The 60948-nt window shown below is 46.4% G+C and overlaps 3 long non-coding RNA genes across 3 annotated transcripts; 2 read left to right on the top strand and 1 right to left on the bottom strand.

The window, feature by feature from the left end:
• The first annotated feature begins 6302 nt into the window (after window positions 1-6302).
• Window positions 6303-12046, top strand: LOC139438817 (uncharacterized). Its single transcript, XR_011648545.1, has 2 exons — window positions 6303-6403; window positions 11636-12046. It is a non-coding gene; the product is annotated as an uncharacterized lncRNA (long non-coding RNA).
• An 8557-nt stretch (window positions 12047-20603) lies between these two features.
• LOC139438879 (uncharacterized) lies at window positions 20604-29739 on the bottom strand. Its single transcript, XR_011648636.1, has 3 exons — window positions 29321-29739; window positions 22728-23246; window positions 20604-21009 (listed from the first exon to the last, which is right to left on the bottom strand). It is a non-coding gene; the product is annotated as an uncharacterized lncRNA (long non-coding RNA).
• On the top strand, window positions 22794-28966 carry LOC131278229 (uncharacterized). Its single transcript, XR_009185516.1, has 3 exons — window positions 22794-22862; window positions 27767-27911; window positions 28729-28966. It is a non-coding gene; the product is annotated as an uncharacterized lncRNA (long non-coding RNA).
• Window positions 29740-60948: the final 31209 nt, after the last annotated feature.

Raw genomic sequence — 60948 nt, 5'->3', positions numbered from 1 at the left:
TTGTCCTCTGTAGAATTTAAAAATGATCATAAAACAGACTAAGAGTTGGACTGCTCTTTGCAGGGGCACCATGCACTGGCAGTTCTAAACAGTGTCAGCTACATACTTTTCCTCCTCCAGTGTGCATGGCTCCCACACACCCTTCACTGTTTTAACATACTATGAATATTTTTGTATTCAATTGTCCATTTCCTTCTACTAGAATATAAGCTTCTTGAGGGCAGGAAAGTTCGCTGTGTTCTGTTCGCCACTGGGTCCCTAACATCTGGTGTGTGGTCAGCGCCTGAGCACTGGTAAGCTTTAGTTGACTGAATGAAGAAAGTAGAGTTGCTATGAGACCCCAAGGGGTTATCAGGAGGGTGCTCTGGAAGAGTTAGTATCTCCATGCACAGAAAGAAGAGGAAGGTGCTGTAGGCAGAGGGAGCAGCAAGTACAAAAAGCCTGGAGCAGCTTCGCTCTCAGGTCTCCAGCCCAAGGTAGGAGTCAGAAGTCACGAGTATCATTCATCAGAAAATTTTCCTTCATAACGTTAATGTTTAGTAAATGATTGGAAATTTTCCTTCCTAATGTTAATGTTTAGTCACTGAGGTTGAATTCCCTGAGATCTTGAAGCGGGCTGGCTGATGCTCTTAATCAGAAGGGCTCTTCCCGCACTCCTGCTGAAGGCCAGGCCTGGGGCAGCAGGCCCTCTCCCCTGACACATTGCCACAACCTTTATTCATCCCCTTGTTTTAAGAGGGAAGGCCACTCAAGAGGCTGTGGGAATCATCCCAGAGAGGGACAGCAAGAGCTGGGGGCCATTGCCAATGTCCCTTCCTCTGGGAGGCCTTCCCTACTTCTCTTTCCTTTCTTGGGCAGAGTTTTGTACCTTCCCCCTTTGGGATCCCTGTTTCTTTATTTTAACCCTTATAACATGTGGTTGTTTCTTTTAGGACTACCAACATGTTACCATCTTTATTTGCTTCATGTTTATATTTTCTACTCTATGTGACTCCAAGAACAAAAATGATATTGATTCCTTTTAATCCCTGTCCCTAGTATAGAACTGGCACATTGGAGGAACTCAGCAACTGTTTGCAGAATGCATAACTAACAAAGCAGACATTGCTATACTGATATCAGATGAATATAATAATTACTGTGAAGATGCTTTTGAGGGCCTATCATAATCGTGAGAACGACTAGCCCATGGCCATTATATAATGTAGAACACATATGATAAACATTTTTCCTGAAGTGATGTGCTTGTTAATTCTGTTCCTTAAAGTTCTAGTGAACCAATATCATCCACAATTAGTCAAAATTATGAATGTAGAGTGCCTGTTAAAGTGTCAAATGTTACAGCTTCCCAAAAGTGTGAATTAACCTGAAGACTATCATAAAAACAAACAATCAAAATGGTGTTCACCTAAACGTTGCTTTTATTTATTTATCTATTTATTTTAAAGATTTATTTTATTTATTTCTCTGCCCCCACCACCACCCCGCCCCCCCGTTGTCTGCTTCTTTGTGTCCATTCGCTGTATGTTCTTCTACATCCGCTTGCATTATCTGGCAGCACTGGGAAACTGTGTCTCTTGTTTGTTGTGTCATCTTGCTGTGTCAGCTCTCCCTGTGTGCTGTGCCACTCCTGGGTGGGTTGCGCTTTTTTCATGTGGGGTGGCTCTTCTCATGGGGTGCACTACTTGTGCGTGGAGCACCCCTACATGGAGATGCCCCTGCGTGGCACGGCACTCCTTGCACATGGCAGCACTGCATGTGGACCAGCTAACCACATGGGTCAGGAGGTCCTGGGGATCGAACCCTGGACCCTTCATATGGTAGATGGACGCTCTATCAGTTGCTACCCTAAACACTGCTTTTATATACATGACAAATCTGAGATGTGAGACCTGTTCATGTGCCAGCAAGCTGATTCATCCACAATTAGCAGGTGGGCCCTACCCAACAGAAGAGAAATTATACAGGCTTCAGAAATAAGACTTTTAACTAGTTCAAAAGCAGAATTCAAAACCAGTTCAGTTAATATTTAAATATCAAGTTAAGCAAAGACAAATGAGTTTATGTGGCTAAGAGTCTTCCAAAAAGAGTTGGGAGGTCATCAGAGGGGTCGCGCTTACGTTTGCCTTAGCAGGATCTCAGAGACAAAGTAGATATAGCCCTAGGTACTGGTTCTCCTGAAGGCTATGGACACCCACAGGGTATCTGGTCATGGCAGATGGATTTGGAGTTCTGTGCTATGTCAGTGGGCTTTAGAATTTGTGCTCCTGAATGTGATGGAGCTGAACTCAGATGTGACCTCTCTACACGTGCCTCTTCTGTCACTTTTACTGAACCTACGGTTGGTGCTAGGGATGGAGTATACTCAGGGGACTTGAAGCTCTGGACTGTCCACGTGCCAGCTGGGCTCTGAGCCTCAGCAGAGTTGCAACTCCTACTCTCTGGTTTATTGGACTTACCCAGGTAGCTAACAGGGAGATGAAGATGGTCAGCCACCACAACAGGGAATCTAGAGTGCCAACAACTGCAAGCAAAAGAATTGCATCCATCATCCATGTGAAATCTAGAGGTGGAGTGGACATCACCTTTTGATCTAGAGGTGGAGTGGACATCACCATCCCAGGGTCCACAGAATGGAAGAATAAAATATGGATTATAGTTGTACTTACTGATATTCTACTATAAAGCTATTGTGACTAGTAATAGAAGAAATTGTAGCATTGAGGTGAAGAAAGTGGCCACAATAGTTGCTGAGGGCAGGGAGATGGAAGAAGAGATGTGATGTAGGGGAATTTTCGGGACTTGGAGTTGTTCTACATGATATTGCAGGGTCAGATGCTGGACTTTATATATCCTGCCATAACCCGTGAATGTACAGGGGGAGAGTGTGAACTACAGGGTAAACTATTTTCCAGGTGGTGCAGCAGTGCTCCAAAATGTGTTCGCTGACTGTGATGAATGTGCCACAATGATGGGAGAGGTTGTTGGTGTGGGCGGAGTGGGGTGGGGGGTATATGGGAACGTCTTATGTTTTTTAATGTAACATTTTTTGTGATGTATATATCTTCAAAAAATATAATTTACAAAAAAGATGGGGTGAGGGAGTAGGGAGTGGGTTACATGGGAACCTCATATTTTTTAATGTAATGTTCTGTGTGGAGAAACTTTTATTAACTTTAATTTATTTACTTTATTAACTTTAATTTAAAAAGTGTAAAAAAAAAACAAATAAAAGGTATAGTCAATGACTTTTAGTATAATCACAGTGTTGTACATTCATCATCACAAAATCTTTTAGAATTATTTCATTACACCCAAAAGAAAAACTCCATACCCCTTAGCATGCCTTCCCTAGCCATACGTAGCCACTGATCAAAGGTCATCTTTATAAATTGATTTATATTTACGTTTATATATATGGAATCATATAATACGTTACAGAAAATATTTGGTTCATAGTAATGCAAAATAAATAAATAAATAAATACCAAGTTAAGATAGGAGATGGAAAAAATTAATTTAGAAACCTTCATAGCGTTTGTAAAAAGCAAACTTGGACTTTCAACGGACTGTTCCATTCTATGCAATGCATTTGAGTGTTAAAGATATGTTAAATTTTCATTTAGCGGATTCTTCTCCAGACTTTTAAAACCACCACCAATAAATATTTATGTATCACACTCCCCCAAAGCATTTCCCGAGGTGCACACAAATGCTGCTCGTTTCGAGGCCCTGTTGGCCCAGATGGAACTTGGGAAGTTTCACTGTCTCGGGATGACGGGCAGGGCTGCGATTCTCATTACGGAACCTCCATCTCCTTCCCGAGCAGCCGGCAGGAGGGCCGGGATTAAGTCGGCCTTCCTGGCCTCAGCCACCTTGTTTGAGGCCGGCTCACCAGAAGTGTTCTCAGAGCCTTCCAGCAAGGGCCTGCTGTTAGCTCCACCACCCAGAGGGCCAACAGCGTGTGCGGCGAATTTTCCTCAAAGACTGAGATTCCTGGGGCTTCAGGGACGGGGTTCCTGCACTTTAGACAGACGGGGCCTGAGCCGTCAGACCCGGCCAGGCTTGGGGAGAGGGTCATTCTAACACGGAGCTTCCTGGCCAGGACTCCACGGACCCCCCGGGCCCAGGGAAAGATTTCAGGGATCCGTGAGCTTGAATTTAAAATTTAAAAAAAACCACATTATTCTCAGGGGGATGTGTTGGTGCGGGTGTGATATAGTTATTAAATAATACATAGTATAGTGTGGACTTGGTATGATTTTTACTTTGATGTACCATGTTCTGAGTACAGTGGATAACTGCCTGCAAAAAGGCTGGTAAGGATGGCGGGGATGGTTTTATGACGCTGTGGGAAAACTCGAATTTCTAAATGTTTGCTTAAAATGACTAATTGAACAGATATTGAAGCGTGTTAGGTTATCGGATATGGAAATCACCGGAAAGTTGTAAAACGTAAGTTTGAATAATCCTAAAATGTAATTTAAAGGCATGCCAATGTAGAGTGTCATAAAACTATCTGCCGCTACATTCTGAGCAGGGGTCCGTGGTTTTCACCTGACTGGCAAAGGGGTCCATGGAACAAAAAGGTTCAGAACCCCTGTTCTAACAGGTGAATGGTCTTACCTGAGAGAGCAGCAAGTGCAGTCACTCTATAAATCTGGGGTCTAGGGCCAGGAGTATGACCCTGGCTTATCCATGCCTGGCCCCTGCTCATAGGCAAGCACTCGGATACCTCAATATCTTTAGGCAATTAAAAAAAAAACCCTGCTATTTTAGTATCAACCAGGAGTTTCATTCACTGGAGTATTTTAAGTTCTCAGAATCCCCAGTGGATTCTGGTTTAATTTTAAGTAATTTTTTTTTAAGTTCACAATTGATGATCTTTATAGAAAAAATAGGAAATAAATGTAAATAAAAGGAAAATATAAAAAACCAACACCAATAGGTTAAACACACACACATATCAGAGAAGGCAGTTCATCTAGACCAGTTATTAGACAGGCTCAATACAAATCAATCCAGCAAGAAAAAGACGGTGTGCTTTGGAAATGTCAACTCACTGCGTTTTCCCGTTTTCCCTCTGGGGCCTTGGTACAAGAGCGGCCAGCCTTAAATGCATGGCCCCTCTGGCTGCCTCCTGCCACTCCCAGGATGAGGGGCATGATGGAACCAGGGGCCCTTGCCCATCGGAGGGCCAGAGGTCCTGTATTTTCTGTTGCTGCTTTCAGGAGGTTGCCCTGATTCAGCTGTGGGCTGGAACTGGGGAAAGGTTTTCCACTTCCAGCTTTAATTGCCACCTGTGCCACTCCACAGCAAACTGCTGTCCTCATCACCTGCTCCAAGAGACAAGGAACAAGCGTCTTCCGTTGGGATGGTGGACGGGATTTGTAGTTGTTCACAGTCCACTTTCGGGGTGTGCTTCTCACCTGCCCTGCCTGGCCTGGCAGCTGTTATCACGGCCTTCTGTGTGGGCACAGGGGGGGGCCGCCTTCTAACAAACCCCAGAATGGCAGTGAGGAGCCCGAGTCGGGGGCAGCTCTTTGGGCCTGTGGGAAGCTCCTCTGGGAGGCTATGCTGTTACTCCGATGGTGAATGTTCTTTCACCCATATCCTGGGGTCTCTGGCTGGATCTCCCTAAAACCTTTTTTTTTTTTTTTTAAATAAACTAAACACCCACCCTGTGAAAGAGGTTTGTGGCAATACTTTAATCTTGAATTGGCGTCCCAGCTGTGCAGGAAAACTAGGATATTCAGATCACCCCCCTGGCTTCCCACAATAACGGCCCGTTTGGCTTGCTGCCGGTCATCTCAAGCCTCAGAGTGGCCAGGAGTGTTTCTGACCCACTCCCCAAAGGATTTGCCTGGAGCGCGGGCCGCAGGGCTTTCCACAGGCTCCGCAGGGGCCTCTGAGGAGTTCGGCCAGGCAGGAGCAGGGTTGGCCTGTGCAGCAGAACTTCTCTCAGGGGACGCACACCCTTCCTGCTGGTCTTTCTGCTCTGCTTGCCCACCACGGACCTTCTCACTGCACAGGCACTTCCAGAGCTGCTGGCTTTGGAGGCAGTCCGGTGCCTGCTTTGCTGACATTATCATTATGGTTTATCCACACCCACTAGAAAGAGGAGCATCGCATACATTATCGCTTGCCCTCAAAATAGCCTATCTCCCATTTTGTCCAAAAAGAGGCCCTGAGATTATGTTTGAGGTCACACATAGGTCTATTTTTTATGTCAAAACCCAGGTGCCTGCCTCGGACACCCCACTCCCGGCTACAGTCAGTCAAGATTGCTCAACCATGCTGGAAGAGGAGGGTCAGAGACCTGGCTGGCAAGAGCGGGCCGGCCGGGGCCCTCCTCACGCGGCAACTCAGGTGGCGCGGGCCTGACTCCTCCCCTCGTTCTCAGGTGAGGCCTGGCCTGGCCACATCTCCTTGGACAGGTCCAGAGGGTCCTCGGCCGGTGTTCTCTGGGTCTCTGGGAGCCCGGCGAATTCCCGGCAGTTTACATGTCTTTGGCAGGCCAGGTGGGAGCTAGGCTGGCGGGGAAGCGCACCCAAGGCTCAGCTCCGGCTTGGTGCAGTCCTGGAGCTGGGGGAGGGGGGTGGTGGGGCAGAAGGTGGGCGGCCCAGCGCCGCCGGCGCGGTGGGGAGGGAGAAGGCGGTGGGAAGGGAGGAGGGGGCTGTCCGTGGCGGTGGCTGTGCCGGCGAGGGGAGGGGGGGCCCGCCGGCCTGGCGGATGAGCCCGGAACGTAGCGCGGTGCCTGCGCCCTCTTTGTTCCCGGGAAGCCATTTAAAAAGCCCGTTCCTTTGTCCACGTGCGGGGCAAGCGGGGACAATGGCTGGAGTCGCAACGCGCAGAGGGGAAAGTACCCTTTCAGAGAGGCCTTTCCGGCCGCGGGGCCTGGGCTTGCACGCTCTGAGCGCAGCGAGGGCCGGCGTAGTGCAGGCGGGGCGCGCGCTGTCCGTAGGGGCCGAGAGGCCAACGTTAAAACAACAACAAAGATCTTTAAAAAAACAAAGAAACCACCCCAAAACATCTGGTCATGGCAGGAAAGGCACAAATCGCTCGCGCTGCGTGGGTCCTTGGCTGATGGGCGGAGGCGGCTGCCCAGTCTCGCACTGCAATGTCCGTTTTCGGAATGCCATTTTGGCACATTCCTGGCCTTTGGTGATTATTAGGAAATGAGAGGTTCTTTTTTCCCCCTTCCATTCTTCTCCCTCCCCCTCCCATCGTTTTTTCTTCCAGGCATGGAATTATCTACTTTAGCAGTTCAAAAGACATTCCATTCCCATGACAAAAACGGGACGGTGATGTTGGCATACCGCAGCTCTCTTTCTTACAGGGAGATTCGGGCAATAAATCATAATGAATGAAAATTTCAAAAAGCATGTCTTTAACTTTTAATGGTGTGCCTTGCTTATTTCCAGAGTGCTACTAACAGCTCCTTTTCTTGACATTCCCCCCAAAAGACCCACCTCAGATGCTGAGCTGACAGTGGCAAATTTTATTCCTTTGAGAATATCTTTCTAAAGAAAATAGATTGAGGATATTCATTCTGAACCCCCTCTCAGCTCTAAAATCCCTCCGTCTATCACTGAGCAAGGGCTGACAGAAGATTAGAACAGAGCGGGGAAACTACCATCATGGCAAATTATCATCTCTATATATCATCTATTCTACTCTATTTAATGTTCTCTCTTCTTCATTTGGTACAGAACTTTATTTGTTCTGGAACTATGATATATACAAGTATACAAATTGGCTCACCCAACATACACTCACGTCAGTGCATGCCAGAGTATCTGGAAATGGTTGATAAGAACTACTCTCAACCATGTGTTATCCAACATGAGACTGGACAAGAATGAAAGATCCAGGCGACTACTTCCCCAAAAGAACAGAATATGCTAGAAGTTTGAATGTGCCTTTAAACAAAACCCTCTGGCCCTTTCATCCCCAAATGTGTTGCAATTTACAACCAGACTGGAGGATGGAAGGGTATCTTCATAAGTAATTGTTTCCAGCGATTGTTTCCAGGCCATTTAAGCCTATTCAGTGTGCCACATTGCACAGGTATTTCTCACCGCTCACTGGACCTGATGGGTCTCAGAGTAGTAAAGTCTGCCCCAGAGAGGAGCCCAGGGAAATGGCGAGTGGGGATTCTGCAGGAAGCATGGTCAGCAGGGACAACGGGTCAATTACCAGCAGAAGCCTGCGGCCTCCCTTGGAGAGGTTAAGGAGCAGAGCACGATGCCTTTGAGCTGCCCTGTCATCTGTCCTGGGGCTTAATCAAGTTATCATATCACCCCAGTGTCTCTCGGCCTCCATCCTTCGATTTGAATGAAGACAAAAATTTGCAGACAAATTTCTAGCAGCAGGAAGTTGGTGCTCTCCTGCGTGGCTGGATGAAAAGCACCTGTAACCTTGTCCGCCCCGTCCAGCTCCTGCTGGGAGCCGCTTCTGGCAGCAGCCTGCAGCCTTTAGAGCCTGCCTGTGGTGGGGGCTGGGGCTGGCGAGGATGCTATTATGTTTCAAGAGAGTGGCCTGGAGCAGGCTTGGCTGTGGCCAGCTACCAATGAATGGATAGGTGGATGCTGTCCCTGTTTTTCCTTTTTTTTTTTTTTTTAAGATTTATTTTATCCACCTCCCCTGCCCCTGTTGGAGACAAGGGGAACCGAACCTGGGGCCTTCCATGTGAGACAGAGGCTCACTCCATCACTTGAGCCACCTCAGCTCCCTGCTTTGTTGTGTCTCCCACTGTCTTTCCTCTTTGTGTCTCCTTGTTGCATCATCTTGTGGTATCAGTTCACTGTGCCTGCCCATCATGCCAGCTTGCTGTCTTGCTCATCTTCTCCAGGAGGCACCAGGACCTCCCATGTGGCAGGCGGGAGCTCAATCACTTGAGCCACAGATGCTTCCCATGTCCCTTTCCTTTTGATAGTGGTCTGGAGTCAGACTTAAGACAGGGCTGGCATGCAACAGCCCTCATGATGGTGCTGAGGGAATGCTGTGTTTCTCAGGGCAGCTCCCTCCTTTGCAGGGAGAGTAAGAGGCAGGGAGGTCTCCAGACTGACTTCAAGGCTGGTCCTCTGCTCCTCTCTGAGCTGCAGTTTCCTCCTTTGTGAAGGTCAGGGATGTTGCAATTTACATCTAATCTGCAAGGTGGAAGGGAGAGGGATTTTTCTTTCCTTTTTTTTTTTGGAGGTACCATGTCCCGAGTTTGAACCCAGGACCTCATATTTGGGAAGCCAGCCCTCACACACTGAGCCACATCAGCTCCCCTGAGTTGGTTTCCTCATTTGTTTGCTTGCTGTTTGTTTTCGTTTTTTGTTTTTAGGGGGCACCAGGAACCGAACCCGGGACCTCCCTTGTAGAAACAGGCACTCATCTGCTCCCATCCGCTCCAGGGAGTTTGATGTAGCAGCTTGAGCATTGATTTGGGGATCACAAGACTGGTCTTCTAGGCCTTGTCTACTACGACTGGGGGAAGTGGCTTAGCCTGTCTTTGACGCAGTTATTTCACCTGTAAGGTGAAAATAATGATCCAGATCTACTTCACAGGGTTATGAAGCAGTGAGATGATAGATGCTGGTCAGCAAATGCAAGAACTTCAAAATGACATTACTAGTGCCTCTAAAGGACATCCCACACCAAGGCTTGATGAGACGATGCCACAAAGAAGGTAGAAGAGGAGGATTATTAATATTAATTACCAGTAATATAAGAGAAGCCTGTCTTGAGAACAAGCTGAACAGAAATTTCATACTCATTAAAGGAAAAGCTAGAGAATATGATTTTTAATACTCTGGTACTTACTGCTTTGATCAAAATCAACTTTTCTGAAGCCCACAGGAAACTGGACTTTTTGATATTTTGATGTAAGGCTCATGGCCTAAAAAATCTGGAAGGAAACCTGGCCAATAAGTCACTCCTCCTCTTCCTCACCCTTAAGATTGCTGGGTTCTTTAGCCACTTCACAACAGTGAGGTCATCCTTGAAAGCAGTGACAGCCCAGCCTCTTTTCTCATCTACTGAATGGGATAGACTTTCTAGGCCTCACTAACTCCTGAGAGCAGTGATGGAATGTATTGGTCAACCGATGTGAAAAATGCTCTGTAAAGTGTAAGCTGCTGGATAGATTTTACATTTCACGTGTCCATGTGTGCGTGTACACACATGCACTTATGAAGAATCATTATTGCCCATTTAACAGGAGCCACAAGGAACACATTAGGGAAATTGTGCCATCTTGTGGATCTGACTATATGGATCCGATATCATGGACGATCCAACTCAAAAGAGGGTTTTTCATGATGAGTTAACACCTGGCTGCTCATTGGAATGAACAGGTACCCTGCCCTGCTCCAGAGGGGTGGCCCTGTAGATATAGGCAGGGACTGGGGCAGTGGTGCCCAAACAAAGAGATAATCAGACAGCAAACAGCTAAAATAGGGACTGAGTGCACTCGCTGTTTGTCTGCCTCTAAGCCTCCACCTCACCCAAATCCCCACCACTCTCCCAAACATCACAGGATGTCCTGCCACCACTTTTGCCTCTGCTGTTTCCTCCGCCATCATCTGTCCACCTTCTCTGTTTATCGAATCTGTCAAATCCTTCCTGGTCCAACTCAAGTGTCACCTCCTTTGGGAGGCCACGGTCTTCAAACTCCTAACTCAGCCAGATTGAACCATAGCCCCATGAAACTTTTCCTGGTCTTTGGCCCCATCATTGTGTGCTTGGAATTAGAGTTTGCTGTGTGCCTACCTCCCTCCACGCCTGCCCTGTGAGCATCTCGAGGACAGAAGCCATGTCTGATTCATCCTGGGCCCCAGTCCCCCATTCAGTGGCTGCTGTATAGTAATTTACGCAGTCAGTGTTGAATTCTATTTTCACTCTGCCTCAATGTGTCAGAGAGTGATGTGAGGGGATTGTGCGAAGGGGGTGGGAGAAATGAAACCTTTTCTTTTTGTGTTTACTTATGTAGACCAAATCCATCTTCGTTCTTACCTCTATTCCCAGCCCATTCGAAAATCTGAAAAACTGCTCCAATGTAACTGGCAGTTTAGCCATAGGTTTAATCATGACTTGTAAGCATTTTAGTCATACACAAATAAGGCATTCCTTTGCTGCCCCCTAAGTGCCTTCAGGAAATCCTTGCAGAAATGGTTCCTGGCTAACCAGACAGGAAGGGAAGGCAGGCTTGCTCAGGGGCCCAGCCTCACAAAATACCTTGTGCCCTAGTCCCTTCTCCATAAGAAGGTACAGATGTCACAATCTGGCAGGGACCCAGTGGCAAGGTCCTGTCCCCAATTCCATTTTTGCACATCCAATTAGAGAATGCTGATAGGACCAGGGAATGTGACTCTTCCTACAGTTCTTAGTCTAGGATTCCTGGACCAGGGATTCACAATAATAGTAAAGAAGGTGTAGCAGTTTGGTATTGTTATGAATTCCAAAAGTAGATATTGGATTATGTGTGTAAACTGATATGTACCTGGGCATTTTTAAATTAGGATTAAGGTTTTGATTGGTCCATGTCTGTAGAGTGCTGAGTCTCTGCCCCTTGGTGGGTGGGGACTCACAGATAAAAGACATGGCAGAGGACAGAGTTGGAGCTTTTGTTTTTGTTTGTTTTTAGTGTGGTACATTCATTGCATTTAATGAGAGAGTTGGAGTTTTGCTGCTGGAGTCTTGAGCTGGAGCCCTAAGAACTAAGCATGCAGAGGAGCTTGGTCGTGAGGAAAGAGAGAAGGCCCTGGGGAGAGAAACAACCCATTTGCCTAATAGTCTACAGCTCGCCTTGTGGAGAGAAGCAAAGCCTAGAGAGCCTCATAGTCTACAGCTGACCTTGTGGAGAAAAGAGAGGAGATGAGCCCAGAGAGAAATGAACCCCGGGAAGAGAGGACCCCAGGAAGCCTAACCCTGGCAGACATCAGCAGTTATCTTGTTCCAACATGTGGCAAAAGACTTTGGTGAGGGAAGTAACTTATGCTTTATGACCTCGTAACTGTAAGCTTCTACCCCAAATAAATACCTTTATAAAAACCAACCTATTTCTGTTATTTTGCATCAGCACCCCTTTGCCTGACTAATACACAAGGCTTTTGGATCCCTTTCAGTGCCTCAAAAAGGCTAAGATAAGGATGCAGGACCTAGTAAGGTATGAAGTTTCTTTGTGCTTTATTTTGTTCTGGATTCAGGTCAGTATGGTAGCACTGGATAGTTTATGATAATAAAAAGTTACAGATAACTCTTTTTAATTTTTTACATTAAATTTTTTAAAAATTGAGGTATAATTTACACAATAACATTTACCCATTTACAGGTACAGTTTGTATACAATTACCAAAAACTCACCAGTTAGCAAACTATCACTGCAATCAAAATATTGAGCATTTCCATCATCCCCAAAAGTTTCCTCATGCTACATAGTTGTCAATACCTTCCCTAGGTCCCCAGATCCAGGCAACTGCTAATCTTGTCATTAGGGTTTTGCCTTTTCTAGAATTTTATATGAGTGGACTCATACAGTATGTTGTCTTTTGTGTTTGACTTTTTTCCTTTAGTATAATGTTTCTGAGATGTTGTGTATATCAGTGTTTTGTTCTTTTTTATTGCTAAGTAGTATTTCATAGGATGTCTGTAATTTGTTTATCCATTCACCAATTGATGGACATTTGGGTTGTTTTTAGGATTTGGGTATTATAAATAATGTGTCTATGTACATTCACCCACAAGTCTTTGTGTGAACAAAGACAATGCCTATGATGATTTGAAGCTATATGGACCCCAGAAAAATCGTGTTCCTAAAGCTAATCCATTCCTGTGGGTATAAACTTATGGAGGGCAGGACCTTTTAATTAGATTACTTCAGTAAGGCGTGGCCCAGGGTGGGCCTTAACCCTTTTACTGGATGAATATGGAGAGAGAAAGAGAAAGCCACAGAAGCCAAATGCTGAAAGCAATGAAATGGAGAAGAGAAGGGAGAGCGCAGTAGACGGAGCTGTATGCCTTGGTTTATCATGGTCTTAATTTGCATTTCTCTAATAGGTAGTGAGGTTTAACATGTTTTGATGTGCTTATTTGGCATTTGTACATCCTCTTCAGTGAAAGTCTGTTTATGTCCTTTTGCCTGTTTCCTAATTGGGTTATTTGATTTTTAACTGCTCAGTTTCCCCTACCCTCACCCCAAGATGGCTCCCTTACCTGTCTTCTCATTGTTTCCACTCATTGTCTGCTCATTGTCTTTTGCTGGTTGTGTTTGCTCATTGTGTTTGCTTGTCTGTCTGCTTGTCTTCTTTTTTTTTTTTTTAAAGATTTATTTATTTATTTATTTTTCTCCCCTCCCCCCCCACCCCAGTTGTCTGTTCTCTGTGTCCATTTGCTACGCTGTCTTTATCCACTTCTGTTGTTGTCAGTGGCACGGGAATCTGTGTTTCTTTCTGCTGCGTCATCTTGCTGCGGCAGGTCTCCGTGTGTGCGGCACCATTCCTGGGCAGGCTGCACTTTCTTTAGCGCTGGGCTGCTCTCCTTATAGGGCGCACTCCTTGCACGTGGGGCTCCCCTACGCAGGGGACACCCCTGCATGGCAGGGCACTCCTTGCACGCATCAGCACTGTGCGTGGGCCAGCTCCACACGGGTCAAGGAGGCCCGGGGTTTGAACTGCAGACCTCCCATGTGGTAAACAGACGCCCTAACCACTGGGCCAAGTCCTCCGCCTGCTCGTTTTCTTTAGGAGGCACCAAGAACTGAACTCAGCACTTCCCATGTAGAAGGCGGGCACCCAACTGCTTGAACCATATCTACCCCTTTACTGTTGAATTTTGAGAGTCCTTTTTATATTCTAGATATGGTTCTTTTGTCAGATATGTGGTTTGCAAATATTTTCTCCCAGTCTGTAACCTGTGTTACATCCATTTAATGGGGAATTTTGCAGGGCAAAAGTTTTAAACTGTGATGAAGTCCAATTTATAAAATTTTTCTTTTACAGATCATGCTTTTGTTCTAAGAACTCTTCACCAAGTCCTAGGTTTTAAATATTTCCTTCTATGCTATCTAAAAGTTTTATAGAGATATGGTTTACATTTAAATCCATGATTCTTTTTTAGTTAATTTTTGCAAAGGGTGTGAGGTTTAAGTTTAGGTTCTTCTTTTCTTCTTCTTTTTTTTTTTTTTGCCTATGGATATCCAACTGCTCCAATGCCATTTGTTGAAAAAAAACCAAAAAACAATAACTATCCTTTCTCCATTGAATTGCTTTTGCATCTTTGTCAAAAATCAGTTCTCTGGGGAAGTGGATTTGGCTCAACGGATAGAGAGAGTGTCTACCTACCACATGGGAGGTCCGGGGTTCAAACCCAGGGCCTCCTGACCCATGTGATGAGCTGGCCCATGTGCAGTGCTGATGCGTGCAAGGAGCGCACCCCATAAGGGGAGCCACCCAGAGTGAAAAAAGTGCAGCCTGACCGGGAGTGGTGCTGCACACACAGAGAGCTGATGCAGCAAGATGACACAATGGAAAGAGACACAGATTCCTGGTGCTGCTGACAAGAATGCAAGCAGACACAGAAGAACACACAGTGAATGGATACAGAGAAGCAGACAACTTGCGGGGAGGAGGGGAAATAAATAAAAAAAAAATAAATCCTAAAAAAAAAATCAGTTCTCTGCACTTGTGTTGAGGGCTATCTCTAGGTTTTCTATTCTGTTCCATTGATCTAGGCATCTGTATTAGTCAGCCAAAGGGGTACTGATGCAGAATACCAGAAATTGTTTGGTTTTTATTAAGGGTATTTATTTGGGGTAGAAGCTTACAGTTACCAGCTATAAAGCATAAGTTACTTCCCTCACCAAAGTCTGTTGCCATGTGTTGGAACAAGATGGCTGCTAACATCTGCCAGGGTTCAGGCTTACTGGGGTCCTCTCTTCCTGGATATATAGAAATACAATTGATTTTTGTACATTTATTTGTTGCCCTATGGCCTTGCTGAACTCACTTATTACTTCTTTCCCTTCCTTTCCTTTCCCTTCCCTTCCTTTCCCTTCCCTTCCCTCATTCTTTCTTCCCTTCCCTTCCCTTCCCTCTTTCTTTCTTCCCTTCCCTTTCCTCCTCCCTTCTTCCCTTCCTTCCTTCTTTTTGATTTTCTAATAGACAATCATGTCACCTGTAAACAGGGTCAGTTTTATTTCTTTTTCTTACCTTATTTCTCTGCTAGAACTTCTAGTACTATGCTCTAATCTCTAAGAATGAGATTAGACATTCTTCCATTGTTCCCAATCTTAGGGAAAAAGCAGTCAGTCTTTCACCATTAAGTATGATGTTAGATATAAACTTTTTGTAGATGTTGTTTATCAAGTTGAGAAGTTCCCCTCTATTTCTAATTTTTCTAAGAGTTTTTATCATGAGTGGGTGCTAAATTTTGTCAAATGAATATTTTACATCTATTGATGTAGTCATATGTTTTATCCTTTATTCTATGAATATTGTTAGTTATATTGATTGAGTTTGGGATTTAAACCAATCTTATATTCCTGGGTTACAGTTACAGTTACATGATCATCATAGTTTTTATATATTGTTGTAGTTTATTTTCTAAAATTTTGTCTTTCGTGTCTATGATCATGAGAGATATTGGTCAACAGTTTTCTTTTTTCATGATCTGATCTCTTGGTCTGATTTTGGTGTCGGTAATATTGGCTTCCTAAGATGAGTTGAGGATAATTTGTTTCTCCAACATTAAAAAAAAAAAGTTTATGTAGAATTGGTATTATTTCTTCTTTAAATACTTGGTAGAATATATCAATGAAGCCATCTGGGCCTGAAATTTTCTAATGGGAAAGTTTTTATTTACACAATTCAATTTCTTTAATTGATATGAGGTCATTCAACTTTCAATTTCTTCTTTAGTCCATTTTGGTGATTTGTGCCTTACAATGATTTGCGCACTTCATCTAAGTTGTCAAATGCAGAGGCATAAAATTGTTAATAATAAATCCTTTTAACCTTTTGATGTCTGTAGATTTTTTACTAATATTGTTTCTTTCATTTCTGATTTTGATATTTTGTGTCTGTTCGCTTTGTTTCTTGATCATTTTACTTGCTGGTTTATTGATTTTAAACTCTCCTTAGAAAATCAATTTTTTGTTTCACAGATTTTTCTCTATTGTTTGTCCAATAGTATTTCATTGATTTCTGTTGTCTTTATTATTTCATTCATTTACTTAGTTTGAGTTTGATTACTCTTTTTTCCCTAATTTCTAAGGTAGAAACTTATATCTTGAATCATTGATTTTAGATATTTCTTCTTTCTAATATAGGAATTTAAACCTAAAAATTTTCTACCAAGCATGCTTTAGTGCACATCACATTTTGATATGTTCCATTTTAATTTCAAGTTCAAAATATTTAAAATTTCCAAACCCAAATTTGTTATTTGGGTTTTTCCTAGATATTTTATTGTCATTGACTCCTAATTTAATTCTATTGTGGTCAGAGAACATAATCTGTATGATTTCAGTTGTTTAAAATGTACAGAGACTTGTTTTATGGTTCAACATATGATGTTTCCTGATGAGCAGACCAGGTACACTTGAAAAGAATATGTATTCTTGTACTTGTTGGGTTTAGCATTTCACAAATACAGATTAGGTCAAAGTGGTTGAAAGTATTGTTCAGATGTTCTATGTCTTTGCTGATTATATTTGTCTAATTGTTGTATCTCTTGTTGAGTGCTAGGTGTTAAAATCTCCAATTATGATTGTGAAAATATCTGTTTCTCTCTTTAATTCTGTTGATTTTTGCCAAATATATTTTGAAGCTGTTAGGAAGTATATATATGTTTATGATTGTTAGGTTTTCCTGTTGGATTGATATTTTAATTATTTTGAAATATCTTTTTTATTTATGTAATTTTTTTGGTCTTCAGATCTACTTTTTCTGGTATTAATCAACTTCAACTTTTTTAATTGTTGGTATAGCACTTTTAAAAAATCATCCATTTACTTTCAATTTATCTTTGTTTTTATATATTTTTTATTATCTTTTTTTAAAAAAGATACATAGATCACACAAAATATTACATTAAAAAATATAAGAGGTTCCCATACACCCTCACTCTCTCCCTGCCCCCAACTCCTCTGACATCAACAACATCTTTCATCTATGTGGCACATTCATTGCATTTGATGAATACATTTTGGAGTACTGCTACACAACATGGATTATAGTGTACATTGTAGTTTACACTCTCTCTCAGTCCAGTCAGTGGGTTATGGCAGGGTATATAATGTCCAGCATCTGTCCCTGCAATATCATTCAGGACAACTCCAAGTCCCGAAAATGCCCCCATATCAAACCTCTTCTACCCTCTCCCTGCCCTCAGCAACTCCCATGGCCACTGTCTCCACATCAGTGATACAATTTCTCCCATTGCTAGAGTCACAATAATTCTTTAGTAGAATACCAGTAAATCCACTCTAATCCATATATTTCTTTTTATTGGTCATCTTTTTTTAAAAAATTTTCTTCCCTTCCCAGCCGCCCCTTCCCTCCCCCCCCCCTCAGTTGTCTGCCCTCTGTGTGCATTCACTGTGTGTTCTTCTGGGCCTGCTTGCATTCTTGTCAGCAGTACCAGGAATCTGTGTCTCTTTCCGTTGTGTCATCTTGCTGCATCAGCTCTCCGTGTGTGCGGCGCCATTCCTGGGCAGGCTGTAGTTTTTTCGCACTGGGCGGCTCTCCTTATGGGGCGCAATCCTTGCACATGGGACTCCTCTACATGGGGGCACCCCTGCGTGGCACAGCACTCCTTGTGCGCATCAGCACTGTGCATGGGCCGCTCATCACACGGGTCAGGAGGCCCTGGGTTTGAACCCTGGACCCCCCCATATGGTAGGAGGATGCTCTATCTGTTGACCCAAATCTGCTTCCCTAATCCATAGTTTATTCCTCTATCCTGAGGACCCTGGGATGGTGATGTCCATTACACCGCTAAATTGAGAGGGGCCTTAGATCCCACATTGCTGATGTATGGGATTCTCCTGCTTGCAGTTGTAGACTCTCTCAGTTCCCTGGTATGGTGGTTGACCATCCTTACTTCCATGTTAGCTGACCTGGGTAAGTCCAACGAACCAGAGTGTTTTTATATTTAAAGCATACTTTTTATATCAGCATGTACTTGGGACTTGCTTTATTTTTACTCATTTTAACCAACTCTGATCTTTTTATTAGACTGTTTAGTCAATTAAATCTTAATGTAATCATTAATATGTTTGGGTGGCCCTATTTTTTTGTTTTTTATTTACTATTTGTCTCTTTTTGGGTGTTCTTCTTTGATTCCTCCTTTCCTACCTTTTATTAGATTATTTGGATAACTTTTGGAATTCCAGTTAAATTTACACGATGACTTGTAGAAATACTTCTTTGAATTTTTTTTCATGGTTACTCTAGTAATTAAAATCAACATCCATAACTTTTTAATCTATTTACAGTTTATATTTCATACAAACTTCTTGTAGTGATCTGATGCTGTATGTGCCCTGGAAAAACATGTTCTTAAAGTTAATCCATTCCTGTGGGTGTGGACCCATTGTAAGTAGGACCTTTTGACATGGATACTTCAGTTAAGGTATGATCTGTCTCATTCAGGATGGGTCTTAATCCTCTTTTGAGAATCCTTTATAAATGGAATGACTATAGAAAGAGAGAGAGTTAGAGAGCAAGAGAGCCCGTGAAAGAGTGATAGAGAGAAGCAAGAAGCTGAGAGCAATGAAAACCAGAAGAGAAGGGAGAGACCAGCAGATAATGCCATGTGCCTTTCCATGTGGTAGAGGAGCCAAGGATTGCTGGTAGCCAGTCCTTGGTAAGAAAGCATTGCCTTGATGATGCCTTGATTTGGACATTTTCCTGGCCTCAAACTGTTAGCTAATAAATTCCCATTGTTATAAGCAACGCATTTCATGGTATCTGCCTTTGTGCCACACAAAGCAATGATATAGGTTTTGCTTTAAACAGTTGTATATATTATAAAGAAATCAAAAGGAGAAACAGTGGTGTTTTGTATTTACTTAGATATTTTCTAGTTCTAATGCTCTTCTTTCCTTTCTCAGGATCTGAGTTCCTATTTGGTAGTGTGATAGTTTCAATTTTGTGGCTCTCAGAAAAGATTATGTTGAACTAATCCATCCCCGTGGGTGTGGGGCCCTTTGTTTGCATTCAATTTAGTTAAGGGACCTTTGATTAGATCACTTGATTAGATTGCTTTAGGGCTTTTGGTTGGACTACATCAGTAAGGCATGCCCAGTTTGGGTCTCTGCCTTCTTTCTGGGTCTTATATAAACTGAGAACACACAGAGAGAAGAAAAGATCCAGAGACAGGGCCTGATGCCTTGAAACCCTTAAATCTGTCTGCATCTCTGCTCTGTAACTTTTAGAAAAATTAATGTGTGTCAAGTGATGGTTTATGTTCAAGTGAGGATTCACAGTCACTAGTGGGTAAAAATGATACTGTATAGAATCTTATCATCTGCAAAACAGTTTCTAAATCACCTCATTGGATCTAGGCAATAACCATGTGAAGTGGGCAGAGGAGGGTGTATTGTCCTTATACGACAGATAAGGAAACTTACATTGCAGGTAGGTTCCAGGCTGTCATACTAGAGACAAAGAGGATAGTCAAAATCAATGGAATGGTCTATTACATAACACTTTTCTCAACATCTCAAAGAATTCAGACTTCCATTCAAATCTATCTCTGAACCATCCTCCAGGTAGAAATTTTTTTTCTAAAGGCATTTTTTTTTTTTGGGAAAAAGAAGATCTGTGCTAATGTCCACCCCCCTCAGATCCCTCTACTCTCAGTCCCAAGGGACGGGGAGGGAGTACAGCTGTGCATGGTAATGAAGGAGAAAGGAGTCTCCAGGCTGCTTTCCAAGAAGTTGCATCTAGAATAATTTGCCTACAGCCCCAAACAAAAGCTCAGGTATGGAAGCTTGGCATGCCCCTGACCTTTCACATCCCCAGAGCCAAGCTGCAGAGAGGAGGGGGCGGCTGCACAAAAGGGTCTAAGGAGTGACCCGGCCTGCCTCAGCTACCTGCTGTTCGCCACAATGGGGCCCGCGGCCCGGGCTGCCTCCCGAGGCAGGAGAAAAGGGCCAAGATAATGACAGGCTCAGCTACTGCTGCTCTCTTCAGAGAAATGAGAAGAGGGAGGCAGCAAAACCTCCCGGATAATAAAGAAGTAACAAATGAGGAATAAAAGCTTATGGAAGACATCTTAACCCAGGGATGAAAAAAGTGTCAACATCTGTGAGGCTTTCTGCACCAGTAGACCTAGGCCCTAATGAAAACCCTCGAAAAGCCATTCACTGGAAGAGAGGCAAAAAGGCTACATTTTTCTCTGGGGGGCGTCGAGGGTTCGCCCGGCCTGCCCTTCCCTTTCGGCTGCTGCTGAACCGAGCGCTAATGTTCATCTTCAGCTTTCTTTAGGAAGCAGGCGCGGGAGGAGAATGGAGCTCCGGGGCGATCTTTATCCTGACGTCTGTGAGGTGCGTGGATTTGGGAGCAGGCTGGATGTCTGTACACTGAGGCAAGGAAGAAAAGCCAGAGGAATTAGAGAAAATGCTGTTTAACAAGGGTCTCCTTTGACAGGGGCCTTTAAGAAGAACGTGGCTTCAGGAAAAGTAATCCTCTTAGCGCCGACTTATGTGTGTGTACAAAACAGGGAACGCGAATCTGAATGTCCTCGTCACGTTTGCTAAAGTCCCTAATGAAAACGCAAGGACTCCTTATTTTGATCTTCACCTTTGATTTCGAAGATGGAGAGGGGCAGATGTCTGCTTATAAAGCTGATTTAGGGACTCAGACCAGGGGTTTGGGGTGACCGAGGGGCTCTCCCCTTGCAGGGGTGCGGGCTGTAGAACGTGGAGCCTTTGGGTCTTCACCTGGTGTTTGGACACCCTCCTGCCTTGTGCCTTCCAGGGTCGACCTGGGATTTTATTTCAGTTATCACGGGGCTCTGAAATGAAACAAGATGCAAGTGAGGATAAGTGAAATATTTTGGAGATTGCCAAGAAGACTTTATCTAGACTGAAATAAGAGAGTGCACTTTTATTTCTCCTTTGTTATGTTAGGGGCCATTTGAAATTCAAAACTGCTGTTTTTCTGTTGGAGCAAAAGGAACAGAAGCAGAAGGAAGCAGCAGCAGAGAGGATGACTGATGGCTCCAGGTCTGGTCCAAGCAGGAGTGGCGAGTTCCCAGACTCGAGGAGTATTCAAGCAAAGGCCTGATAACCGTCTGTCATCTGCTGTCATAAATCAGAGGGGATTCCGATGCCGGATATACAGTTAAACTGGATTAACTCTGATTTTTTTAAAGTGACAGAGCCAGTGTTCAAACCCATCTGTCTGATGCCAAAGCTTAGGTGGTTAACCTCACACTGTCACACTGCAATGCCTCTCCCTATCTCTATCTCTATCTCTCTCTATCTCTATCTCTATCTCTATCCATTTTCCTATCCATCTGTCTATATCTATATCTATATATCTATATATCTATATCTATATATATTATCTATATATCATCTGTATCTGTATCCCTATCTATATCTATATTTTATTTCAACTTTAAAAATATGAAAGTATTACTTTTAAAAAAATCCCATCAAGGCACATTTATCTCATTTAAACCTCAAAACAGGGTTCCAAAAGATGAATAAATGGGCACAGATTAGTTAAATGACATGACCAAGGTCTCCTTGTTAATGAAGAAAATAAGGAAAAAAAAAGCTTGATCATATTCACGTCTCATAAAAATTAAATCCCATGTTCTTTTTTAACTTTAGCATTGATATAGTACCTTCTTTGCCTTTGCTTAAAAAATAGTACAATATTATTAACTAGTCTATAAATTACATTAGTTGTATTTTTCCAGTGTATTACCATATTCTTAATACCGTGTAATAGAGGAACATTCTTGTTTTTATATTAATAACCACAATCCCCATCTACCACCATATTATCTAGTACCTAGATTATCCTTTAGTTGTCTTTCAATTAACATGAACCTTCCTAAACTACCCCTTTCAGCCACATTCACATTTATAAGTCAGCATGTTAGTCATACTCATTATAATGTGTTACATCAACTCTACCCATTTTCACGTATTTACTATCCACCTTATTACAGTCTACATAATTCAGCATCAGTTCTCCCTTCCCAACCCACATTGTCTCCTACGAACCTCTACTGTGTCGTTTAACTCCCTAAGTTTACTCACTGTATTTAGTTCATATCAGGGAGACCACACAATATTTGTCTTATGCCTGGTAAGACAACTTAATTCTTAGCAATTTTCTGTACCCTTCTCCTCTCGCTCAATAGGAGAGAATTGACTCTGCATCCTTTCTAGTTCGTCCTCTGATGTGCCTTTCTTCTTGAAGACGTCTGTTGCTGGCTTGTCCCTGCTGTGGGCTGGGGAGGGCTCTACACGGGTTGGCTGGGCCCCAGAATCACTGGTGGCTAGAGCTTGTCCCTTACATGCAGGAGGAGGGCACCCAGGCCAGGTACCCTTTCCACTGGCACTCAGAACCCTTTCAGCAACGACTCTAAGTGTCTGAGCTCACTGGAGAGAATCGTAGCCTTTCTGATTTGTGCATCCTTCTGAGAAGCACATCTTTCCATTCTCCACTCCCCATTCACCAGGTCCACCTTACTGAGAAAAGATTACGGCCTACCTGGAGAAAGATCCGTGGACAGCTCCGATTCTTTTATGTCAATCGCGACTAACAGTCCAAGGGATGGAGGGAGCAGCAGCCACAGACCTGGAACCTCAGAGAGGACAGATCTAACTTCCTGAAGTGGTTCCAAAGGTGTGTCCACAAATTCTTTGATACTACTCCCCTTAAGAGGCAGAGCTTAATGACCCTCTTCTTAAGTGTGGACTGGACTTACTGATGAGCTCATTAGAACATAGAAATATGGCAGAAGTGACAGGATGTTACTTCCAATATCAGGTAATAAAAAGACGAGGGTTTCTGTCTTGGCTTCTCTCTGTCTTGGATCACTTGCTCTGGGGAAAGCCAGCTGCCACGTTGTGAGGCAGCCTGCAGAGAGGCCCAGGTCGTGAGAGACTGAGGTCTGCTAGCTAGATTAGTAGGGGACCCTCCAGCCCCAGCCGAGCCTCCGGGTGGCTGATGGCTTGTGGCAGCGTCCTAAGAGACCTTGAGCCAGAAGCATCCATTGCTCCCGAATACCTGACCCAAAGAAATGGTGAGATAAAAAATGTTTGTTGTTTTAAGCCTCTACATTTGGGGTAATTTATTATGCAGCAATAGATAACTAATATAGTCCCTTATTGTGCAGTTGAGGGAACTGAGGCCCTGTTGGGGGAAAGTCACTCACCCAGGCTCACAAATGGCAAGCCAGTTCTTGAAATGAGCTCAAATATTTTGACTTCTTGTCTAGGGTTCTTTCCACTACATCAGGCCTCCTCTCCCTCACACTTCCCATTAATAGATGAGAAGAATTTAATTTGGCAGGACTTTGCCTGCCGGTGAGCTCAGGTCTCTACGTTCTGGGCAGTGAGGACATGGCAGGGAATGCATGCAATGGCAGAGGGTTTAGTGGGGAAAGAGCAGGAGTTATGGGACATTTGAGGATATAGCCACCCCTACATCTGCCCCTCTTCTAAGGGCTTATGTTTTGACTGATGTAGGAAGTTCAGCCCATGCATATGAATTTTGAATTTAACATAGAACACGCAGAAATGACTGTGTGTGAAGTAAATGCAATTTGCCTGTGTTTATTTTTTATTATGCCCTTAAGCAAAGTTTATGGAAAAAAAGGAACCAGATGATGATGAAACTCAGTTATTTACACCTCTCCAAATTCTCTTTGTTGGTGTTCTTTGCACAGCTGAAATGGCCTATGTGGCTATTCGGTATTTTGCTTTCCTTACTCAGCAAGCGTCCCTCGTGCCCCAGGACCTTGTGTGGCTGGGAACGCAGAGCCTGCTGTGTCTGGTGCTCTCAGACCTCTCTCCTGTTTGCCCACTTACTTCCCTGCCTCCCCTTCCTTGCTCTCAGTGGCCCCAGCATTTTGTCCCCAGCTCCTATCCACCCAAGCCTTCTTTGCCTTGAAAACTCACTGGAACTTGAATTGTTGGCTTGGGCCTGGAGCCTTGGTTCTCTCTCAGCCTGTTTTTGGCACATCCTCCTGCTCCACGTACTGCAGAGGCAGGTGAGCAGTGCTCCTGGGGGCAGCACAGCCTCACTGTCTAGGAGGCTCAGGACGTTTCCTTAATGACTCAGGTCTTAGCGTTCTCAACATGTCACACTTCTCCACCCACAACTGAATCACAGAGGGCAAGGAGTGTGTCAGAATGCAGGTTGCTGGGCCCTCACCTAGACCTTCTGAATCTAGAGAAGGAACTTGGGCATCTGCATGTTGACAAGCTCCCCAGGATGTGCTGGTACTCACTAAAATTTTAGAGCTATGGCTCCGTTGTCCCCTTTTGTTTACAGTTTGGTGTTTTTAAACAGTGCTTGATTGGCCTGGTTTTTAATAAATTATGGAAAGACTGTTAAAGGCAAACTTTGATTCTTTGAACTGAAGCCTTCAGCTGGCCTAGGTCTTTCCACCATCCCAGTTTTGTCCTTGCCATCTGCCTTTACCTCTTCCCATTACCTGTTTTCACCCATAGCAACAGGAGATCAGAAGAAGTTAGGGTATTGTTCTCATGGTCCATTTGACTTCCTATTAGAAGCCCAGGCAATGTTTTCCCAAGGAAGGAACTAGCAATTATTGGCCAAAATAGGTCTAAGAATTTCACCATGATATGTCTTTTACTATTGGCCTCTAAGAATTGGTTTGTGTGTCTTGTAATTTAGGGAAAGGATTCTGCCATGGAAGTCTACAGAAAGGACCATGGGCTGGCTTTGAGGGGATCCCTATGGGTCGAGCCTCCTGTAGCATCCTACCTCATTTCATCAGTGGCGGCCAATTCTCCAGGGCATCCAGTTCCCTGTTTCCTCTTCCAAGTAGAGGAAACTACCCCTAACCTGCCTGAGATGTAACTTCCCTAACTTCTCTGTGACCATGGGTGGGTTCCCACCCTGAGCCCCAGTGGCTCAGTAGGACGAGGGGTTTGGAGGAGATGGTCTGAGAAGTCCTTTTCAGCTCTGAGGTTCTGTGATAGCTCCTGAAGATAAGGATCTTTCAGTCCTGCCCAGATCCTGCCAAGCCCAACCTCCTCCACTCCCAGAAGTTGCCTGAATCCCTAGCGTCCGTGGCTGCGTCCAGTCCCCTCTAAGGACAGAACAGAACAAGGCTCCAAACCCAGAGGCCTGTGAAATCCAGCCAAACCAAATCATCAGTCAGTCCAGAGAGAGATGAGCTGGAGAGGTTTAGAAAGGGCAATGGGCAGCAAGCAGATCCGCAGATGTCTGTTCAGTTTTGCACTCTGAGTGAGGTTGGGGCAGGAGGAGAAACAGCCAGATCTAGGCTTTGTAGTTTTGCTTGGAGGCTGGGATGCCTGAATTTTTCCCAAGGCATTTCCCTTCACCGCCTGCCCCTGAGAAAGAGCCCCAACAGTTATGAAATCCGGGAGCGTATGAACAGGGGGGAGATATAATCAGACTCTAAATAAAGCCTGCAAAGAGGACGGTGCAGCTTGACACACAGGCACGGGCACGAAACGCGAGTTCCACAGCTGTTCTCTCCACATGATAGACTCGGCCGCAGCCTGGAGGCACCGCCCTGGGCGTCGTCTGTGCCTCTGAGGCTCGCAGTGGCTCTGAAACCTACTACCCACCCACCCACTAGTGTCTTCTCTGTGGCTGCAAGCATGATGGTTTCCATTGTTAACATCTGGGGTCTTGTGAAACATCCTTCAAGGGAGCAATTATTGTTCACAGCCCCAGATGCGCTGTCCCTGGTGTTGCCTCCCCCTCCCCCTATGCACGTTTTCCATCTCCTGCTCCCTGCCCAGAAGCTTTGGTTGCACTTGGCAAGTTCTCATCCCTCCAGCCCCCCATACAGGCCGCCAACGAAGGAAGCACCATGGGAACAGGAGGCGAGACACGTCATCTGCTTCACCCTCTGCCTACCAGGGGCCTGGGTTGAAGGTCTCACATTCTCGGACCTTTGCTCTGGGGGCTAGAATTGTTTCACTAACTTGATATTGACTTCCGCAGCTGGGCCCTGGCCCCAGAAATCCTGACTCAGTCTCACGTCATCACTAGATGCTAGAACAGGGTGGACTCAAGAGGCTGCTAGGAATGGGAGAAAGAGTGAAGGCCTGGTCTGACCCTGAGGGCCAGATGGAATGGCAAGGGTTTCTCTCAAAAAAGAAAAGGATCCAAAGACGTCAGAATCCACTTCAGTCCACTCAGCTGTAGGGCCGTGATTGGAAAGGAGCTGCTAGCCCTGGCTCTGCCCCTCATCGGCTGGGTGACCCTGGGCAAGTCATGCAACATTTCTGGGTCTCAGCGTCCTTATTTGTAAAATGTTAGGATATCTTGATTGACAGTGAAGGGCTGTCCCAGCAATTATGTTCAGTTTTGCACACCGAGTGAGGCTGTGGCAGCAGAAGCCACAGGGTTCTCTTCTAGGAGTCTCCAGTTCCCAAAAGGATAAATTTAGGGAGGAGTGACTGAGGAGACAGGAAGAGGGGTTTTGATGACTTGTGTGAGAGGGGAGTGTGCACAGGAAGGTTTTTCCCAGGATCATGGAAAAATTTTCTCCATCCTCATGATGAGGAAATAGCCTCAGAGAAGCTAAGCGAGTTCACCAGCTGGAGCATGGCTGAGCCAAGGCTTGGAGCACACTTCCCGTTGCTCTTTCCACAGAGACACCCCCGCCCTTTCCTTCCAATCCCACTTGTCCAAATCCTACTGTCCTCCAGGGCCCTTCTCAGGGTCATCCCCTCTTTGGAGCCTTCCTTGATACCTCCAGACAGAATCAATTGTTCTCCCCACCAGGAACTCCCACTGCACCTTGTCTACCCATCTCCCCACCAGGAACTCCCACTGCACCTTGTCTACCCATCTCCCCACCAGGAACTCCCACTGCACCTTGTCTACCCATCTCTTGGCCATGTAAACTTCTCCTTAGACCAGAGATGTCCTGCCTATCCCAGTGGCCAGGGAGCCCTTTGAAGGCTGGGACTTCAGTTTCTTAAGCCTTCTCTCCAGTGCTAGCACAACGGATGGTTCACTGTAGTTGGTGTGGAATTGAATTTACTCAGAAGGTAGTCCTGCCCTCAACATGCGGGTTCTCCAAGCCTGCCACCTCCCCTGGGCCTGAGAGGTGGGAGTATCTGTGTCATCCCCAACTTTAGTCCACAGGTATTGAGGCACATGCCCCAGCAGAGACAGGAGACCAAGAGGGAACCTGCTGGAGACTTCCTGGGCCCCGTTGCTCCTCTGTCAGTTATGCTGTGAAAGGCATGCTCTCTCAGGGCCTCCTAGACCAGGCAAGAGAACAGGGATACTCCATCTTCTGGGCCTGCCTGCTGAGAGGGAGTCTGAGTTGCCTACCAAGGTCTCTAACCCTTTGAGCTGTCATGACTGCAAGTCTCTCCATCTTTCCACGATCTATTTTCCAAGGTGTCATTCTCGTGTTCTGTTCAGCCTTCTGTTAGAAGTCCTCTGAGGACAAGGACCACATATGGATTAAGTTTGTCCTGGCACCTAGTTCTGTGTAAGGCATGCGGAAGGAACTTGATAACAATTTTTTAGAGTTAATTAGATTCTATTATTTCTGTTTGCCCCAGGATAGGTAGAGAATGCCCAAGCATCAAGAGGACTTTAGAGCACATCCAATGAGGCCAGCCTCGTCCCTCTGAAAGGAAAAAGAGATTTTTCCAAAGCTACAGCGCACCAACTGCCCAGTTCACCTGTGGACTCTGCCTTCTCATGGTGAGAAACACACAAGAAAAGAGGGATGTGGTTTCAGGAGATAGCAGCATACAGACAATAGAAAGAAGCATGGGGTTTGGGGTTCAAAAGCCCTCAGTCTGAATCCTGGCTCCATATCTTCCTGTACATCTCGTTTTCTGGGCTTCAGTTTTCTTAGTTATAAAAGAGGGATTAAACCCACCTTAAAAAGTTGCTACCATGTTTAAAACAAGATAATGTTTATAGGGCAGACAGTAGGTGCTCAAGAAATGTAGCCCCAGTTACTTAGCCCTTCTCTCTCAGTGGGGATGTGGAGGGGGAGTGGTAGGAGATAGCCATACATGTTTGGTTCCTATGGGGACTAATGAAGCGTGCGCCTCATCTCTGATCATATCCATATGCTGCCCAGTTTTCCCACGTTAGGTAACATGGGACGGAAAATTAGAGGGACATTCAGACTGTGGGAAGATGGGCTTCCTTCCCTTTCGGGGCTGCTGGGGCCAAGAGGGGCCACACGGAAACTGGCCCCAGGATCTTCTTTGGCAAAATCTGGGTACCTGAGTCCTTTCCTGAACAGCTGTGTGACCTGGAGCTAGCTCCTTCTCTTCCCTGAGCCACAGAGTCGCTCCCTGGGAATGGGATGGAGAACACCTGCCGTGTCTGCAGCTTGGGGCTGACGTGAAGATCTGCACAAATATTTTGTACACAGTGCAGTGCGGCACAAATCCTGGGGCCATTGCAATTTTAGTGTGAGCATAATTGTTTTCTTAGGGAAACTAAGACGTAGAAAGGCCTTGCAATATGTTTTGCTTGAAAACTTTTTTTTTTCTTTTTAAAGTAGCCAAAAAAAGGAGGTGAAGAGGTTAAAAAGAAAAAAAGGATACAAGCACACAGCTCCAACTCCATTGTCAGCCAACTGGAAGAAAGAAGTGAGTAGCAGAGATTTGTTTCCAAGGGGATTTGTGCCAAGCAGAGCCTCTGCCAACCCAGCTGGGGCCTGGGGCCAATGCCTCGTCGGGGGGCCGGCCGCCCTGCCACCTCCTGGGCCCCGTTTCTCTCGTGTGGGTTAGGCCGAGGCTCTTTTGGTGCTAGGGTTGGGGTGCCAGGAGGCCTCCCCGCCTGGCTCCTCAGCGCTGGGTCTGCTTCTCCTACCCCTCCTGGAAGAACCTTTAGGGAGATTTCAAGGAAGGAAAACCTCCTGCCGTGTAAGATTCTGAGACTTAACCACAAGACACTGACTTGTGACTGCCGGGGGTAGGGGGGTGGGTGGGGGGCAAAGCTGGGGAGAGGCTGGGAGGAAGTTGGGTGGGGCTGAGGGGCCGTGGAAGGTGCAGGGAGTTCGGGTGAGGGTTTGGGAGGTTGAAGAGGGAGGTATGAGGTCTGCCGGGGGCAGAGGGGGCTCCATTTTCCTCGCCTTGAGCCGTCCTTACCTCTCTGACGAGGTGGCTGGTTTTCTGCCTTCTCTGCTGACTCTTGAAGCAAAGCCGAGACACTGGGGCAGCCTCCCCGCCCCTTCCTGCCCTCCCCGGTAGCCTGCCCAGGGCTGCAAGTCGCCGGACACCCCAGCTTGCTCCCCGGGCCGGGTCAGCTGCCGGTCCGTCTGGCACAGGCCTTCCGTACCTTCCTCGGGGTGCAGGCAGGAATGCCGCCGCGTGAGAAGCCCTGACAGCCGGCCAAGGCTCGGCGAGAAGGCACGAGGAGATGGCATCGGCCAGACGTTGCTGGGCGGCCGCCACCGGCAACCACTGAAACCCTACCTGGGCCCTGGCGGCCGCGCTGACAGCTAGGGCAAGGCCGCAGGGAAGGGGCTTTCTCCCCTCAGACGCGCCAGGGAGCAACAGGCGGCGGCTGCGCCTGACGTTTCATTCCTTTTCATCACAGTGTTAAATGACAAATGGGCTGGTTGGAAAGGCCTGGCTCCAGGGCTGGAGGGAGGAGGCGGGAGGGGTTCCTGCTTCTGCAGTTCGGCTCACCTAGAGAGGTCAGAGATGGAAAGGGCCTTAGCGTCAGCCACTCTGACTCCCTTATTTTATAGGTAGGGAAACTGAGGCCCAGAGAGGGGAAGAGACTCATTCGACGGCAGAGCCTGGGCCTGAACCCCAGCTTCCTGGCTCTTCAGCTCTGCTCTCTTTCTCTCTGCTGCCTCTCGCCGAGTCAAGCAGATCTGTGCCTGGGTCTCAGTTTCCCTATTTGTAAAATCCCGGCAGCCCCGGTATGTACCTTGCCGTCTCACATTGACCCTGGTAACAGCCTCCAAACTGGTCTTCCACCCCAAGCCGCCCCACTTCAGCCCTGAGCAATCATGCCCCTGGTTCCCCGTTGCTTATGTGATAAAGTCCAAACTTTTTGTCCTAACGCGTCTTATCGCCTCAACTTTCTCCGCTGCCCCCCACCTTTCCCAGCTTTTTGCTGAAATGGAATGCTCGCTCTCCTCCATTCTCCCCGCTCCTTTCCTTCAGGCTGGTCCCTGCCTGCCTCTGCAGCCCGGCCTGAGGCTGTCCTCTCCCTCCCTCCCCTCCAGCCGCAGGAGCCTCCTTTCAGGCCTAGGACCCAGGCAGCCAACTCCCAGACCTTCTGCCTAAAACCGCCTCCCCTGCACCCCCACCCTTTTCCTGGCTGACTCCAACTGTCCCTGAAGCTGAGCTTCCCTGTCAGCTCCCTTAAGTCCCCGCCATCCTTTCCGACGTACTTCTCCCGTCACAGAAGGTACAATATTGGAATTGTCAGCAATTTCTCCTTCTCCACATGATGACGAACTTCTTATGGGCAAGGTCTGTGCCTCATTCCCTGTGGGCACGCTGTGTTCAGCCTTCAGTAGGCACTTAATAAAACATTTGTTGAGTTGAAGAGAATCTCTTCCTTACTGGCCGTCCCTCAGAGGCAGGCCCCTCTTCACTGCTAGGAATCCAGCGCAGTCACCACCTGCCTCGGGTGGACTTTAATGCTTATTAAATTGAATTTCGCTGAATTGCTGTTGGGGATAGTAATCAATAGTATTTTCTATCTCTAAGTAACCCCTGCTTGAAAAAAAACACACAAATACACACACACATAAAAAAAACAAAAAAAACAAAAGAAAACAAAATAACAGCGACAACAACAACAAAACCCCCAAAACAACAACAAAAACCCTTCCGGGCTGTCTTGGTTAGCAACCGTTCTTGGTTTTCAAAGGTGAAAAGCAATTTGCCACAAGCAGAGAATGACAAACACTCAGGATGGGAGACGAAGAAGGGAGGGAAGCAATTATGGGAGAGGGAGGGAGAGAGGGCAGGCTGTCAACCCCTGCTCCTCAGCTTTCCTAAGGCAAGCAAGAAGTAAAACAAAGAAAGGTTATTCTCAGAAAAATTCCATTTACTCTTGAAGGGGCCGGGAAAATAAGCATGAGGCATCATGATTATGTCGGAGCTACTGTCCAAGGGACGAGGGGCCTTGTGAATCACCTGATTAAAAAACCTAATCACCCTATTTAAAACCTAATATTTGGGAATAGCTCCGTGAAGAAGAGTCTCTTCCAATTCTGGACTGTTGGCCATTGGAAAGGAAATTTTCTCCTTTGGTCAGTCAATCATATTTGTTGAGTAGCCACCAGATCTCCACGCTCAGGCTACCTAAATTTTAGGAGGAGGAATCCGATTAAGCAGACATATATACACAAGTAAATAAACAAGAAAACATCAGGCAACACTCTACAAAGAAGTACCATGCCACGATATGGCAGGCAGTGAGGTAGCGCTTGAGGTCAGAAAAGACCTCCTGGAGGAGATAACTTGTGAACTGAGGCCAGAAGGACTCAAAGGCAGGGGGAGAGCATCCAGGCAGAGAGGACACAGAGAGTGCAGTGGTAGCAGCAAACTTGCTGGGTCCATGGTCTGAAAGGAGGCCGTGCAGCCAGACAAGAATGGAGGGAGGGGTCTACATGAGGTGAGGTGGGTGAGAGCCAGCAGGCATCCTATTCTCCTGACCTCCTTAAACCTGGAATTCACGTGGAGTGGAGCTTGGTGGACAAAATTGGTGACCGGGGAGATGGGGTCCTGACTTGTCATAGGACAGCATGGGGCAGCATGCTCTCCAGGCTGGGGCTCTAGCTTCTCTTCTGTCCTCTGCATCACTTCTTCTGGGGGACATTCAACCATCCTAGCTCTGAAAAGCTAGGCCACCCCCATATATGTTCTCTGGGGTACTGATGAAAACAAGGTAAAACACGATCTGGTCCCTGGGTATTAATTTGCCTGAAGGAACCCAGTGACCTTCCACTAAGCGTTGCCCTATCCTGGGGTCTGGACTGGGCCCCTTGTCAGATGAAGACTGTTCTTCAGCCCCGACGACTCTCGCTTGCTGGTTTTCCTTATCCAAACAGCTGGTCTACTGCGGGCTGTCTGCTGGCCCCAGGTTCTGGGCTGAGGGGGGTGGCTGGATGGACAGGAAGTCCAACCTGGGGGCCATCAGTCTCAAGAAACACCACCAGCCTCCTTAGAAGCAGGCTATGCCCAGGTCCCTCCTTTCCCCCTGTCTTGGGGTGTCTAGAGTGTAGGTTTTGGCCTGTGAACACTACACGCCCAACTCGTGTGTGGCAACTGGGAGACCACCCAGCCCTGAAAAATTGGCCTGCTTCATTACAGGGTGGGTTATTTTCAGGCACAAACTTGTTTTTCCTGGCACTGCGAAGACCACATGCACCAGAGGCTGGTGTACTTAGCTTCGTGGCAGTGAGTGTGAGGAGCCTCTGTGGGCTTTATTTAAACCGGCAGGGGAGAGAGAGGGACACTTCGTGTGTGTGTAAATAGAATGTTACATGGGAACAGAACCGTTTATAACCCATTAAACTGCCTCTGCTGATAGATGCCCTGGCCCCTCCCACACGCGGGTAATATGTACAATCTGTGTGATGCTTCAGGGGGTACCAGCAACACACTCCGAGTGAAGCCCCCTCTTGGGCAATGCTTGCTAATTAACATCTGGGAAAACTTCACATCCCATGGCGAACACAGAATCCTGGGGTCCCCAGGAAGCAGAACGACCCTCTACGATCCTTAGCTCATGAATTTCCTTTATGAATTCCACCCCCCAGTTCCATGCTGGCTTAACCCAAGCCTGAACACTTCCAGTGACTGGGAGTTCACGGCTCACTAATTCAGTCTATTTTTACCTTGGATAGCTCGGGTTTTAGAAAGTTCTTTCCAATATAAGTCAAAAATCTGCCCTCCATCAACTTTCACTCTCAGACCCTAGTCATGCCCTTTGGGGTCAGATCACATCCGGATCACACCCGTCTCACATGACTGCCGGTGGCTATTGGAAGATAGCTCTCTCCCTCTGGATTGAACTGCCAAGTCCCTTTGTATGTTTCTCCTATGAAGTGGTTTTGACTCCCTTCACTGGTCTCTGTCCAAGCTCCATTTAATTTCTTAGAAATGTGCCTCCCAGAAGGAAACCAATCCATCAGGGGTGCATGGAATAGCGCAGGCAGACTAGGGCAGGCAAACCTCTAGCGTCTTCTTAGAGGCAGGTGCGGCCTTGCCCCAGGTGAGAAAATGGGACACAACTCCAAGCCTACCTACAGTGTTATCCCGCTTGTCCCAACCTCAGGAGGGCAAAGGACCACTCTGCTGGCCACAGTGCTCCTTGGGCCTCCAGATAACTGCCCGAGGAGAGCCCAAGTCTGCTGTCCAGTGCCCCTCTAAGGATGTGGGTGCAGCAGGGTTACTACCCCAAGGTACAGTAAAGGAAATTGAGGCTGAGAGGGAGTAGCTGGCAATGTAGGAATTAGAACCCAGGGTTTGGGAGACTAAATGAAAAACCTTTCCCATGACTGGGAGCAGCTCTGCTTTGCAGGGAGATAAGATATGCACGCATGGAAACACCGATGAATTCTTCGTGTTCTTGGGCACAGCCTGGCACAGGGGTCCTACCCCTCTCCTCAGTGCTGCCCTCTTTAGCGCTTCATGGAGCCGTGGCCAAGGGGAAAAGCTGAGTATTGTGGTCCTTCCTGCTCAAGCTCTCTGGGCAAAGTCCTCTGGCCCAGAGACCAAAGCCAGGGGTGTGCCTAGCCAGCCTGGGCCTGGTGGGCCGCCCAGGGAGGAGGCCTGCTTGGCCCTTCTTCTCAGTATCCGCAAGCCTGAGGGCGCAGGGACTGAAAATGCAGATCTTGTCTGTCCTGGCCTGTCCTTAGGGCTCAGGCTCAGCTCTGTCTCACACAGGATCTAGGCCGTGGTCAGTAGGCAGTTCTCCTCCCCTAGCCCAGCGTGGAGCACAGGCTGGGAGGCGAGGGGGAGCCTTCCTGGGGATGGAGGACCCACCGGGCACTCCAGCCCTGCCCTGTAGGCAAGGCGCCAGCCTCAGCTGGGTCTCTGAGCCAGGCCTCTCTCCCCAGGAACAGGGATCCCCCAGGGTCATGTACGGCTGCATTTCAGAGCAGGGGGTCAGCCTCTGGGGAGCTCAAAGGAAGGACTTGATTTTCTGGGAAGAAGACAGAGCAAGGGTCCCCTCCCCCTCCTTGATGAGTGAATGGCTCCGAAAGGGCCTCTCTCCAATCTGTCTCTGCCAGGGCAGGGGTGACAGGGCCTGCTCCCAAGGGGGCGGCCTGAAGGCTTCTGTGGTTTTTGTTGACAGGGCTGGATTTGCTCTGTGAAACCGCCCTGGGCCTCAGCGCGGCTTGTTATGGTGGAGGCAGCTCTGGCAGGAGACTTTCTGAACCTTGCCTGCGACCACCATGAGCAGAAAACTTTTTTCTCCTCGAGAATGGCCAGGGTTAGGCCTGTTGTCTGAAGGGAAGGCTGGCACTGAGCTGTGTGGGGTCTGAAAATGCAGAATGACCTTGCAGGAGAGGGGTGGGTCTGTTGGTCAGTCAAAAGGCTCTTAATCAGGTTACCACCGAGCACTCAGGTTCACGTGAGGATGGAATAAGGAAAAGAAGCCGTCCTCTTCACACGAAGGGGGTGGGGAGTACGTGAAAACGTGCCCAGTTCCCTCTCTGCTGGATTTGAGTGTAGTGCCCCAAAGAAACCTGTGAGGACTGGAATGAAAAGACCCGATTTCCACTCCCAGCTCTGCCTTAGACTAACTGCCGGAGACTGACTCAGTGTGCTCATCTGTTAAATGGAAATGTTAAAACGAACCCCCGCCCGCATCCCCCCCAAAGCGCATCAGTATCAAGCGGATATAGAACGTGAAAGGGGTTTTTCGACTGTGGTGTGCTGTGCCGTGGGACTGGCATCGCGGTCTAATAGGATCTAACAGGCCGGGCGAGGGTCTCGGGCGCGGGGAGGAAGGCGGCAGAAGGGCGCTCCCCGCTCCCTCCCCACGAGGGGGCGCACTCGGCACTTCCAGGACTGCAGCCTGCGTGGCGCTGGGAGTGGGGAGGAGCAGAGCCCCCAGCCCGCCCCCGCGGCTTCCTCAGGGCAAACATCCGAGCGGGCCTTCCGTCCTCCGCTGCCCGCTCCCTCCTTCCCCCTGCCGTTGGCAGACGTTCAGAGGGCCGAGGAGGAGGCCTGGCTGCCAGGAAGGGTGGGGCTGCCAGGCACGGCGAGCCGCAGGGTGACCCGGCCAGTCCCGGAAACTCTCCAAACCTTGGACTTCGGCCGCGCATCCGGCGGCGGCTCGGTCGGGTGGCGGCGGGGCCTGTCTGGGGGCTGAGGGCATGTGGGATGTTTGAGGTCAGGCTGCTGGCGATTTCCAATATGAGAAGGGAAGAGCCGGGTTTAATCCTGCTCTGAGGTCAGGACAAGCTGGGACCTATTTAGTGTTTACAGAGGTAGTGGGGTAGCCTTCAGAATGGTTTTCAAACGCCCTCCCCCCCCACCCCATGCCACCATAAGGCCATGCCTGTATCCTATAATTTTTAATTAAGATAATAATAACAGCCAAGGCATACTGAGGAGTGTTTTCCATGTGTTGGACATTTTGCTGAACTTGTTACCTACAGAAATCCTTCCACAGCTCAATGTGCCCATTTTATCGATGAGGAAACTGAGGCTCAGGGGGCAAGAGCGACTTGCCCAAGGTTTCATAAATACTAATTGTTGGAGTCTGGACTCAAACCCAGGCAGCTCTGGCTGATTCTAGACCCCTACGTACTTACCTTTCCTGAAAGGCTATTTTACTCACCTCAGCAGGTTGCTGAGTATCTGGCAAGTATACAATGAAGATATGATGAATGTGGCTTGGCAAGGTTTTCTTTATAGACCAATGAAATGACATAAAATATGTGAAAGTACTTCGCTCAAGGTCAATCATGTAGTAGGTCTACAACAAACCTGAATCAGGCCCAGCTTTCCTCCTTTGTCCATGATATACCTGTCTGTGAAGGAGATTTCAGAGAGCACACGGTTCCAGACCAGGCCAGGCTGTTAAAAGCCTCAGTCAGACCCCTGGACCTGAGGGAGCAACATGCCTGGAGGGTGGATGGAGTTGGGATTGGGGGCTGGGGAAAGGGGAGGGAACTGAGAGTCTCCTCTCTCCAAGGTTTGGATGCCCCAGGCTTGGGAGGGGGGGTGGGATGACACCTGCTTTCCTTGCTGAGGGTGCCCTCTTTTCCCACCTCGATGGAGGTGTCGTGGGCCTTGAGGCTTGGCCAGCACCGAGCTCTGAGCGGCTGAGTCACAGCGTCTGGCCCACATATGGGAGAAGCACCAGCATCTCATAGCATCGGAAGATGCCAGGGCTGCTGGGCCTGAAGGTGCAGGGGTCTTTGGGGAGGGGTGACCCCAGGAGCTCTGTTTCCCATGCAGGGCTGCGGGTGCACTTGGGCTGCCTTTTCATTCAGAAGAAGCCACAGGCCTGGCCCACCCTCCTGGAGCCTTCTGGTCTGCCCTGTTTCTTTGACTCACCTGAAGGTGGTCAGGATAGTGCTGCCCCATAGTCTCATCAGCTGGACCCTCTTTGGCCTGGGTCTCAACAAACCCACATTGACACAGTGTGAATCAGAGTCCAGGCAGAAAACAAAACCATTCCTGAAACTTCAGTAGAGGCAAACACGTTACAAAGGCATTGGAAGAGATGAAAGGGCCAACAGGGTGAGAGGCAACTTAGCAGCAACCGCAGGAAGCTGCTGCCATTCCTGGGACTGGAGAGGTCAAAGAGAGGAGGTGGTATTTCCAGAAACCAGGGAGAGCTGGAACCCTGGCAGGGGATCCCTGGCGGGAGCTGGGACCACAGAAGTGATGCTGCCAGAAAAAGGGAGGGGGGAGAAAGGCCCTGGGAGATTGGGACCTTGGGGAATGAAGCTTGCGGGACTTAGTCCCCATGACAGAGAAGAGTGGAGGAGTAGGGCCTGGATCTGAGGGCAAAGAAGCAAATGACCGGCCTAATCTCCAACTAGTCAGACCCTCAGAAAAGCTGGGTATCCTTCCAGGCAGTGATCAAGAGCCCTGGCCCCTGAAAAGTGGTCTTGCCTCTGGAAACAGTCCCAGATCCTCTATTTGTTGTTAACAAACAGTGGTGAGTCTTAACCATTATACCTGCTGGGCTGAGGCAGGGAAAGAGAGGTCGTTGGTTTCTGAGGAAGGTCTGTTTCCTGGGCATGTTTCAAAGGACAGGGATCCTCTGGTGCTTAGTGCCCCACCAGGGTTTATGTTGACAGTAATATCAGTCTTCAAGGACATAAAAATCTATGACAGCCCAATAAGATAGCCCAATATGTCCGGGGCCCTGGACTCAAAACTAGGAGACTGGACGATAAGTCTCAGCTTGGGCAAATCATTTATCATCTCTGAGCCTCAGGCTTTGCATCTTTCAAATGAGGCCTATTTGCATTTTTCAGCATTCTGTAGAAGAGAATGACAAAATGTGTGTTAGAGGGGTTTGTAGACTCTACTGCGCTCAGACAGAAAGGGTTGGTCCTATAAACACACACCGTCATGGGAGAGTTGCTCAGTCTTGTGTTGTAGATTTTATCACAAATGCCTTGGAGTGGGCATTTATAATCATTGTCTTATAACCACTGTGTCAAAGACATTTGGATTCAGCAGTCAGCTTGTCCAAATTCTCCCCTAAAGAAGCACTATTCTCCGGAGTACTCAGAGATGATCCTTCCTTCCCTCCCTCCATCCCTTCCTTCCTTCCATCTTAACTTCCACAAACATTTTTGAGCACTCACTCTTTGCCGGGTACAGTGCTAGTTGCAGGAACTGGAGCAGGAATGGAGACAGATATCGACCTCGCCTTCTCAGAGCTTACAGTCTAGCACCTGAAAGTCTCTGCAGTCAATCTTTGTCGGGTACCTGCAGTGACAGGGTGCTCACTACCTCCTGGGACAGCCTATTTTGCATGTTAGTTCTTCCTTACTTAAACCGCATTCTGCCGCTCTATAATGCTTGTTCTGACCTCTGGAGCTATATGGATTAAATCTAACCCCATTTCCTATGTCATAGCCCATGAACTGTGGGAAAATAAACATTATGCCAAGCAAATATTCTCACTTTCCAGTTTATAGCTGTGAAAGGGAAGTGGATTCTCCCTGAAGTTAAATTCCTCAAGGTCAGGAGGTCAGAGCCAGGGTAGGCTATCATCTGGGTGCTCGGGCTCTGCTCCTGGCCCACTTGGGGCAGAGGGAGGCCGTGGCGGAGACTCACGACAGGACGCAGGGTGAAGGTTTGCAGGTGGCAGGGAGGTGAGCCTGTGAAGCGAAGGGGTTCTGTCAGCTGGAGGGTGGGGTGTAGGTGAGGCGTGCTCTGGCAGTCTGCCCAGGACCAGCCTGTGCTGCAGGGTTTCTGGTCTGATTCACAGTTTCCTCTCTCCCCAAAGGAATCCCCTTTATAGCTCGCACACGGCCTGACCCCAGCGTCCCTGAGAATGCCGACCGACAGCTGCACGGAGCGCAGCCGCCTCTCCGCCGGGTGCCAGCTGGACGTGCTTGGCGGCCGGGGCCTGGGAGCCACCGCTCCGGGATGTCAGAGGAGAGCTGCAGGCCGCCCTTCCGTCAGCAGGAAGCCCAGCCACAAACACTTGGACAGGAAGCCCGCGCGCTGGCCAGCTGAGCGAGCTCTGGTTTCTCTTGCGTCTGGAGGGTTTGGCCCAGCGTAGAGGAAGGCGAGCCAGGTGCTGCGGGCTGCGCTGACAGGGCGCGGCGTGCTCCCCCTTGGGCAGGGGATGTGGGTTCAAGGCTGTGAGCGGAAAAGCATCATCGAGGCTGGGGCAGGAGAAGGTGCTTCCTGGAGGAAGGGCGAGGAGCAGGGAACACGGCGTTTACCCAAGCGGGGCCAGCTGGCTGAGGCTGTGCAAAGCCCTTTTGTGATGGTTCCAGGCAAATGTGCTCCCTTGGGTCCCATCCTGCAGCAAACACAGGCTGGCTCCAACGTCCAGTCTGCCGTCCTCTCCAGGCAAACGCACTGCAGACTTGAGGGGCGGGATGTCCACACTTTCCCAGTGTGAAGAATGACTCCTCTCAGGGGAAGGTTTTTTCGAAACTACCAAGCTACATCGTGAGGGAATTAATCAAAGATCAAGTGTGCTCAGGCAAGGATAAAAGTGAGTTTTGCAGGCAGAGCTGATCTTTTTGCTTGTAAATTCTAGGCATGAATGTCTTTCAAGGCAGTCTGTGTACACACACAAACACCGTGAGGGGCTGCTGTGAATTTACAAGCCATTCAGTTATTCTCCCCCCACACATTTGCTTCTCAAGGTCTTCCAGGCCAGTAAGAGATGGCTGAGATCTTGGGGCCGGGGTAAGTAGATTTGCTTGAGCGCAGCAGTTCAGCAGAGGCAGGGCGGTGCCGCTCCGGAGGCAGCACTCCAGTGCTCAGCTGTCCGCGCTTCTGACCACGTCCTCCTTCATCATGGACCGTGTCGTTTAAGCCCAGGCAGGCCAGGGGCATTGCTCAGAATGGGAGTCTGCTGCTGAGGTCCCGTTTATTTGTCAAAGCCCATTTCAAAAACCTCCTCTTGGGTAATTCCTGTCCATTACTTTGGTCACTCTCTTCTGCAGCCCCACGGCTCGTTATTTGTGCCTTTTAAGTAATCTAGATTTTCTTGTAGTTTCTGATCTCTATCATTCTGACTCTGAACCAGGGGTTAGCAACTCTACTGTAAAGGGTTAGGTAGTAAAATTTTTGGGCTTTGTGGGCCACAGGGTCTCTGTTGCAATTAATTAAATTCGCCACTGTAGCTCAAGAGCAGCCATAGGCAACATGCAAACAAATAGGCGTGGCTGTTTGCCAATAAAGCTTTATTTACAAATCAGGCAGTAGGTGGGATTTGGCCGCTGGACTGTAGAGTGCTGATTCCTGCTCTAGACTATGACCTTTTTGAAGGCAAAAATTCTTATTTATTTTTATACAACCACTACCAACTCTCCCTACCCCCAGCGCCCGTGTTGGGTTGACCATGTTTATGTTATGTGCTTAATAGGAGTTCAGTGTTAGATCAAAGAATGAACAAATAAATGAATGGGTTTGCGAGTGAGGCTGCTCTAGAACTCTTCGGGCTTCAGTGCTGCTTCCTGTCTGGGGCGGTAGAATGTGGTTGTGTTTAATCTCATTGAGGAGAATACACAGGCCTGATTTGAACACCAGTTCTGCTACTTTCCAGCTTCGAAAACGTAGGCAAGTAACTTGCTCTTTCTAAGTCCTAGTTCTCAGTTTGCCCATTTGAGATATGAGGATGCTAACTACCTCGTAGGATTGTTGTGGGATTAAATAACAAATGTATGGAAAACTTTGGACCCAGTGCTGGGCGCATAGTGAGTGCTGAGGAAGTGGTGGGCACTGCTGCCTGGCGGAAAGGATGCTAGTGCTGAGAGCGGCTTTGTGCTGACAGCCAAGTTCCAGATTGGGCCTTACCATTCCTTTCCTAAGTGCTCACATGAAAAGGATATTGTGAGAATGAATGGAAAGATGTCCTGTAGTCTGGGAAAAGTAGAGTCTTATAAGCCCGGGCAATACTGCACAAGTATCCCCAGGTGGCTCTCCAGCAGGCATCCCAAACTCACTGTGCATTAAAAAAGACCTCATCTCCACCCTCCTCCTCCCAAGCCACACTTCTTCTGTGTGTCCCTAGATTCCAAAAGAAAAACCTAAAAGGCATTAGGTGTGCTCCCTCTACCCGAGACCAGCAGCCACCAAAGCAGCCACCATCCCCGCCCTTCCACCCCACTGCCCGATCAGGGTCTCTCACTTACGCTATTGCAATAGCAGCTTCCAGTGCTCCCCTTCTCCATCCATTGATTCACTTTGCTAGTAGATTTATGTTTCAAACTACAAATCTGGTCATGTCTTATTATGTGTCCAAAATGTTCAATGGCAACCTATTCATAATAGGTCAGTATCCAATTCTTTAGTCCAGGGCCCTTTCCTCTGGCCTTCATTGATCTTTGCAACCATATCTATCAACTGTCTTTACTTGAAATAACATCTAGCTTCTCAGGCCTTCCTCATCATGTACATTCTCATTTTTTATGCTGTCATCTGGCCCCTATCAAGGGAATTTCCATCCTCCCCGAGATACCCACATATCAGTCATTAAATAGTATCTTGTGGTTTCAGAGTTTTTAACACAGTTTAAAAAAGCATATTATTTAGTTCCAGGTTGGAACAAAACTCTGGAAAAATCTATCAATAATATACTAAATATATATATATATATTTCAATTAAAAGGGAGCTTAGCTATAAGGTGCTTTCTGTCTAAAACCTTCCCTAGTATATCAGAAATATTCGTGCACTGGGTTTATGGATCAACTCTCTGACAGCAGACTTGAGGCTTCCAGTCTGGAAGGATAATGACAGAGGCAAGTAAGGATGGCATTTGATTCAATTGCTCCTCCAGAATTCTCCTGTCTCTGAAGAGAGCCGGCTCCTTCTGGCACTAGTATCCTCAAGTAGAACCTGTCATTAGCAGACAAGTCTGCTTTGTGCCCTCCTGATCCAACATGACCGGTGGCTAAGATTTGCCCTCCAACAACCTCAAAGCCTTGTCGCCTAGAGCTGGAATGAAGAATAAGACCTCCGGGCTACAGGATCCAGGAAGTGTGAAAAATCACATGGGAGTTGGCATTGTCCTGCTGGTGAGTAACACTCTCATAGTTTTGGGAAAGATTACAAATGCAAACACCTGGGGTTGGTCCATATTGGGCCTCTCTGTTTGTGCCTACCCCATGCAGCCTCTAATTTACCTCCTGCCCACCTGGGTTTTACGGAACTCCCCTGGCTTCTCTTGTTGCCCTGAGAATAGGAAACCTGGGGACAGGCCCACAGGGTATGGGTTGAACTTTCTGTCCCAGCCTCTTGTTTGCCTACCAGAGTTAATTAGTTGAATGTCCTTTCTCCTTGCTTGCCAAAAATAGAGATTTTTTTTTAAAAGAAACATTGTATAAAGGTATACTTCTCAGAAGTCAGCAGGTCTGAAAACTTGGTCAAATGCAATGAAATGTTTCTCTTAAAAATAAAAAAGAGGTATTTGATTTTGCTTAAAATCTGCCCTTAGTAACCTTTCTGATGTAAAACTCCTGTTCAATCTGGAAGCAGTGAAATGTAATGGACAGAGAATCAGATTAAAAATTTCCCCTTAATGGGGTGGGGTGGAGAAACAGTATTAGCTCATCTCTATTTTACAAAATGCCATGTCTTGATGCTCACTCACCTGTACCCTAGGGCTGGCTGTTAGGGAAAAACATTGCTGTGTTAAATTCTTATGGTTCTTTGAATTGTTAGTAAGAAATATTGTTTGGTGAGTAGAGGCAGATCTTGGTTTTAGTAATCCAAAATATTGAAACCTCAATTTATTAAACATATAAACAGATGGATTTCGACACTGCAAAAAATTCACCTTAAAAATGAATAGAACAGTGCTTTTAAAATATGATTAGATTTACTGAGGTTTAAGTGAATATTTTAAGTGAACCTTCTATTGCATAAAGCAGATAGGACTTTTAAATATTAAATTGATTAGGATTAAGTTTGGCTGTAAGAAGTAGAAAAAACAAATAGCAGGGGATTAAACAAGGTGGAAATTTGTTTCTTCCTCTTGCAAAAGTCCAGGTGGGTGATCTGGCATTGACATGGCGTTCCTAGTGTCAGAGACCCTGCCTTGTTCATTTACTTATTCATTTAATCAGTGAGTCAGCAAATACTTATTCAGCACCAACATGGCAGTAGGGTTATAGCAGTGAAAAAACAACAACAAGAAAACAGACAAAAGTCCCTGCCATCATGGAGTTTACATCTTGTTTATTCACTGTGAGTGGCCTTGATCTAGTGGTCTAAGATGGCAGCACCTCTACTTTGGAGGCAGCAGGATGAAGGAAGGAATGAACAAGAAGAAGGCAAAGCGTGTACCTATGTAATCGCTTAAGGAAAGTCCTTGGAAGCTGTATGACTCTTTCCTCTACATTCCATACAATGCTTAGTAACATGGTCCCATGTAGCTGCAAGGGAAGCTGGGGAAAGTAGTCTTTATTTCAGGTGACCATGTATTCAGCTCAAAGTTTCGTAGTATGGAAAAAGCCAGGGGGAGGGTGGCGGTAAACAAAGGGGTACAATTACTATCTCTGCCACGAGTGAAACTTGTAAAGTTCAAATATATATATATCTTATTGAGCCTGATATATCCAGAATATTACCTTTCCACACAATCAATATAAGAATTATCGATCTATGTCACATTCTCTTTTTCCTTTGAAGTCTCCAAAATCCAGGGTGTATTTTATACATACATGGCGTGTCTGTTCTGACTAGCCATATTCCAAATGTTCAACAACCATATCGGAGCCTGGCATCTCAAGGTGTGTTTGTGGACCAGCAGCATCAGTAACCCTGGAGAGCTTGTTAGAAATGCAGAAGCTCAGGGTCTGCCCCAGACCTACTGAATCAGATTCTGCATCTTAGCAAGATCTCCAGGTGAACTGTGTTTGAGATGCATGTTCTGTAATTCTTCTTCAAATTAGGATACCTAGTAGAATCTAATGAAACATCTAAAGAAAAGTCGAACCCCAAAGAACTTTCTGGAATTAAACCTAGAAACTTGTGGACCCCATCTTTCCTTGTTCTGATTCCATCAGACGACTAATTATACCTTCTAAGAGGGGGTAATTTTAGAGAAGTTAAATTCAAATCATCAATTAATTTTTGGTTAAGTGGGGGAGAGATTTAAAATACCTAATAACAGAATTATTATGAGTGGATTTAATTTTCAAGACTATCTTTCAATGAGATAAGCACAGCCTTAAAATATATTTGATTTCTAAGTTGTCTGATTTTTAAAAACAGGTTTATTGACATATAATTCACATACCTTATAATGCACTACTTTAAATTACAGTTCAATGATTTCTACTAAGTTCACAGAATTATGCAACCCTCACCCCAGTCAATTTTAGAACATTTTCATCACCCCAAAAAGAAATGCCAAAACTCATAAACGGTCAATCCCCATTTCCTCCCAGCCCTAGGTAACAACTAATCTACTTTCTGTCACTATAGATTTGCCTTCTCTGGACATGTCATATAAATGGGATCATGCCTTATGTGGCCTTTTGTATCTGGCTTCTTTCACTCAGCATAATGTCTTCAAGGTCCATTCATGTCGCATGTATCAGCACTCCATTCCTCTTTATGACCAAATAATATTCCATTGTATGGATATGCCACATTTTGTTTACCAATTCACACACTTGTAATGGTTTAATACAGAAGCCAAAGAAAAAGGGAAGGAAACAATAAAGAGAAACCCAGGAAATAACAGTTCTTATAGGATGCTGAGTCCCAGAGGAAAGAACCTTAAAAATCACCGTGTGCGTTGTTTTCAGTGTGAAAAAACTGAGACCAGCAAAGGAAAGCCTTTTGTCCAGAGTGGTTCAAATTCAGGGGCTGGAGCTGCAACTAGGACTCAGGTTGGTGTCCTAAGCCCAAATCCTGTATCCTGTCCTGCCCCCATACCCGCTTGTTTTTCAGTGTAGCCTGGTGACATCGGGGAGAGGAACATGTCTTTTCATCTCAGTTGTGACCTCAATTTCAGAAAACCATTCAGATGTCAGAACCCCAAGATGGGTTTGTGTGGAGAACAGCTTAAAGTAACCATGGTAGCGAAATGTTTGTCTGACATTCAGGACCTCTCCACTTCATTTTTGGCTCCATCTATTAATCATCTGAAAGAGGGAATTAAAAACTCATAGAAATCTAGCACATCAAGCTGGAGAGAACCCATGCCATCTCTTCAAATAGAGATCCAGGTGTTTGCCCAAGGAGCCTCTTCCAGCACATGGCAGCCAGTGTTCAAGGGTCCCATCTGTCTATGGTTCTCTCAGGGACCTTGGGTACAAACAATAGAGGCAGACTGTTGACATCACCAGTGAGCTCTGACAGTCTCTGCACCTTCAAGCTTCCCCGTCAGGTTCAAAACCTCAGGTAGGGGCATGCGATTGGCTGAATCCTCCCTTGAGATGTGGAGGGGGACTGCCTGCTCCCCTTTGGCTCTGTGATGGGATGCAGGGCCCTAGCTCGTACCTATTTTGGGATTCTCCTAAATTGGAAGACATTTTGGACACTGGAAAGTCAAAAACAGACAAACAAGAACAGGTGTCTATGACAGTTACAAATATAGTGTTCTTAGGATAGAAAAATGTGAAGCTCTGTCTCACTGAACAATACCAGTGCTGGGGAGTGACTCAGGGGGAGAGCTGCCTGGAGAGACAGAAGAAGAGGGGTATTTCCAAAAAAAAAAAGAGTGAGGACCTTCCTGGGGTGTTGTGTTCTACCTGACTGTCATTCTCTCAGAAAGGCAGAAGCAAGTTGAGTGAAGAACTGGAATCCAATGGAGCATGTGCCCATGAGGGGCCAAAAAACAAGAGCATATGAGCATCAGCTAAAGTAACAGAGTCATTTAATGGTGAGAAGACCCAGCCACTGGGGAATAAGGAAAGCATGCTCTTTTCTCTGCAAGTATTGGAAGAATTCTCAAGCAGGAGAGGGAATCCAGAGGGCAGATCTGGTACCAAGAAGTGGGAACTGATTAGGAAGCAGATTTCTGCTTGACATGAAGCCATTTCTAGCAAGTAGAGATGCCTGCCAACTAAATAGAGGATTCAGAAGATAGGGACATCCCCTATCTTCAAGCTGGGATATTGTCAGGTGAAGTAGCTTCCTATGAATATAGGTCAGGTGGAGAAACTCTAAGGCTTTCTGTCACCAGCCATGTGTGGCTTGTGAACACATTGAAATGACAATATTTTTATATATTGGACTAGGTAAAATATGTTATTAACATGAATTTTACCTGTTTCTTTTTACTTTTTCATCTAGCTAGTAGAAAATTTAAAATCACATATGTGGCTCATAATAAAGTTCTGTCAGGTTCTACTAAAGTCTCCTCTGGTCCTGAGAGGTTTCATTCTAACAGAGCAGGTCTCCATTCCCAACCTCTCTGCCATCCTTCCCCCTTCAAGCCTGCACAAGGATTCCATGGTGGTGGGGTTCTAAGGGACCTGATAAATAACACCCTGTCCTCTTCCCGAGTTCAGTACCAGCTAAGAGTATCACCTTTGCAGCTGACTTGGAGAAAAAAGTGGTGTTAGAATGTGTGGCCATTTGGGCTTGCTGATGCCTCACCTTGGAAAGGATGGACAGCTTTACTCACTGGGGCCAGGCATGGAGAGACAGCAGGCTGATCCTGCAGGCTGCGGGACCCCACGCAGCCGGAAAGAGTCCTCTGGCTTTGGGAGAGTCAGGCTGACTCTTCTCCCAACCTCACCAGTTAGACAAATCATTCTCCTCCTGGGGAGAAGAGAGGTCGGAGGTAGGTGCTGCCCACAGCGCTACCAGTTTCCAGAGGTGTACAGCAGAAGGACTGAGAGTTAGGTCTGCCCCAGCCTTAAACGTCAAGAAACAGCTCAGACTCCAGAGTGGTGAGATGAAGAGGTTGGTGTTAGCAGGCTGGGCAGTTTACTCAACCTGTCTTGGCTCCGTTTTCTCACTGGTGCTCGAATGTCCACATGGGCATGACACAAGGCAGTGGATAGAAAGGCACTTCACCTGCTGAGCACACGCTCGGGGCTCAGCACAGACCACCTATTGTTTCAGCCCTCAGCCACCAACCAACACTCAGGTTTTATCACATACAGCAAACTGGGGGTCACGGCTGGGAGTTTTCCTCTCCTTTCCATCATGGGGATGCTAACTGGTCTTGGCTCTGAATTATAGAATTGTGGGATTTCAGAGCCGTTGGAGATCCAGATATCATCTCGGCATTTTGCTGATTAGGTTAACTGGTCTGTAAGAAGGGAAGTGAGGCGGCAGCTAGGAGAGGGCCGGGTAGGGTGTGTAGGAGACACGTGTAACTTCTCCACCCTCCGCCTCCCCCGCCCTGTCACCACCACTTCCTAGACCTGATAATTCAGGAAGGCCGTCTGCCCCGTCTGACCAAGGGGCAGGAAGTCTGTGGGGCCCACTCCCATCCCGGTGGCCGCAGCCTCTATTCTCAGGCCATCAGGACCTCACTCACTTCGGGCACGTAATACAAGCCCTGGCTGCTCACTTTCGTTCTAGGAATGGTGTTGTTCGGAGCCTACTGCTTAGTCATTTCTGTTTTCCTCATCTTTTATGTCACTGTTACCTCGAGCCATCTCAGGTTCCAATGGAAATATCCCTGACCCAGCATCTGGGAAGGATAAGAGAGATTTTTGCTTGTGATTCATTTTTTCATATTTTTTCTATTTGCTTTACTATTTTTAATGGAAAAAAAAAACCCTTAGTATTTTAATCCAAATTTATTTCAAACCTCAAGTATCTGACAATAAAAGAGGAATTTTTATTTTTCTTAAAATATTTTAAAAAACCAATAAATGATCCATTCAATATAGTATGCATTACAAAATCAAATTTTATGTTAAAAATAAGTTTAATTGGGTTCAAGTTTCACTTGCCAATAGCTAGAAGTGCAATGTGCTTATTTGATGGAATCCATGCCTCTGTATAATGGCATTCCCCTAGTATCTTTCGTTTATGCGAGATACATTATAATCATTTGCTCTGGGTAAATCTGCTCCTTGGGGAGTGATAGAGATTGATGATGAGAAACATGACGTTTTTTATTTGAAGAGAAATACAGGCTGATGAGGTTGAGCTTGTGTACAGCTCATGTTCTCAGAACAGATGGGCAAGTCAGAGACCCCAGTTCTTGCCCCAGCTTTACCACCATTGAACTGGAGATCTTGGGCAAGCCACTTCCCTCGCTGCTACCTCTTCTCCAACTTTGGGGTATCTGCTGAACTGAGCCCTGTCATGTAAGGATGGCCCCTGGATGAAAGGAAAGACCCCAGCCCTTGTGCTGGTGCCACGGTGACTTACAGGAGGGGCTCAGCCAGACAGGCCTTGGGGCAGCTTTCTGTGCAGGCAGAGGAGGAATGTGCTTTTGGACAGGACACTCCTGCAACCGACCACCTTTAACTCCTCTGTCCTTCTGTGTAGGTGGTGAAATCTGTCCTGCTATGAGCTTCCACCTGTTTTCAGCAGGGAAAAAATCAGGGCCAGCCATTCTAGGTTTGCCTTCCCATTTGTCCTGTTGATTACACAACCTTTCTTTTGCACCTGTTCAGATGAGGCCCATGCTAAGGAGGTCGAGCTTTATCATTGAAAATGCTTTCTTTCCATCCCTGATTGGCTGATGCTTCTCATTTATTCCAGGTCCTAATTTTCAGCCCGATTGGTGAAGTCTGGGTATTTATTTTAAGCAGTCAACCTGGACTTCATAAAAATGGCAGTAGTTTAGGAAATCCAGTCATAGGGCTAATGTCTTGGGTTTCCTGGTGTCTAAGCTTTAAGTCTCTGACCGAAGCTCCAGAAGGGTGAAGGTTGGCGTCTGTCTTTATTGGAGTGGGGAGTTATTCAGTAAATGGATTTTTCTCCTAATGCATCCAAAAGAGAAGAACAGCTATAATTCCATGTAAGGGACCTGGTCAGGACCCAGGAAGGAGAGTATTTAGTGAGCAGCTCTGCCCTCAGTGCAGTGGGGGAGGCTAGCTGGGGGACAAATATAAGTCTAACACTTGAATGACTATGCCATGTGGGTGCCCTGCCAGCCTCCCCAGCCTCGCTCAGCCGTGGCACAGCAAGCTTCATCCTGAGGGCTCCCGCTGCTGGGCCTGGCCCGGCCACCAGCAGGAGGCTCTGGCTGTTGTCCAGCTCCCACAAGCCCGGTCTCTGACCTTCTGCCTTTGGTGTTCCCGTGTCCCATCTTGAGCTTGAATTCTGCCCTATGCCCTACCTTTCTGAGCTGGTCCTAGGTAGCTGGCTAATCTCATGACACCTCAAAACTGCTCCCTGTATCCTCACCTGGGGGCCTGCTCCAGTCTGGATGACCAGCTCCTCCTTCCCACATCACACCCCACTGGGATGACAGAGTGTTATCCCTGTCCCACCAGTCCTGCAAATAAGTAAGACTAACAGAGACTCATTTCCCCAGCTCCCTCGACCGATTCCCCTTCTGTATTCCCCACCTCTGGCAAGAGCACCTCCTCCATCCAGGAACCCAGCTAGAAACCTGAGAATCATCCTAGGTCATTCTTTCTTCCTCACCACCGTCATGTAGTGACAAGTTGATTGTAAGTCTCTTAAACCAATTGATTTCCCCCGGTTCCCACTGTTACAACCTAATTCTGCCCACACCTGTCTGTTTTACTCATTAGTGCACTCAGCAACTTGCACAGGGCCTATCAAATGCTGGCTCCTAAGATTTGTTGAATCAATGAATGTGCGCTTGAGAGCATGAGTAAGCGAGTGTAGAACTTCCATTATGGCCTGACCCTTACTCGCCTCTCTAGTTTCATCTCTCCTTCATTCCAAATTACTTTTTTTTTCTTTTTAACTTTTTAAAATTCTCTCCCCTTCCCCGCCCCCCCCCACCCTGGTTGTCTGTTCTCTGTGTCTATTTGCTGCGTGTTCTTCTCTGTCCGCTTCTGTTCTTGTCAGCGGCACGGGAATCTGTGTTTCTTTTTGTTGCGTCATCTTGTTGTGTGTGGGTGGCACCATTCCTGGGCAGGCTGCACTTTCTTTCATGCTGGGCAGCTCTCCTTATGGGGCGCACTCCTTGCGCGTGGGGCTCCCCGACGCGGGGGACACCCCTGCGTGGCACAGCACTCCTTGCACGCATCAGCACTGCGCAAGGGCCAGCTCCACACGGGTCAAGGAGGCCCGGGCTTTGAACCACGGACGTCCCATGTGGTAGACGGACGCCCTAACCACTGGGCCAAGACCGTTTCCTCTGTTCCAAAATACTCTTTACTGGGCTACCCCACTTGAACCACTAGCAGCTGCCTCGATGCCTTGGGTTCTTGCCCCGCTCTTCCAGAATGCTTATATCTCCTTGTGCCTGGGAGAGGTGGCTCTTCCACACCCCAGAGCACCACGTGCCCAGCCATTTCCTGTAGAGCTCATATCCCACTGTGTTGGCACTGCCTGTTGTATGCAGATTATTCTCGGTTGACACTGAGACAACTGGGGACAGCACTTTATTAAATACTACATCCCCAGAACCTGGCACATAGTGGTTGCTCTTTAAATATTTGTTGAATAAGTAAAGGTCTAGAAACTCCTGCTTCTATGCTCTACCCAAGTGAAAGGACCTCTCAATTTTTTTTATCGAGGTAAGAATCAAGTCAGTGATGTTCTTTACTAAGTGCTTTCTAGATACCAAATAGAAAGGATGCAAACTAGAGATTTGTTATCTTCATCATTATCACCACCATTCTCCTGGCCATTTTTCACATCTGAATGAAAGCTTCATAGTTTACCTATCAGGAGTTCACCTTTGTCATCTCTTTTTTTTTTTATTAAAAAAAGAAATGTATTCTAGGAACATATATACAACCTGAAATGTTATCTCATTTTGATCCTCACAACTGCCATTATTTTCACTTTATAGTGGACAACACTAAGTTTCAGAGAGGTTGAAGGGCTCACCCAAGGCCACACAGCCTGGGAAGGGGCTGGGGTTGAGAGCCTGTGCTGGGATTCCTCTTACAAAGCTTTGGCTGGGTGTGTGTGCACGTGTCTAAGTGTGCCCGTCCCTGTGATCCTGCGCTGGGGAGTGGGGTGGACGGTTCAGGGCGTGCCTTGGTGAGCTCGTACGTGCGGAGCGATGCCGTGATGTCCTTGGGGCTGAGCCTGAGTGTGACTGTGGCGGGTGCGCACACGCGTGCTTGCAGGCCCTCCGCCTTTTCTCAGATGTCTTGGCTGTGGGCTTGACAACTGAAACCCAGCTGCACTCTGGCCGGGAAACATCCGCTGTGGAAACCTAGGAGGAGCTGACAGTCCCTAAAGAGGGGTTACACATGCTGCCAGCAAGCGTTCCTGGCCTGCTGCCTAATTCCCTGCAAATGCTCTTTAAATCTGTTTCTAATTTGGATTCTGCCTTCCCCCGCCCCCACCCATCCCTTCCTACTCTCTCAACTTGCCTCAAACCAGTCAAATTATGCTGAATAATGGCTGTGGAGGGGGGAGAGTGCTAAAGGTTGCCAGTGGGCTGTTCAAGGGTATAATAATGTCACATTTTAATTTACGCAGGGAACAGTGCTGGAATCAAAACCAATAAATTTGGGCTGTGCTCGCAGCTCCAGCCAACGGTAACTGTGCAAGTCATGCCACTTCCAGGGAAGAAATCACTAACTGTCACGCCCTGCAGTCCACCGTGCTTGAGAAAATCCATGTGTGTATGTACAGATGCAAAATAAAGCGTTTTCTTTCTGCAGTGGGATTTTTCTTTGGAGACGTGCCGCATCAGCAAGAATCTCCCCAGTTGTCTGAGTATTAGGCAGATGTTCTGGGTATTAAGATCCTAAAACAGAAAATGTCTGCCATATATTTTGCAGTGCTGTGAAATACTCAACAGCAAGATGACCCAGATCCGTGGGAAAATGTATACAAAGCAAAGTGAGAAGGGTGGAAAGCGGAGTTGTGTGCACACATCAATGGCAGCTCTGAGAAGCTTCTTTACACCGGGGCCACTGGGAGAGAGCTGTTGGAACTGTGCTCCTGCTGAGCTGCTGAGGGTGTGATTTGAGGTACAGTTTAATGCAAACTTATAAGAAAACATGCATTCTTTGAAGGCAGGGGACTTGCTTGACGACCTCTCTCTTGCAGACCAATGAGTCTGGGTAAGGGAGGTCAGAGGGTGGATTGGGCTTGAAATGCTTTGTGAGTGGGCTAGCTGGGGCAGCCAGGAGCAGCGCGGAGCCGTGGGTTTTCCTGTATTTGGAGGCCTTTAGAGGGAGGCCACGGTCAGGGCCAGCTGTGAGAAAACACCACCCCCACCCAGCATCCTGAAAGCCTGCAACTGGTGCGTGCTCAGGGCCCGCCGAGGGGGCCTGGCGTGCTGCCCGCCCCTCAGCTGGCTCTGCAACTGCAGGAAAGTGGAGTTTGCAGTCCTGGGGGCCACAGCCTGGGAAACTGTGAAGCTGTCAAGTCTCTGGTGCTGCACGCTCTTCCATCTGGCTGGAAAGGAAGCAGGGGAAGACGCTGCTGAGGGTTGAATGACACCCTGAGGACTTTTCTCCCTCTTCCCTACCACACACCTGACAGCTAGCGGGCCTCCTGGGTGCCTTGGGAGGAAAGAGGAGGAGGGGGCTTCACACTTCTGTTGTGCCCCTGTGGTCTGTCTTCTGTTCCATGCTCCAAGACACTTCTCGTTCATATAGATAGGTATTTTTTAACTCTTGCCATTTATGTAGGTTTGTGTGATGCCAAGGACTTAGCATATGTCAGAAGCCTCAGTTAAGCCTCAGAACACGCCTGCAAGGTGTGTGTGGCAGAGATGGCCCAATGTCTACCAGAAGGACGAGCTTCCCTTACTTTTGGGTTGAGTTCCTGCTGGGAAGTAGCTGCTCATCTAGCGACCGCATTTTCCAGCCGCCTCCAGTTTTGCTGCAGCCCTGTGACGGAGTTCTGATCAACAGAAAGTGAGCCTCAGTGAGTTGCTCCACTTCTGGCCAGGCCGGTAAAAACCTCCCAGGAAGAACGGTCCGCACTCTTTCCTGCTTCTGCTTGGATGGAATTGGGACCACGCCCAGGTTTAAAATGGCAGAGCATCCCTCCGCCTGAGTTCCTGAATGCCTGTTTGGAGAAAGACTGTCCAGCCAACATGTTCCCCTGCCCAGTTCTGAGAAAAAAAGAAATGTATCCTATTGTTTCCAAGCCCTTACACATTTGGGGGTCTATTTTTTACAACAGGGAACCCACCCCAAGTAATTAATTAGGAATTTTCACTCCCATTTTACTGATGAGGACTCTGAGACTCAGAGGGAAAGTAAACTGCCCAGGGTCATACATTCAGTAAAAAGCAAGGTCATGATGCAAGTCTAGGCTCTCCTGATCTCAAGGCCGTGCCCTGTCTGTGGGCGTTTCTCCATGTGTGCTTCATAGAACATGATTAAAACACCACCCCCCACCAACACTTCTATGCTCAAAAGAGTCTGGGGAATGCCAACTTAAAGTCAATGGTTTCTTTGCTGCAGCTTTTTTCAGGGTCTTAGCATAGTAATGACCCCTGTGAATCTTTTCCAGATTGGTGAGATCTTGGGACACTTCAGCAACAGAGCTTCCTGCGAGTCCAGCATCCGGGTAACTTGCGGAGAGGCTGCACGCCAGCATGCTGTCTGTGGCCCCGTTCAAGGAGGATGCTTCTTAGCAATGCTATCTCACCGATAATCATCCAAAGGAAAACTGGGGTGGCTTCTGTTTACCAAAAAGCTGAGCCCCGAGGGACGAGTAGTAGCCCGGTAGCTGAGAGCTTCCGCTTTGGGCTGGCCTGCCTGGGTCTGCCCCCCACTGCTGTCCATTCCTGTGATGCGGGGCCTGGGTCTCACTCTCCATACACGGCTTTCTTTTTTGTAAGGTGGGGATAAAAAAGGCTAACATGCACTTCCTGGGTGGAGGGGAGGGTTAAATGAATTCATGTATCTAAAATGCCTAGACTAGTACCTGGCAGATAACTAGCATCCTTTTCTTCCTTTCAGTTACACAAGTGGGGTTGCCTATAGCTTTAGGGGCGAACTGACCTGTGTTTGAATCCAAACCCTGCTACTTACCAACATCACCACCTGGGGAAATCTGCTTAATCTTTCCAAATTTCAAATTTCCCCATCTATTCAAAGGAGAAAGTAATGCCTCTTTTGTTAAAAGATCATTTTCAAAAAAGGTAAAATCATGACTCTCAAAGAGATAAAAAAAATGTAACACCTGTTAAAGATTTTATTTAACTCATTATTCAAGAGTGAAGCACAGAGATGTGACAACTGATTCAAAGGAGAATCCGAAGAACAGACACATTTACTGGTCGGAAGCTTTGAAAGAACTTGCACATGGACCCAAAACAGGCACAGTGGAGGAGTGTTGACAGGAACCACGTCACGATCAACGAATGCAAGTCCATAGTCAAGAAGCCTTGGGTGTCCTGTTCCCTACAACTTACAGAAATGTAAAATTAGCTCATAGGCCAGAATCCAAAAGCCGGGAAGGGTGTGCTCTAACTACACCAGAGTTTTCCCTTGGAGACATCTGGTAATCTTTTCTGCTTATTTCAAATTTCCTTGTAGTCTCTCACTTATTTATATATGCAACTGGAAAAAAGATAGATAAATAAGTGAAAGAAGCAAGTTGCTGCATAATATATAAGGCATGATTCTATTTTCATAAAAACAAACAAGCTATGTATACATAAATAAGCACAGCACAAGTGAGTGTGTTTATAGAATGTTGATTAAGTATAGACAAATGTCAGGAGGAATAGTAGAGGACTGTAAACAATAGCTACCTCTGGAGGGCAGGGCTGGTGATGGTGGCAAGGGAGGCTTTCATGACTTTATAAATTTCTGTATTGTTGAATTAAAAAAATGCCTACATCACAGTATATTGTGAATGAGAAACGGGTGAATAAGAAAAATACCTGTGAGCTCAGCAGGATGCCTAGCATTCAATAGATGGGAGGTTTCATGATTATTATTCATTTAGGTTCAAAGGCTCCAGAGCCCCAGGTCTCTTCTGGACTGACTGGACTGACGGTATTGTTGCCCCAGGACTTCTCCCTCTGAGAGAAGCTGGTTTATGAAATCCCAAGAATGTGAGCTGGGAGTAGGCACACCTGGTGTCTGATGGGGCAAGACTGAGAAGGAAATGGCTCAAGACAACATCCAGAGAACTTGACTCTTGTACTCACTATTTACTTAGGAATGCTTCTAATAACAACAACACAACGACAATATTTTAGTTTGCTAGGCTGCTGAAATGTAATATACCAGAAATGGATTCGCATTTACAATGGGGATATATTAATTTAAAGCACCCAGTTCTGAAGCTGTGAAATGTCCAAATCAAGGCATCACTGGGTGATGCTTTCATCGACTCCTCTGTCAATGGCAAGCACACGGCGGCCTCTGCTTGTCTCTCCCGTCTCTTTCGAGTTTCCTTGCTTTCTACTTTGGCTTCAGTGGTGCTCTCTCTCTCCATCCTGTTCATAAAGGACTCCAGTAAGAGCCTCAGCACTGGCCCTGAGCCACACCTGAACTGAAGTAACCTCATCAAGAGGTCCCACCCACAATAGGTTCACACCGAGGGGAAAGGGCCGGCTTTAAGGACATGATTTTCTGTGGTACATGCGGTCTCAAACTACCATAAACAATAATAACAGGAACCCCTTCTTGACTGTTTACAACATACCATCCACTGTTTTGATTGCTTTTCATAGAAAATTAATTTATTCTTCTCAATAACTCCATGCAGTTGGTACTAATCACTCACCTCAAACCTCACCACTATGTTTGCCAGAGAGAATGTCCTGTCTCAGGGAGTCCCTGACTTTAGGGACTCTCCGGGCTTATCTCAACGCACTCTGACATGATGCACGCTCACTGCAATTGCCTTTCATGGTCTCAAAATGGTGCAGCAACTGCAAATTCCTCTGTTATCTTTTAGGGGGTTTGACTGCTGGGACAGCCACTCACATCCAGATTCCTCATCTCAAGGTAGACATAAGAATTATGCTTTCTTGTTTGGCAGTATTTTCTGACCTAGTTACAGGGGTAATGGTCCATCTGCCCAAAGCCCTTTGACTTTCTGGAGAATGACTGCTGTTAGTCGTTTTCTTGATGCTCTGGGGCCACAAGAATGTTTTCCTGTAAAGGCAATTTGTTAGGCATTGTTTAGTTCTATCATTTTACAAAGTATCTACTCCCCACTTCATCTAAAAAAGTGGAAAAAACCTACCACCAACAGTACACCCTCCTGCAGGTCCTAGAGTTGGAACAGTTTCTGACTAGCCCCGGGGCTGTTTTTAACTGAATCTCTCTTAGTTTCACCTGCAGAACTGGGATAATGACGTTTGTACCTCCCGGGGGTGTCACTTGTCTAAGTTATTTTGGGCAAACTCTATTTCTGAGCCTAAGATTTCTTATCACAAAAAGAGAACTAATAATAGGGAACTAATAATAAATCATGTAAAGGTTTCAAGAACCAAACCTCAAAGTTTTATTGTGAGCCAAATGTCTCGGCTCCTGAAATGTGGAGCAGATGGAGCAAGGCGGCAGGGATGGGTAGGGTGACTGGGGGTGTGGCAAGTGGCTGCAGAAGGCAGTGGACAGGGGCAGTCACATCATTTGTAGGGCATACTCCAAAATGAAATTTTATTCTTAAAATTTTATCAAGAATCTCAAGATGGCAGCTGCAGAGCATTAGACCAAGTCTGCTGACATTCTAAAGCTGGGCCTTGTCTGATTGCATGGGTCACATATCCACGAAGTCTGCTCTGGTAGTGGGAGGACCTCACGTGCCTCAGAACACCTAAAAAATAGTGCGATGCTTGCAAAATGAGACTCCTGCACAGCTAGGCTGGGTTGTACATGTTGCTATTTTGAATTGTGGTTCAACTAACTCTAAACTGCTTAATTCTCAAGACAAAGGTATAGTGAGAATGCACAGTCAGTGTTCCAGCAGAAAGCTACACCGCGGCCATAAGGACTTGTGATTTTCAGCCCAGGGTGAGGGACTGGGAACAAGTAGAGTATGAACAAGTTCATTTATGGATTTAGTCGCACAAACTATACAAAATAAAACTCCACAAAGTCTTCTTGGCCTATTCAGATGCAGAGAAGGTGGGATGAGAAAGCATTGCACAAGGTTGGGTTAGAAAAAGTTATAAAGCAGTGCCTTAGATTGTTTTTGGGGAAAAAACCCAGCAACACAAAGAGAGACATTTGGTAGATGTTTACTTTTGTAAAAAAGACCAGGAAATGTAAAATGACAGGGACACATGAGATTTCTTTTAGGAGACCCTACAGCTGAATGGAAGCTTCCGGTGCACCAGTCTTCTGCTTCTTTTGTAGAGACGTTGGCCACCACATAGATGGCCGTTGTCACCGGTTGGGGGCATGAACGTCTGGGGTGCATGTACTAGGCTGTTATTTCACCAGCCTCTGCACAATCTCAGAGCCGCTTTCCTCAGAACTCAGAGGGAATAAGAACCCACACTGCACAGCTCCAGGGGGTTATCGTTCACCTGCTAGTCGATCTGACAAGGCACAGGATGGGCGTGGCGTTCTGTGAGCCGCTTCCCTTCTCTCTGTTCTGCTCCTTGAGGCAGCACCTCAATGAGACCCCATTTGAGGATGAGACCAACTAAGGCAAAATCACCCCAACTCCAGAAAACAAAACTTTGTCTTCATGAAAATTGCTTGCTAGAGCTTTAATTATTCTTTAATGCTTACATCTAATTTTTTTTTTTCTGGCTGAGTGGTAATTCACTATGATTGTAAGGGAAAGGTTGAGGATTGCAGAGATTAAAGGCACAGACTCTGCAGTCAGATTGCTGGGGCGCAAATCCCACCGCTGCCAATACCAGCTGTGTGACCAATACTACTGTGTGACCTTGAGCGAGTTACTTAATCTCTTTGTTCCTCATTTTCCTCATCTGCAAAAGGGGAATAATATCATGGGTTGTTAAGAGAATGATATGAGTTAATACAAGAAATGCCATTCTTCAGGTTATGTTATTATTAATGAGAAATAGGATTAATGAAATAAATACGTACAATTATTAATTTTTAGGGAAACGGACTTTGGCCCAGTGGTTAGGGCGTCCGTCTACCATATGGGAGGTCCGCGGTTCAAGCCCCGGGCCTCCTTGACCCGTGTGGAGCTGGCCATGCGCAGTGCTGATGCGCGCAAGGAGTGCCGTGCCACGCAGGGGTGTCCCCCGCGTGGGGGAGCCCCACGCGCAACACCCGTGAGGAGAGCCGCCCAGTGTGAAAAGAAAGTGCAGCCTGCCCAGGAATGGTGCCACCCACATTTCCCGTGCCGCTGACGACAACAGAAGCGGACAAAGAAACAAGACGCAGCAAATAGACACCAAGAACAGACAACCAGGGGAGGGGGGGGAAATTAAATAAATAAATAAATCTTAAAAAAAAAAAAATTTTTTAAAAATCACCTCACTGGTTTCTCAGTAGCACCAGTATATTAGATCGGGTAATTTTTTTTTTTTTTTGTCTGTGACTGAATCACTGAGTGTTACTGTGTAAAAGCAGCTTCCCAAATAACTCAAAAGTCATTCTCTCACTTCCAGATAAGCAGAGTCTTTCTGGTTTTGAAAGAAAAATTAGCAGAAAAGCATTGACTTTTTCTGGGGAGTTTGATGCTGTCCAGAACCTCAGGGCCATGCTTTAAATGGATGAAGGGTTGAATTGCCTGTGGAGACCCTGATGGGCAGGAACTGCTGGGATGTTAAAATAAAATGGCAGAAAATGAAGACAATTCAGCTTGAGTTTCCACAGGGGCATTTGATCTGACCAGAATTATTTCCAGAGTAAATGAGACCAGAGTGAGCCAACACCTGTAACAACAACGTGGGTGTCGCTGCCTGAAGGGCAGCCACTGTGAGCTGGAAAAGGAAATAGTCAGGGGAGGGCAGACAAAAGAAAGAGCCGGTGCGCCACTTTTGAAACGACAATGGGTTTTTAAAAAGCCTACGCACACGATAAAGCAGGAAAAGGAAATGCTCCTCACTTGTAAAGACCATGCCCCGGCCCAGGGTGGGTCGGTGCTGGGCTCCGCACGCGGAGCTGGCTTCGGCCAGCTCCACCCTCTGGGCTGCGCTCCCTGGCAACAGGCTGCGCTCACTGCCTCCTGGGTGCCTGGGCCAGGGAACTGTGGGGCTCCAATCTGAGCGCAGTGAATGATCTTCACGGAAGCCGAAGCTCTGACACTACTTATAACTGGTTTAAGAAATTACTGGTGTTTTTGTATTATTCAGTTCTTATTTTAAAAAGAATGTTATTTAAGAAAGCTTAGGAAATAGAGACAAGCTGAAAAAAGAAGGAAAATCTTTAAATTTCACTTACTATAGCCAACATTTGTTAAAAGTTTGAAGTGCTCTTCCAGATTAAAAAAAAAGCCACAAGTGATATGATTTTTAATATATATTGTTGTGACTCTAAATATTATTTCATTATCACCCTATTCAGTATCACAAATTTTTATAGACATAATTTAATTATACTATCAAATAGATTCATTGTAAGTTAAATTTCTTATAAAAGTACATTTCAAATACTTTTCTTTTTACTAGTATAAATAATGCCACAATGAGTTGGTTTTTTCGTTTGTTTTAATGAGGTGCCAGGGAATGAAACTAGGATCTCCTACATGCAAAGCAGGCACTCAACCATTAAGCTACACCCACTCTGCAACAAGCACTTTTAAAGTAACTGTTTTATTGAGATAGTATTCATATACCATATGTCATTCTTAGAAAGAGTACAATTCAGAGGTTTTTTTTTAGCATATTCACAATTTTACAAGCATCACTACTATGTAATTATAGAACTTTTTCATCACTTCAAAAAGAAATCCCATAACCATTAGCATTGACTCTCCATTCTCCCCTCCCTTAAGCCCTTGGCAATCACTGATTTACTTTCTGTCTTTGTGAAATTGCCTATTCTGAATGTTTAATTTCTTTGAAAGTATACAATGTATGGCTTTTTGTGTCTGGCTCCTTTCACTTAGTATGTTTTCAAAGTTTATCAGTGTTGCATGTAGAATGTATCAGTACTTCTTTTCTTTTTACAGCCAAGTAATATTCCATTGTAAAGATGTACCACATTTTCTTTATCCATTATCACTGGTGGACATTTGGGTTGTTTCTACTTTTTGGCTGTTATGAACATTCATGTACAAGTCTGTGTGCCAGTGTATGTTGAGGATCTACCTAGGAGTGGAATTGCTGGGTCATATGGTAACCTCATGTTTAATTTTTTGAGGGACTGACAAACTATTTCCCAAAGCGGTTACACCATTTTATATTCCCACCAGCAGTTCATGAGGGTTCCATTTTTCCACAACCTCACCAACACTTGCTATTTTCTGTTTTTGTTTTTCGTTTGCTTGTTTTTAAATTGTAGCCATCCTGATGGGTGTGAAATGGTATCTCATTGTGGGTTTGATTTGTATTTCCCTAATAACTAATGCTGGTTGAGAATTTTTTTACATGCTTACTGGCCATTTGCATATCTATCTTCTTTGGAGAAATGTCTATTCAAATTCTTTGCCCATTTTTAAATTGTGTTATTTTTCTTTTTGTTGTTGTTTTAAGAGTTCTCTTTATATCCTGGATAAAAATCCCTTATCTGATATATGATTTGCAAATATTTCCCCCATTCTGTGAATTATCTTTGTGCTTTCTTGATAGGGTCCTTTGATGCACAAAGTTTAAATTTTGATGAAGTCTGATATATCTATTTTCCTTTCATTTCTTATGCTTTTGGTGTAACATCTAAGAAACTATTACATAGCCCATAGTCACCTATGGTTTCTTCTAAGAGTTTTATAGTTTTAGCATTTATGTTTAGATTTTTTATCCATTTTGAGTTGATTTTTATATAGGTTGTGAGATAGGGGTCCAAATTCATTCTTTTGCATGCAGATATACAGTTGTTTGAGCATCATTTGTTGAAAAGTCCCATTGAATGGTCTTGACAACCTTGTAAAACTTCTGTTAGCCATAAATGTACGGATTTATTTCTGGACTCTCAATTGTTTTCCATTGATCTATATGTCTAGCCTTATGCTAGTAACACAATGTTTTGATTATTCT

Source organism: Dasypus novemcinctus, chromosome 4 (genome assembly GCF_030445035.2).
Source record: "Dasypus novemcinctus isolate mDasNov1 chromosome 4, mDasNov1.1.hap2, whole genome shotgun sequence".
NCBI classification, from domain to species: Eukaryota; Metazoa; Chordata; class Mammalia; order Cingulata; family Dasypodidae; genus Dasypus; species Dasypus novemcinctus.
The sequence above is the reverse complement of the archived record's forward strand: the minus strand, read 5'-3'. Positions and strand labels throughout refer to the sequence as shown.